The sequence below is a fragment of the Phascolarctos cinereus genome, unplaced genomic scaffold, assembly GCF_003287225.1.
Source record: "Phascolarctos cinereus isolate Bilbo 61053 unplaced genomic scaffold, phaCin_HiC Scaffold_1;HRSCAF=81, whole genome shotgun sequence".
NCBI classification, from domain to species: Eukaryota; Metazoa; Chordata; class Mammalia; order Diprotodontia; family Phascolarctidae; genus Phascolarctos; species Phascolarctos cinereus.
Window position 1 is genome coordinate 254,111,630 of NW_027555514.1, and position 72,089 is coordinate 254,183,718.

The window sequence follows — 72,089 nt, forward strand, 5'->3', positions numbered from 1 at the left end:
AAAGGAAGAGAGGAAGGAAAGAAAAAATATAGATTAAGGAGGAAGGAGGAAGGGAAGGGAAGGAGGAAAGAAAGAAAAAAGAGAAAAGGAGAAAAAAGGGAAAGGGAAGGAAAGAAGAAAGAATTAGAATAAACCTATGGATAAAGGACAAATAAGATAAAAAGAAAACATTTCTGGCCCTTAGGGAGCTTTCAACAAGGTGAAACAACATGCACAAAAATAAGGAAATAGACAACATGTACTGTACAAAGTAATTTGGAGGGTGAAGAGGGGAATGTGCACCAAAAGACTCAGAGAAGAGCTCATAGAAATGATAGGAACTGAGCTGAGGCTGGAAGTGAGATAGGGATGAAAGGCACCTGAGGTGAGGAGTTAGCCAACACCACATGTGGGAGGACAGCCTGTACAAAGACACAGCATGGGCTTGAGCAAGCAGCCAGGTTAGCTGGAATGCACAATGTGTGAAGGGGAAGTCACATGAAAACAGTCTAGAAAAGAAGGTTGGGATCATAGTGGGAAGCGTTTTACATGTCGGAAGAGTTTGTATTTTATTCTAGAGACAGAATAGGCTCTGGCTTCTTGAGCCAGACAGCAACATGTTCAGATCTATGCTTTGGCATCACGAGCGTAGCTTTTTGTTTGAGGGTTGGGATAGGAGATGTAATGAAGTCAGGGAAATAAATTACAATACTATTGGGATAATCCACTTACGGGTGACTAAGGCCTGAACCAAGTGAAGTATGGTTTGGATGTAAGTGTTGAGGTTTGGTAACTGATAAGCTGAGGAGGGAGGGTGAGTAAGAGTAGAGTCAAGGTTTACTCTGATGTTATGAACCTGAGTGAACCAGGGTGGGGGTGGGGGGAATTGGTGGGAGGTTCACCAGAAATAGTTGCATTATGAAGAGGAGTTGGCTTAAGAAAAAATAAAATGAGTTTCATTTTGGACAGAAAACATTTTGTGCTGATGGGACATCTGGTGGGGGATATCAGTCAGTTCCCTGGATAAGCACAGGAGAGAGAGAAAGGCTGATACACATGCATCTATATGTATATATAACATCTGCAGAGATGATGATTGAATTCTTAGGAGGTAAGGATATTGCCAGGAGAGATAGTAGAGAGAGACAAGGAGAGAAAAGCCTTGAGATATGCCCAGGCATAGCAGGGAGGAAATTGAATGATGATATAGCAAAGAAGACTGAGAAGGACCAGTCATTCTAGTCACAGGGAGAAATGAGTCAGAAAAACTCAAGGAGGAGATAATAACCAGGAATTGGTCAAAAATGTAATATACTGCAGAGCAGTCAAGAAGAATGAGGACTGAGGAATGGCTATTGTATTTAGCAATTAAATCTACTTTTGAGAAGTGAGTTTAGTTGAATGATGGGCTCGGATGTCAAAGTCCAAGGCGGAGAGAAGTGTACATAATGGTAATAAATAAGAGAAATATATAGATGTCAATGTAGAAATAGAAGAATGTAGAAAGCTTTTCCCAGTAGTTTGGCCACAAAAGGAAGAGAGAGATAGAATAGACATGGCACCATAGGTTAAGGAGATCAAAAGATTAAGAGAAGGGTTTTTAAGAATGAAGGAAATATAAGTATGTTTTTAAGCTTTAAGTAAAGGAGCCAACCAAGAAAGCCTCCCAAGGGAATATTGGAGATTAGGGATGCTCAAAGGGGTAAACTCTCACAGGAAGTGGAAGGAAAATGTATGAAGGACATAAATAGAGGGATTGGGCATGGCAACGAGAAGGACCAGTTTTTTTTTTCCTTTGAGAGTCATAAACTGAAAGGAAGTAGGAATGAAGGGTAGGGTGACAGTGTGGGGATCTAAAGAGTAGAATTAGGGAAAGTGGAAATTTCATGTCAGATCACCTCCATTTTCTCAGGAAAATATGAGAACAAGTGCTGTGCTAGAAGGGCTGCCTTGGGAGGTAATGAGTCTTCTTGAGGTCATTGAGCAAAGGATGGATGACCACTTGTCAGGGATGGTGTAAAGTGGATTCTTATTTAAATATCATTTGGATTAGATATCCTCTGAAGTTCCTTCCAACTCTGCAGTCTAACATGCAAGTGTCTAGAACTTTGGAGTTTTTTTTTTTTTTATGGACACAACTTGTCTTTGGATCAAACTATTTTTAAGCTTGCAGTGACCTTCAAGATTATTAGTCTGTCTTCATTTTATAGAGAAGGAAACTCAAGAGGATAGAAATGAAAAGACTTTTCCAAGATTCATGGACTAATAGCAGAGGTAATATTTGAATTGAAATCTTGTGGTTCCATGGTAGTTCTCTTTGTGTTTCTTTTGTTGAGGATTGAATGTTTTCAGTTGAGGGATTTTGCTCAAGATTTCATCTTTAGTGTTTCCTGGAGCGAAGGAATTAGTGCTCATTTATAATAATGCCTATGAAGTCTTCAACCAAAAGGTAGACTTCTTTTCTTAGTTCCTTGTGGATTTTACTTCAGCAGATTTGTTTAACTATGTTAACAGGTAGTAAGCCATAGTAATTGTAGAGCCAGCTTCAAAGTCTGAAGACCTGAATTCCAATTCTCTGCTAAGTGCTGGCTGTGTGACCCTACTAGCTGAGACATTTTTGCTCTCAATGCTTCTGGCAACTCTAAGACTATAAAATGAGATGCTGATCCAAATCGGTGGAGTAGAATTGTTGACCTGGGAGTTCTCCATACAAATGATATCTTAGGTTGATTTAAGTGTGATTGTACCATTATTGTTGGACTCAATTAAACAAATTGGATTAGTCTTCTCTGTGCTACCAACTCACATTATTTCTGTGAGTATGGATAATTAATTTTGCCTTTCTGACCCTCAGCTTCCTGATAGTAAAATAAATGAGTTAGCTCAATGAAAATAATAATTAATAGCTAATATTTATATAAGTTCTTTAAGATCTGAAGAGAACTTTAACCCATGATTATCTCAGTTGATTTCCACAATACCCCCAAGGATTGGTGGAGATTCAAAATTATGATGTCTTTGGTATTTTCATCACTATCATCATCTTAGTTAACATTTATATAGTGTTTACTATGTGTCATGCATAGTGTTAAGCACTCTACAAATATTTTCTAATTTGAGCTTTAGAACAAACAGGGGAAGGGGGAGAGGTAGGTGCTACTGTTATCTTTTTACAGATGAGGAAACTGAGGCCATCTGAGGTTGTGTCTTACCCAAGATCACACAGCTTATATCTGAGACCAGATATGAACTCAGGTCTTCCCAACGCTAGGTTTAGTGCTCTACCCACTGCACCATTTACCTGCAGTATATTAGATAAGAAAATCTAATATCCTCCTGATAGAATTTAAGCTTCTTCTGGGCACAGCCTAGCTCATTTTTGTTTGTATTTGTACCCGTAGCATCAAGAAAAGTTTATTTAGTTGGGGGTGGGGGCTGATGATCTATTTCTTTTCATAAAGTATCAGTACATCAAGTATCTGTGATTGACTAAAGTTGGGAAATCCATGATAGGACCCCTTCCAACAATGCTAATACCACCCTTTCCATAATCCCAGTAGAGACAAAAAGAAGTTAAGTCATCTGCCCTGGGCGGCAGTTAGTAGATGTGAAAGTGGTGTTTGGACTTCCATTTCCATTGGCTTCAAATTCATCACTTTATTCACTAGGCTAGACTACCTTGACAATACAACATAAATATACATTTGACAATACCAATTAGCAGCATAATTAATATATGAAGTGGTGTGTTTTATCTTTTAGTTCTCAGAATTCTCCTTGATTCTATCCACAATATGAAAAAACAAAATATGAAAAATCCACTATATGAAAAAACAAATTCAAACTGCAATCCGTATAAGTCAAATGTACAATTTCAAAGTCAATCCATATCCATAACACATCAGTTTTCCAAGAGAACCAATCTTGTTTTGCCTAGAGCTGCCATGCTCTAATATATTTTCTTTTGAATGGGCTAACTGTCCAAAGGAAGAGCAATTCATCTTGAGGATTTTTTTTAAAGATGCCTTAATTATTTTTGACTGGCTGACTTGATTAAAAAAAAATGGAGTTCCTTCTCTTTAGTTTAATATTATTGAAACGATATGATTGACTGGGCACGAGGGACTTCTGCCGGAAAACATTTTGTTTTCAGTTTTGCAGTATATTCTATTTATTGCTTTTGCTCTTTTTCTTCCCAAAGTCTCAGCAACCTTAAGGAGCCTTTTCCTTTACTTATTTTAGTTCCTTTCATGGAATATCTAGGTTCTATTTTAAATAGTCTTTTCTTGGTCCTGCAAGTATATGAATGTATTATTTGTCTCTTAGCTCTTCTGAAACTGGGAAACTTGAAAAATAAAGAATATCTAATTTCTGAGGAAAATTGAAGGGATTTAAGGGATAGTTTAGAGATTGAGAAGCCTTATTAGAAGGAAGGATGTTGGCTTTTACAAGGGAATTGTGTAAGATAGGAAGTGGGAAGGGGGATTCAGAAATCCACCTTTGAAAGGTTGAAGCCAATTGTCAACCCAAAAATACTATTTTTGCTTTGGAAAAAGCCAATTTAGCTCTAGAGAACATTGGTTGGATTGGTAGAAGATAACATATTTAAAGGGCTTAGCAAACATTAAAATACTGAATAACCGCTACTAGCTGTTATTAGTAGCAAGTTGCCAAAATCAGTTTGAAGCATGCTGTTTTTCACTTTCTTTCACTCTTTTTGTTTTATTTGAGTCTTCTTATACAAATGACTAATATGGAAATGTTACACATGATTGTGCATATGTAATCTATATCTGATTGCTTACAGTCTCAGAGATGGAGAATTTGGAACTCAAAACTTAAAAAAAAGTTACAAATATTTTAACATATAATTGGAGAAAATTAAAATATTATATATGTATTTTTACACATGTGTATATATGTATATATGTGTATATATATGTATACACACACACACATACATACATATTTAAAGAAGCAGGTTGCTAGCAGACATCATGAATGGAGATGAAATGAAGTGCTTCTTTTTTTTTTTGTCCTTACAGAAGTTTAACTGAATGGAATGCCTTCACAATGCAATGGAAACACAAGTTTTGCCCTTTCAAAAGAGGAATCATATGCATTGATGGGTGTTTGTAAATGTGATCAGAGCCATATACAGAAATATGACTTCTTGTTAATAGGTCAACAAAGGTTTTGTTTTGTTTTTTGTTTGCTGAAAAGTAGGGGGTAGGAAACTCTAAAGGTCCTTTCATGACGAATTCCCTCTTCATACTCTAAGGGGGTCATTCGCTATCTCTATTCCTCATGCTCATGAAAATTTATCATCCTATCAACATGGTCCAATCTTCTCACTTTATAGATATGGAGGCTAAGACCCAGAGAGACATTAAAGTACTTCCCAAAGTCACACTGTTGGTAAATAGCAGAACTAGGATTTGAATTCACATCTAAATTTGGGCAACAGCTGTTATTCATAAGACAATAAATGGAGAAAGAAGGGCCAGGCAAGTTTCCTGGAATATTCTGATTTCATCCAGGTCTACATTTTGTACCTGCAGTTTGAGTGTGTGTTAAAGGGTTCCTCTAGCACATTTTACAGATGAAGAAACTGAGACAAAGAGGGTTAAGTGACTTGGCCAGGGTCACATAGCTAGTAAATGACTGAGGCCAGATTTGAACTGGGGTCTTTCTGACTCCATTCCTCTTACTACTGTGCTTCCCAGCTGCCCCACCTATTCTGCATAATTATGTCCAAACATTCTACAGAAATTTTTCAGTTACATGAATTAGACACATGTATAATTAATGAAAATTAAGAAATAAAAAATATTTTTAGTGCTTTGTCTTGTGATGGTGGTGAGTGTGTGTGTCTGTGCGTGTGAACACATGTGTGCATGTACAATTCTATTTTCAAGTCTTTGGTGTTTCATTGGTCTTCTGAATGGCTATGCCTAAATAGGATGTGTTTCAGAAGAATTTTACTAAGGTAGAAAGGCTTGAACTGGATGTTTGGTACTGAGCTATGTTTCTGTCATTTAAAGACCAGATTCAATAAATTGGGGAAGATGGAGATGACCAGAAAGCAGGCCATCAGCTAATCATTTCTTTGGGCTGCAGAGACTCTTGGAAACAGTGTGTTGAGTCACAGGAGTTTTTTCAAGTTCTACCTTTTGAGGCAGTGGGAGAGAGCTGAATATGGAGTCAGAGGACTTGAGTTTGAATCCCCCTTCTGATGCTGTGTGACCTTGGGCAACTCATTTCACTTTTCTGTGTCTCAATTTCCTCATCCATAAAATGAAGGTGTGGAGATAATGGCCTTCAAGGGTCCTTCTAGTTCTTCTAGTTCTAGACCTAGGTTCAAATCCTAGCTCCAACAATGACCCTTTGAATGGACCCGGAAAAGTTATCCAACTACCCTGTTCCCCAGATTTCTCATCTATACAATGAGGGGTTTGACTAAATTATCTCTCATGTCATTTACGTCTCAAAATCTAAGACCATATGAGTATGTACATTGGTGAAATCATGGTTCTTTTGAAGGATGGAAGCAAATATTGAAGTGAGGTGAAGGAGGGATTATGTTTGCTCTGTTTGAGCATCGAAGGCAGAACTAGGAATAACGGTACAAAGTGCAAAGAGGTTAATGAATCTGATGTCAGGAAAAAAATCTTCCTAACAATCTGAGCTGTCCCAAAATGGAATGGGAGACCTTGAGAGGTGGTGGATTCTGCCTACATAGAGGCCCTCTAGAAGAGACTGGTCATGATTTTTGTTATGCTTTGTTATGTTAGGACTGGTATCCAGATGTTTTGAGTAGTTAATAGCTGCAAATAATAGTATTACTAATAATAGCAGTGACCACTGATATTTATATAGCACTTAAATTTGGAACTACTTTTGGAAAGGATTATTGAAGTCCCTTCCAACTTTCAAATCCTGGATTTCTGTGAAGCCTTTTCTCATTATATCAAAAATACCTTTTGAACAGAAAAAATAAGATGAAATCAAGAAATTATACAGTTCTAAACAACTAGTTTGGCTGATTTGGGGGAATGGAGCAATTGTTCTAGACCAGCGGTGGGGAACCTGTGGCCTGGAGATTCCCCCATCCCTGGTCTAGACTCTAGAATCTAGAGTTATATAGAACCAATTATTATTTGTAGTTCTTAATATGCTACAATGTTTAAAAGTCTATGGGGGTAGAAAAATATTCTAAAATCTTCTACCCAAGAAATGAGACTATAATCTACATGAATAACATGAACTACAAAATCTTAAATAACATGTAGGTGTTTCAAGGAGAAAAAAAATATTATCAATTGGAATGATCAGTTCTCAATTTTTCTTTCACTTTCTATAGACACATGGTCATATAGAATGTTCCTTAAAATATTTGTGAATTTAAATAATCACAAATATCTTGTGCACTGTAGACTGTGAATGAGATTAATGGAGAAGTGGGGATATCTTGATGAGAAAGATGACCCTTATTGGGCAATGAATTAGGCCATGTAAGAATATCAATAACATCGTCTTAAGCCAATGTTAAAAAGACACTAAATACAAAAATGAATGTGGATCTCAGTCAATATATATTTAACAGAAGGCTAAAGTAGATATCATATGATATTTTAAAAAGATTATACAGTGGTCTGTCTTGCAAAATAAATGCCTTATGAATTTATTTTGAAGCATAAAATTGTATTTATGCATTGATAACTACATCATATGTCCATTGGAGTGCCTTATTTTATGTGTAGCAAGAATTAGATTGGAATGTGTGTCACTTATTAAAGGCGTAACTTTGAGATGTCCTTGGGCCTCACTTTCCCCATCTATAAAATGGAGGGCTTGGGCTAGATAGCCTCCTAGGTCCCTTCTAGATCTATAATCCCATGATCACTTCCTGACTTATCTACTGATAATTTCAGGGTTTTGTTGTTTGGGATTTTCCGAAAGCATGGGGACCTTTCTTATTGGTTGGAGAGTGAAAGGAGATGCAGAAATTCTATTCCAAGTGCCACAGACATTAGAAGAAAACAAATAAATGAACAAAGCCTAATTATGGCTACAATTTTACTGACTTGAGGGCATATTAAATTGAATGAGGAAGACTTTATGCTTTTATCTAGAAGTTTATGTTAGTACATCCTATGTTAACTACCATTAAGTCTACATATACACATCAACCTAACAATTGTGTCTTGTCTTTAGGGCCAGTGGAGTTCTAGAACTATGGTTTCAATGTCTTCTTTCTGAGATCCCTTCTCTCTACCAAAAGAGATCAGCAACTATTCAACCTTTAAAGTGTTAGAGAGTCACCTGGGGAGCTAAGCGGTTAAGTGACTTATCTGGAGTCTCATCTGTGAGAAGTAGAACTTTAATCCAGATGTTTTCAGTAGTTAATAGCTGCAAATAATAGTATTACTAATAATAGCAGTGGCCACTGACATTTATATACCACTTATAATTTGTATTCTGTATGTGTTATCTTTTTGGATGTGCTAGTACAATTGTGTGAGGTGCATCTATATATATGGGCAGCTGGGTGGCAGTGTTGATAGTGTGCTGGGCTTGGAGTCAGAAAGACTCACCCTCCTGAGTTCAAATCTGGTCTTAGACACTTACTTGCTGTGTGATTCTGAGGAAGTCATGTAACCTTGTTTGCCTCAGTTTCCTTATCTGTAAATTAAGCTAGAGAAGGAAATGACAAACCATTCCATTATCTTTGCTAAGGAAACCCCAAATTGGGGTTTGTCAAGAGTTGGACATAACTGAAAAAAGACTTAAAAACAACAACACACATATACATATATGTGTACATATACATATATACACACACATATAGTACACAATAAATATTTGTTTGATATATTACTAAAATGGTTTTAGTGATTTTGCTCATTTCTCAAGGAGTGTGATCTACAAGTGATCTCATTGAGGTAACAGTATAACAGATGGAAAACAGAAAAGAAGGTCTCCTACAAATTGAAATATTCCCATAGCTAATGTGTGTGTGTGTGTGTGTGTGTGTGTGTGTGTGTGTTTGTGTGTGTGTTGGAGGGGGGGAGGTTAGAAAGAAATGGGGATAAAATGAATGCCCATCAATTGAAGAATGGCTAAACAAACTGTGGTCTGTGAACATAGTAGAATTTTGTCGGGCAGTACAAGATGAGAAATATGGCAAACTCATAGAAACATATGAAGACTTCTATGAGCTGATGCAGAAGGAAGTAAGCAGAGCCAGAAGAACAGGATGTATGACTATAATAATGTGAATTTAAATAACTTTAAAAAGAAGCTAAATGCCAGGTAATTGCAATGTCCCATATTGCTTCTAGAGACCAATTAATGAAACTAATCTGTCTTCAGGCGAGAGGTGGGGGTGCAGAGATGTAGGATGGAGGAAGCTAGGTGATGCAATGGACAGTGTGTGGATTTCAGAGTAGGGAAGACTTGAGTTCAAATCCTATATCAGACATCATGTTATTTTTATCAAGTCATCCACTCTGGGCTTTGATTTCCTCATCTTAAAATGAAGGGGTTACACTCAATCACCTTTAATGTCCTTCCAGCTTTAAACCTATGAAACTATCCACTGTCTGATGAAGTCATTGTTCAGATCATTTTTTAAAAACTGGTTTTTTTTTTGGTTACATGGGAGGATCCACATTAGGGATTGGGTTCACAGACATCTGAAATGATTAATATAAAACCATAAGGCATCAATAAAAACTTATTAATTTAACTCAACTAATTGAGCCACAGTACAACCCATCATTACTAAAGTGAGCTGTGGTGAATATTTTCATTAGTATTAAATAACTTAATAATCTTAAAGTAATGTGGGCAACATAATAATCTTAAAGTAATGTGGGCAACTTAAATTTTGTTTTAAAATTTGTACTTTTAAAATCTACTACAATAACTAATTCATACATAGCACTTTTTTTACTATCTAAAGTACCTTCTCATATAGTTTATAGCATTTTCTCACATAACTAAATATATACAGTACTAATTTTAAACAGAAGCAGCTGACATATGGCGAAAATTCAAATGATTTACTTTTTTTAAAAATGAGATTAGGTAGGTGTGTGTAATTACTGTTGTTGTCAATGGAACTTTCATGTAGTTTTCACATGGTTGCGTGCCAAATTCTGCAGTGTGCCATTTTAAGTTAATTCTAGCAACAATCCATGTCACTGTTTCATCTTGTTTGTATCTTGTAATTCATTTGATTAAATTTGTTTTTGTGATCCTTGCATGATTCAGGGCTCTTAGAGGCATTCATTGTTTGAAGACTGTTAAAACATTTCTGAATGAAAATCAGCCAGACCTAGGAGTGTTATTGTTACAGTAAAATCACTTTCTTAATTGTTCAATAGGAAGTAGCATACAAAACATGTAATTAGTTTGATTTAAAGATGCTTTAAAACCTCCGTTGAGTTCTAAAGCAAGATGCTTCTGGTTACTGTAGAAGTTCTATCAGGCCACAATGACATTAATTAGCCCCTTACTGAATTTTCTTCGGATAGTCTTGTTTGTTTTTGAGTTGTTCCCGTCACGTCCAACTCTTTGTGACCTCATTTGGAGTTTTCTTGGCAAAGATACTGCAATGATTTGCCATTTCCTTTTCCAGCTCTTTTTACATATAAGGAAACTGAGGCAAATAGGGGTAAGTGACTTGTCCGAGGTCACTCAGCCAGTGTCTGAGGCAAGATTTGAACTCAGGAAGAGGAATCTTCCTGACTTCAAGTCTGGCACTCTATCCACTGCGCCACCTATCTGCCCTCATGTAGTATATATAAAGTATTAGAAAAAAATGCATATGATATTCAGGCACCTTTACAATTTGATAACTACTTCATCTCTCCATCTTTCACACATCATAGGTGCTGTCAGTCCAGAGAAAGAGAAAATTTTCTAACCCCTAATCTATCTCGTACTTTTGGACTTCTGTATGCTTGTTAGTTTGGACTCTATTCCTTGAATTCCTTCTTCATGGTTTATATCCAAGGACACCCTTCAAAGAGCAGTTCATGTGCCATCTCCTACAAAAACTCTTTCCTGGTCTCCAGGATTGAAAGTTATCTTCTCTTCTCTTATTTTGATATCTTATAACTTTGTACTTCTTTCATACATTTATTGGAGATCTGGGAACAGTTTGCCCTTTTGAAGCTTTCATGCATTATTAGATCTTAGGTAGGTCTAAACCTAGAGAGAACCTCAGAAGTCATCTACTCTGAACCTTTTATTTTAGAGATGAAGGCTAAATAAATTCTCTAATATCACGTTGGCAGTAGGTGTCATAAGAGGGTGTTATAATTTGAGTTATTATTATTTTTATATATGTTTCAACAATGCTGCTAGAGTATAGACTTCTGCAGTGCTGAATGTGAGCTTCCTGAGATAATGGAGCATATTTTTACCCTTTTTCTGTATCCCTAGTGATCAGCACAGTGCTTGGTACGTCATATGCACTTAATATTAGTTGACTGACTGACCATATTTTATTTAACCTTGTAGCTCCCTCTGGATGAGCACAGGAAAAAAAAAATAAATGCTTATTTGCTGCATGAAGAAGGAATCAATGACAATATATGGTAGTCAATTATTCCCACCATGACTTATAGAAAACAATAATTAGCTGATGGCAGTGTAAGTTGGCTCTTCTCTCCCTAGGCGTTCTCTAGCTAAAAAAAAAAAAGCTATATTCTTAGGGAGAAAACCTTAAATGGGGTGTCTCTGTACAAATCAGTTGTTTTCCCTGCCATGGCCCATCAATTGATGGACCTGTCTACAGTAAAAAGCAAAATGTTCCTTCAGTCAGCTTTTCAATGTAAAAAAATTGTTGATTATTGGTCTAAATGTTTGGTGAGTTAATTTATCAGAAAGTTCACTTGGTCTAGTAGTAGAGTTAAACTACCCATGTATTTTTTTTTTCATCAGTTAAAACTCTTATCTGTTATTGCATAAGCCAAACAACTATTTGATTTATTTATTTTTTCATGTTCCAACAACTTTCTAAGTTTTAGGGGAATCATAACCTATTTCTCAAAGACAATAATACTATCTGATTGCTATAGAATTAGAATGATCAAAATAATTGGTTTAATGATGTGTTTTCCCAATTACTTAAGCCATTACAGAGAATTTGGTTCATTAACTGGGTTGCTGCAGATTTTCATTGAATTGGTTTTTGAGGATTCACATATCTCTAAAGAAATACACACATATGTTTTATATACATATATACACACACACATATGTATATATATATATATATATATATATAGTATGTATATATCTATCTCTGTGTGCGTGTGTATGTATAATATTATATAAAACTAGAAACCCTGCTTAAAGGTAAGGAGATGGCATATTGATAGAGGGCTCCAGAGTCAGGAATACAAGTCAAATTCCGACCTCAGATAGTAGTAGCTCTATGACCCTGGGAAATTCACTTAACCTCAGTTTGGATAATAATGACATCTGCCTCCCAGGGGTTTTGTGAAGATTAAATGAGAGAAAATACTTGTAAAGCACGTAACACTTTGTGCCTGGCACAAAGTGGGTGTTTAGTAAATCCTTATTCCCTTTTTACAATTTTTTTGGGTTAGCTAGCTGGCACAGTGGATAAAGCACTGGGCTTTGAATTATGAAGACTCCTCTTCCTCAGTTCAAATGTGGCCTCAGACATTTACTATCTGAATGACTCTGGGCAAGTCATTTAACCCTGTTTGCGTTAGTTTCCTCATCTATAAAATGAGCTGGAAAAGGAAATGGCAACCCGCTTCAGTTTCTTTGCCAAGAAAACTTCAAATGGTGTCACAAAGAGTTGGACATGACTGAAACCACTGAACAAAACCAACAATAACAAATCTCTACTATGGTTCACAGCTTAAATCAGTTTTTTATAAGTGAATATGGATTTGAATCCATATCTTATAATGCTAGATTGAAAGAACTAGGGATGTTTAATCTGGAAATGACTCAGTTTTTGCTATTTTGTCTCAGAAGGCAAACTCAGAAATAAGATTGAGAGTCCATTTTTGCTCAGAACTTAGGGAAGATTACAGGTAAAACTTTGTTATTATAAAAAATGGGACAGAAGAGGTCATTTTGAAAAGGAGCTCTTGTACTAATGATTGCATTTAGGTAGAGTGTTTTTAATAGAGTGAACACCAAATTCATTTCATCCTAATCCATTCAATTATGTACAGTCTGATTTCATATGAAACACTGTGCTGTAATGGATTTGGCTTTCTACTTTGCTACCTACTAGATGCATAAGTTTGGACAAGTCCAATCCAAGTTAGGACTCATTTGGTCAGCAGTTATTATGCACAGATCACTGTGTGAGGTGTTGGAGATAAAATAATAAAGCAGATTCTTTAATCCTTAATTTCCTCATTCATCTAATAGGCATAATAATACATCAGCCACATGTCTCACCGGGTTCTGTGAGGGTCAAATGACAGATAATATACACAAAGTATTGTAAAAGCATCATCTGTTTTCATGGGGGTGTGGGGGCATACATTTAGAACTGGAAAGGACCTCAGAGGTTTTCTGGTCACCCCCCCTCCCCATTTTACAGAGGAAGAAACAAGCTTCCTCATTTAAGTGACTTGTCCCAGGACACACAGATATCAGAGACAAGATTTGAACTCAGGGCCTCCGTCTCCTGAGATAGAACTCTTTGGAATGTCTTCTGCTATTAGATGTAAAAAAATGTTCATTTGCATTACAGACAAATATTCCTCATGCATAATAATGACACAAATTGAAGGTTGATTTTTTTAAAAGGGGGGTACATGTAATGATTGACTAGCAAATTAATATATTTGCGTATGTATTGACACCACAAATAGTAAGGGAGATTTTTGCTCCCCTTTTACAGGTGAGGAAACTGATGCTCAGAGAAATTGTTTTGCCCACAGTCACACAGCTAGTAAGCAACAGAATTGGGACTCACACCCAAATTCTCCCCGACTCACATCTGCCACTGTATCACAGCAGACCCAGCTGCCGCTGGATGATGAAAGAGAAATAACAATTGTTTGCAAATAGCATTTACAACTGATTGCCTTCTCTTCCAAGTCATTATTTCAGTTGGAAAGTTCTTGTGTTAGTCCATTTATTGCAACTGTGCACATCTGCTGAGGTTAGAGTTCTGCAAAAGCCAAAGCAGCATTTCCATTTAGCAAACTTTATGATCCTGCAAAAACTTCCAGTTTATTTCTTTTGCAGTTCTGGGAACAGTTTGCCCTTTTGAAACTATGTCAGGTGCCTTGAATACACCATCAATTGAGATTTAGAGAGTTCAAGACTTCTTCCACCTTCCACCTTTCTCCTGTGTGCATGAGACAGTCAATTTCATTATTAGTAAAATATTCATAAGAAGACTTCAATTTTGCTGTCGTCATGCAGGAATAACTTGGGGTGGGGGAGTATGTTCTCTAACAGCTGATTTAAGTAGAATGTGAAAGGAAGGGGAAAATAAGCTTTCCTGGTTTCTAAACTTCATTCAGTATAAAAGCAAAGGACAAAAATTAAGCATTCAAGTTTTTCTCCCTGGTGGTGATGTTTTGTCTTAAACCATGATATTATTTTATCTTCACATCCCCTATTGCCAAGTTTGTTAGATTAGGGATGCAGATTAGCTATAGACAGAGTTTTTGTTCCAGTGACCTGCCAGAGGCTCATATATCTTCCTGAATAGATTTCTGGGAAAAAAAAATTGCTGGTCCCCATGCTTTTAAGAGTCTTTCTCCAATCCTTTACCATTTATTTTGGATTTACCCCTAACTTTTTTTTTAATTTATCAATCATTTATTAATCAGTAATGTCTATGATGTCCCAGTTTTTGTGCCATTTTCCTCATCTGGATTATAAGGGAAGGAGGAGGGCAAGGGCAAAGGCAATCTATGCTTAACACACCTCCTCCAGATCTAATCATCTCTTTATATATTGCTTTTCTTCCAGTAGAAATGTTCCTTCAGGGTATGGGTTGTTTTGTTTTTCTCTTTGAATCCTCAGCACCTAGCACATTGCCTGGAACATGGTAGGTGCTTAAGCAATGGATCTTGAAGTATATCTTCAGAAGAGGGTGGGGAATTCCAGGGAAAATTGACCCTTCACAAATAATATAAGTAGAGAAGCCCCAAATGGAGAAAATTCAACAGTAACATCAATTCTGATGTTCCCACACTCTTTAGTTCTACAAATCTTATGACTGCAGCAACTTTATTCAATGACTTTGTATTTAACTTCTTAATAGTAACCCAGGATAAAGCAGGCTTTTACCATTCTGGGTACCCCTCCCCCAGCAATTGCTAGCCTTTCAAAGACCCTAGGTGGATTTAATGTGGCAAGAGTTGAAACAGGTAGGCAATCAAGTAATGAACTACAGCTGGAGAAGAGATCCAAGGACAAAGGTTTTGGGGATCCCTGTAGGGAACTATACCTCTCCAGGAAAAGTCCATTGGGACCAGCCTAGAAATGGGTAAAAGTTATTTACAAAAGGGATAGTGAGGTTTGAGGAGTAGCACTTATCAAGTCAGGGTACTAGTTTGAGAGACAAAGTCTCTCTGGATCAGTGTCCTAGCTAGGCACTCTCACTCCTTTGACACAAATCTTGTCTATTCCTTCTTCTGGTTTGATAGAACAGAGACTAGGTAACCAGAGGTAGGAGTAGATGCCAATTAACACTGTTTTCATAAAGGAAAGGAATAATGACAGAAGACAATTTAAATCACCAAGTCTCAGTAGAAACTAGAGAATTTAGGTCAAAGCCCAAGCCAAGCTTGAAAACGACAGAATTGGAATACAAAATTGCAAACAGAAATAAAAAAATGATAGAACAATTAAAAAAAAATTAAAAGACTATTCTTAAAAAATGAAAAGAACTCTACAAAATTAGAAGATATGATGAAAAGAGACAATTGAACTTTGAAAAATCATGAAAAAAACAACATAAAAAAGAAAATATCAAGAAATTACATGGAAAAAATGCTCAGAAATAGAGGTTAGATCAAGAAAATTCACAAAAGTCCAGAACAAAGGAAATTTCAAGTTTAAATGAGCAAGAAACACTGCAGTTAAATCTCAGAATGACATCAAAGAACAAATGTTGCAGGTACCAAAGGGAGGAAACCCTTCAAATGAGAACAAATTAAAAAAAGCACAGGATTATCACATGGTTACAAGAAATCAAATTAAAAAATAGAATATCATATTCCAAAGAACAAAAGGAATTTGTTGACAGCCAAACAACATATCCTTCTAGAGCAACACTGAAAATCAAAGATAAGAATTGGAAGGGAAAGTGAAGAATTAAAAATCCCTCCTGGAAAAAGAAACCAGAGGTAAGTGGGGTATTCATATGCAAATGAACCAAAAGGTAGAAACGGAAATACTTTGAGACTACTGAAAGGCAAGTAAACCAAATAATCTTTTTTTTTTAAGTGACTAGGTCAAAATATGAGTTTGGATATTGGGTGAGGAGTCCTTTTGTTTGATTTTCTTCAACTTGTACGTTGTTTGAGAGTGAGAAGGCAAATAAAGAAATCATCATTGAATTGAGTTGAAATTAGAATTAAACCCATAATTTGTTGGTAGCACTATGTTCTCACCCATGGAAGAGGAAAACTAAATGTATGAGATGGAATGATATCATAAAGTTATCAGTTCTAACATTATCAACAAGGAGTGACATTTAAGAGTAAACAACAGTTACCAACATAGTGCAGATTAAAGAGAGAATATGAAAGTGAATACAACCTATAGTAACTTCTGGTTAATTCTGATTCTTATCCTTTCCAATATAATGCAGGATACATATTCTTTTCTCACAAGTATATGACACAATTATATTTAACCACCTCTTATAATTCCTATTTTCATTTCTTTAAAATTCTTCCTTGTTTATTTAGTGTCATTCTTTGAGTTCTTCATGAACCACAGATAGACTTTCAGAAGGCTTGGAAATGTGCTTTGAGGTGGAATGATGGAAGTGGGATTGTCCGATATCTCTTCTAGTCCAGTAAATAATTCTATGAAATGTCAAGTTTTGCTTTTTACTGTTATTACCTCTTGGTCCTTAGTGCTCAGTAGCTAGTGAATGCAACAGCTACATCTTTTTCTTCTCCTCCTGTATTTTGATCATTACAAATAAAGCATCCTTCCAAGGAATAATTCAGAATTAGCTCTAATGTTAGATTCTGCAGAAAAAAAAAGTTTAAAAATGATGTTTTGGATTTGCTGTTGAATTCATTTATTCATGTACCTTTGTCTATCATTAACAATTGAAATTAAAAGTATTTCCTGAACTTTTAATAAACTTTCTTTCTCCAAGGATAATTTCATAACATAAGTGCTTATCCAGTAGAGAAAGCTGAGAACTCAACTTTCTTCAAATTGGCTTTTTTAGAGGAATATTTAACTTTATTTTTCTTAAATAAGATGGATAGGATAAACCCAGAGATGGGATTTGTGGTTTTATTTGTATAGGCAATTTCTACATAAGGAAATTAGATGCCTAGGGCCACACTTTGTCAGAGAGAAATCTTGAAAGTAAATTTTTGTGTGCAGGTCTCTATATGCTAGGTAGCACTGACTCTTAAGTACAATTTTTTTTTCATGTGAATGTAATTTGTATGGCTGTATAAGTTATATAGCACTTTACCATCCAATTAATTTCTCTTTCATGTGGATTTTCAGAGTGTAACTATAGGCACAATATTAAATGGAGAATTTAAGCCTCAAAGTGATGTTTTGTCTCAGATATAGGTATTTGTGACTAATATGTGACTATAAGACACAGAAGAGTTGCTGATTTGCACCCCATAGGAGCATCCTGTCTGGCAAGCTCCTAATATGATAAAATTACATCTGAATCCAATAACCCAAAAGATCTGAAATAGAGGAGGAAATTGCACGACTCTGTTATACATTAGCCAGTATTAGGTTCAGCCAAAATTTGAGGGAGATGTTGATTAAGCGGAGTGTGGTCAGTGGGGAGGGACCAGGATACTGAAGGGTCTGGAAGGCACAGTTGAAGGAATTAGCATGGAGAAGAGGGAGGAAAGGGGAGGCAGTGTGTGGTATAGAGTATTTGTATTTATTATAAATATGTGTATTTACTTATATGCATTTATATAAATATGCATATTTTTGTATTTATATAAATATAAATATGTATAGTTCTAAATACATAGAACTGTGCAGATTTATATTTACATAAATATGTATATATGCGTGTGTATGCACACACACAGACACACACACACACAGACACACATAAATATGGTATGGCACAGTATTTGGAGTCAGAGAACTTGTTTATAAAGCCTGGCTACGCTACTTATCAACCATGGGACACTGAACAAGGGTTTTTTTGTTTGTTTAGAACAACACATGCATACTTAACATATACGTTTTCTCCCATTCATTTGACCTGTGTCTAGGCCTCAGTGTTTTTCACCTGTAAAATGAGCTGGTTGAATTAATTGGCTTCTGCAGTCCCTCACAGCTCTTAGTATATGATCCCATGAAGACTTATAGATAGTTATGATAAAAATCTCCAAATATCTTATAGGTTGATATACAGCCTAATTTTGAGTAGTTCTAGATAGCAAGAACCAATGGGAGAAAATCTGATTTCTGCTCAATACAAGAAAGCATTTTCTATCAATGAATTGTCCCAAAACAGAATGGATTGCATAATGACATGTTAAAATAGATGTCTGGCCTGAAACTGTTCAAGACAAGACTCGATATCTACCGATCAGGGATCTATAGAAGAGATTCCTGCATTTGCTGGAAAGGTAGACAAAAATGACCCGCAAAGATAATCTCAGTGTGCAAGTCCAAGGCAGCAATCCTATCTTACAAATTAGTAGATAGCTTGCAGACATTTTAGAATTTAATAACAATATCATTCTATATACCGCAAACATTCATTACTCCCATACTGAGTGAAATCTTTCCATTTAAAAGCCTCTTGCTAGACTGTTAAAAGCCAAGTCAGGGATAACATAAATACATTTGAAGTGATTATTATGATATTTCTATCAAAATGCCTTTGTCTCTCACTATCTAGATATTGGAGTCATTTTTGCTTTCGCTGAATTATCTGATGATTTTTATGAGTTCCTCACTTCACTTTGAATGTTTAGGCCTGAGTGGCATCATAACCAAAACGGTTCCAGACTTTTCCCCTGAAAATAATATATTACATTCTCAAAGTACTTGCTGTTTTTAGACAGATCTTAAAATAACCTTTTCTCTATTTTAATATTTTTGCCCTTGACATTTTTTCCTATAATTCAACTATGGATTTCCCAAGAAAGCCTGTCACCATCATATTTCCCTAGCCTCGTAGGTGTAGTTACATGGGGAAAATAGCTCTAAATGAAGCTTTTTCTTCCATGTCAAATTTTTATCACCCTCTCAAATCTATAGCAGAAATTGAATTACTTTCAATGAGAATCCAAAAGTGTTCACATTGACACAGGGTGGGGGAAGGGTTATAATATCTGAAGCTATTATTATGGCTAAAAAAATGGGTGTTCCATATTTTGTTTTTCTAAGAAATATAGTTGTTAGTATGTCCATAAATGCTGGAAGGCTCACATTCTTAAACATTGATAGCAGAAAGTTGTTAAGCACAAAATTTTGTGTTAGTTTCAAAATATCATTAAAAGCTAAAAATTATAATATCTATCATGCTGTGAGCTACCAATCTGCCAGCATTATATTTTTCTAGCATTTAAATTAAAAATGCCAAAAGCAATTATACTATTCTCTTATTAAATATTTTCATTTCTAAATTACTTTCCATAAACACATAGTAATGGAATAAGATTGTATATAAGAAAATAACTTCTTAGAATATATCAAATTGAAATCATAGGAAAAGTTGAGTCAAATTTCTCTTCCTACTTTTGAGGCCGGGTTATTAGGATCCAACATAAGAAATCTGTTATTTTAAACACACCTATAGTCCATTTCTCATTTCTAGTCTATTTGGGCTTCAGTTTACTCATATGTAAAATTTGAGGGCTCAACTGGCTGATTTCTATGGCCCCTTCTAGTGTTAATATTCTATGGGCCATGCGTACTATTATGTGACCTCATCTCTGTAAAGAACTTTCCATAGCATAAAATTGTGGCATCTCCCTCTTAGCCTCAAATGGAGATGTTTCCATTTTACCACTCCCTCAAAAATCTATTTCAATAATGGGGCCATCAAATTTAAGGAGAAATATGATCTCTATGGAAGCTGGGGTATTAACCATAGTTTATATCCATTGGCAAATGTCCAATTCACATAGTGCATGCATTATCCAAAATCCTTGGACAGTCATTCTTAAGGAAGTTATTATGTACTTCTGGCTGGCTTTTTTTTTTTTTTTACAAATTCACACAAAAGAAGACATGCAAAAGATTGATTCTGGCCCATTCCATGGAGTTTTCGTAATGCTATATAATAACAATAAGCCCTTAAAAGATAGATTATGTACAAAACACCATCAATAAACCTCACTATAAAGGGGAATGCTTTCATTGGTCATTCATCAGGACCTGTATCCAAATTCTGCCATATAAACTATACCTTCTCCTAAAAGTCACCAATAAAGAAGGAAGAAACTGACTAAGAAAACATAATCTTTTAAAACCTGACAGATCAAGTATGGGTACAATACAACATTGCTCTTCAGATTGAGCTAAATATTAATGGAAACAACAATATTTTCTTTTTTTTATTTCTGTGAGCCTCAACTTTATCTTGAATGTTACATCTAGCTCCTAGAAGAATTGAATCATATCATATCCATATTTAACATAGCAAGAAAGACTGTTAATGACATTTTAGAATCCAGAAAATCTGCCGGCATTGATATGATTTTGTTTGGACCTGATTTTTTATTTTGTAGCAATAAAATTTTTCTGGTGAGAAGCTTCCTCTAATAATGTAGGTTGGCATCTTCATTAAGAAGATTGCTCTTGGGTGCTGAGAGGTGACTTGCCCAGAATCACACAGCCAGGATGTGTCAGAAGGGGACTTGAACCTAAGTGTTTCTGACTCCAAGAACAACTCTCTAGTCGTTCTACCACAGCAATATGGCTGTATTGAGTTGGATGTGAAACTTAATTAAGCAGCTTCTGTGGAAATTATCTATTAACCAAAATTGGGTAAAAGAATACTCAGGAACCAATGTGGTGAAACACTAATGAACAATGATGACATCCAGTCATAGTGTTGGAAAATAATCATATTCAGTGAAATAGCCAATAGTAGTGAAACTTGTACAGAGGGGTTGACCCTTTTGGGAGAAAGACAACATGTAAACCATTGGGAGGCTGGATGGGGAAGAACATGCATGGCTAGTACTCTCGTAGACATAAAGCAAGGAAGAATTTCTAGAGCCATGTTATCCTACTCAGGGACAACTTCTCCATTACTGGTTTTGAACAAGATAGAATATGAATAGAGTTTTTGCCATGTAAGTTGAGTGATGGGGAACACATTCTAGTGGAAAACAATAACAAACAATAAAACGTTAGACTTGGAGTCATGAGATGAAGGTTCAAATCCCATCTCTGATACTTACTAGATATGGGATAACTTAACTTTGGGACTCTGAGCAAATTCCTTGACCTGAGTCTTTTCATATTTTATAAAATATAGATAATGATGCTTTCATTACTTACTTTATGAGGGTATGAAGAAAGCCTGCTGCAGCATGTAAGTGCTATATAAATACCTGCATTTATTATCAGATACTTGATGGATCTGTGATCTTGTCATTCAGGCACTCACTTCAGTGGTGCCGATCACAACCCATCTGTGGCCAACCATTATTATAAACAAAATGAGGTAATATCTTCAGGGCGAGTTGTAATTAGGTGTAAATATGGTACTCTAGCACTTGGTGAATACCCCTTATAATCCACTGAATGTGAGAGCTGTAGAACAGGATTTGGCAAGCTATTCCTGAGGGCCAAATCCTGTCAAACCCCCCCCCCCTTTTTTTTGCATGTGCAAGTTAAGAGTTTTTTATTCTTTTTTGAATTTTTAAATATGATAAACTTTATTTAAAAGTAAAAACCATTCTTAAGTTGTGGGTACATTTTAAAATAAAGTTTTATCATATTTAAAAATGTAAAAAAATATTCTTAGCTCACAGACTTTGTGCCAGATTTAGCTCCCAGGGCCTAGTTTGCCAATACTGGCTATAGAGCATCATGGTTTTTGTAACTTTTACAGTGGAATCACAGATGAAGTTCTGTTCAAGCTGTAGATCTGGAGGTCCTACTACATTTTATAGATGAGAAAACATGCCCAGTGTGGTTAAGTGACTTGATCACGTCAAATACGTCTAAGCTATTGTCTTTTTAGATATTGATATTGTGGCAAATGTAAAGATCACTGGCTTAGTAGGCAGAAGACATGGGTTCTAGTCTTTTTGTCATTACATATTATATGTTTGACCTTGAAGTCACTTTTTGTCATGAACCTTGGTTGCTTTTTTAGTATTATTTTTAAAATTGAGGATAACAGACCATCTTCTGCCTACCTTATAGGGTGATTAAGAAAATTGAATGAGATAATGTTATATGGAAGGTCTTGGGAAATTGTAAATAACTACCAATTTGATTGTTTAAACATAGTACTCAGTGCTGAGAATTGGCCCAAGTATTCTAGGAAAAATGATTCGGAATTATGCCTTTAAACAGTGACCATAGTGTCTACATAATTATTTGACCTCACTGTTAAATGTATACTTCAAAAAGTTAAAAGACAGAGCAGCTAGGTGGTGCAGTAGATAGAGTGCTGGCCCTGGATTCAGGAGGACCTGAGTCCAAATCTGGCCTCAGACACATAACACTAGCTGTGTGACCCTGGGAAAGTCACACCCCCATTGCCTAGTCCAAAAAAAAAGTTAAAAGACACAAAAATCATCATGTATGATAAAATATTAACTTGATCACTTTTCGTAGTAGCAAAGATTTGGGAACAAAGTAGATGCCTATCAATTGGGGAATATCTAAACAAATTATGATAATGTAATGGAATACTACTTTATCATAAGAAATAATTAATATGAATCAAAGATTGACAGCACTGATATAATTTAGTTTGTTTTGGTTTTGATCAGACTTTTGATTTAATCACCATATAAGTTTTCCGGTGAAGAGTTTCCTCTTACAATGTAGGTATGTACCTTCTCTACATCTTACAGTCTTAGAGGATTTACAAAGGATTACAGCCTTAGAGGTATATCACAGGTCGGCAATAGCAAATTGAAAAAAAAAAAAGGACATCATGACCAACTGAGGTCTTGATGGAAGAGAAGAATGCCCTCATATCTTGGTGGCTGTTTTTTTTTTTTAAAGTATGTGTCAGTGGAAAGAGTGTCAGGCTTGAAGTCAGGAAGACTCATCTTCCTAAATTCAAATCTGACCTCAAACACTAGCTGTGTGACCCAGGGAAAGTCACTTAATCCTGTTAGCTTCTGCTTCTTCATCTTTAAAATGAGCTGGAGAAGGAAGTGGCAAAACCATTCCGGTGTCTTTACCAAGAAAACCCCAAATGGAGTCATGAAGAGTTGGACTGTACTGAAACAATTGAACAACAACATGTAGATACTACTAAAACTATTCTCTGATAGTAATTTTAGGGAGGCTCACTGTGTTCTGCATGTTGGGCCAGTATTGGTGGCATAATTAGAGCAGTAATGCTTTAAATGGATCTGAAGTGCCAAGGAGAAGAGTTCATAGGCCTTGCCTGGGTAAGTTAGGTACTAGCAGTATGAAATTCAGTCAAAACGGTTTTGTGTGTGTGTGTGTGTGTGTGTGTGTGTGTGTGTGTGCATGTATGTTTGTGAGCATTATACTATCATAGAGTACTGGAATGGGAGACAGGTGACCTAATTTCTAGTCCTGGTTTGACTCTACTGTAATTGGTTGGGTTACCTTAGGTAATATGTCTAATCTCTTTGGACCTCAGTTTTCTTCTTTATCAAATAACAGGATGCAGTATAAAAATTTCCAAGTCTCATTCCATGCCTAAAACCTATTCTATGATAGTCAACTAACATACAATGATATTGTTATTAATAATAACAACTAGCATTTACATAGCACTTTATGGATAACAAAGCATTTTATAGATATTAACTCATTTGATCCCAACAAAACTTTGTGAGATAGGTGCTACTATTTTCCTATTTAATGGAGGAGGAAACTGAAGCGTGGAGAGTTAAGTAATTTCCCAAAGATCTCACAAGTAGTAAGTTTCTGGGGAAGAATTTGAATTCAGATCTTCCTGACTCCAGGTCCTGAGCTCTTTCCATGGCACTATTTAGAGACATATTATGTGTCAGGTGCTGTGTTGAACACTGATAGGTTAAATCTTTTTCAGTGAGATTAATTTTTGATAAACGTTTAACATAATCAAATTTTAAAAGTGCTTGCTCCTACTATAAATTGCTATAAGGTTAAAACAAATGCAACTTCTATATTCTCTTTTTTCCTTTTGAGATAGGTAATTTAGTTACCCCAGTCCAAATTTAGTGTTTATTTCTGCAAAAGTAATTATAGGGAAAATAATGTTTCTCAGGGAAACCCCCCCCAAAAAAAAACCCTATTAACAGTAGAGATTCTGTATCATAATTTTTTTAAAAGAATGGCATGAAAATTATTTTACCACTAGTACAAGTCATTGAGGTGTGTTTTCCATACCTATAGAACTCTTCTATAAAGGCCTTGCTTCTTAGTGGCATTGTTAATTTCAGATGTGATTGATGAGGGCTAGATTAGAGGTAACTAGGAATTTAATTCTCTAGGGAAATCACATTATCATTCAGACTACCTCTGCCTCTGCTTGACAGTGATGCTTAATATATACCATTCGACGAACAAACTGGACCCTACTACAGAGTTAAGCACACTGTCAACAACTATTTTTCAATAATCACTGTCCAACTAAATTAACATATCAGTCTTCACATTTCAATGTGTCATATAAATCCACATCATTTCTTTTGGCATTCAAATACAACTGGCAATACACTAATAAGATTACATTATTAAAACTGTCTTTAAAATGAAAGCAACGTTAACCATGGCGTAAAAATATCAACTTCATCAACTTTAATACACAGATAGAATGAAGTCACATTATTTTGACAATGTTTAGTCAAAACTACCAATTTGGATGAGGATTTTTTTTATCAAGCATTGCCTTCTCTTGAAAAGCCAAAGATCAACAAGGAGGGATTTGGGGGATCCAAAGACATAGATGAAAACTTTTTTTTTTTACTATAAAATTTGAAACATACCAACAAATTAGTGTTTATATATTGCCTGGCTGAACTAGTAAAAAATAAATTGCTTTTGTTTTTTTTTTTCAATGTCCCAGATTTCCATTTTTAACAAAGTTAAGTCATCCCTTGGGGAATAGCACCTTTTGCTACCCAACCAATAGTATGCACTCCCCTATTAGGAAGGAAGACCTGGTTCAGTAACATGGAGTCATTGATTCACTGGCTGAAAAGTCCAAATACTAACACTCCTAATGATCAGCCATTCCTTTTGTGTTCTGGTGGCAAGTATTCTTATACAGTGAATATCAAATGGAACTTTGTGCTTCACATCTGCTACTTCAAAGTTTCCATTTTGGAATTCCCCTAGTCTCAAGTAAGTGGCACACTGTTTTCCCTTTTTGCTCCATCCTATATTTTCGCCAACTTCCAGGGCTCCATGATGCAAGATGTCATTCTGTCGATCTTCTGTTCCAGTACTCACTTTAATTTTGCTGATATTGATGGGCTTTTCAAATACAATTACAAAGTAATCTCCTACTGCAGGTGCTTTGGACCAAAAGTACTCATCAACACTGCTATATGCTTTGCTTGCATCATAATTTTCAAAGACATTCATATTTGTATAGAGCTCTGCAGGTGGATTGTCAGGGATGTCAAATGAATCCTCTTCAAAGTCATCATCTTTTAATTTGTTCTCTGCTCCTTTGTATGAGGAATAATATCCTATATGCTGGAATAGAGAAGGTTTAAAGCGCATCACATCCTTTTGAGCCAAGAGACTACGGAAATGAATCAATAGCCAATCACAAGGCATTTCCTGGTAAAACATTAACAAAAAATGTGCCAGTCGTGGGAGATCATGGGAATGGTAGAGTTTTCCAATGTAGCCAAGCTTGGAAAATTCCAGTGTCACCCAGTAAGAACCTTCTCGTGATGTGATCACTTTCTTAATGGCAGACAAGAAATTTTTTGAACATCGAACATCATCTTCCAACATTACATAATAGTCTGAAATGTTGGCACAAAAATTAAGAAGGAAAGCATAATCCACATTCTGCTTGGATCGAAACTTGACTCGGTCATTTGGATCATTATAATTTCTTTTAAGGCCATCCAGGATTGGGTAATATTCCTCAGGAGCATGTATGACCATCAGTCGTCCAGCAATTATGTGGTGAGCAAATTTCTGTGTAATATCTCGTACCATACTGTCACACCAAAGTAAGTCAAAATCTGCAAGATGAACCACCACTGCAATTTCCTTCAGTTCTTCATAGCTGGATTGCTCAAATATAGACTTGATTGTTTCAAGCAAATAGTTTCCTTTTTTTCTTTTGACTGATGAAAGTCCAACTGTTAGGTACTCTGGGCAAAAGAATTCAGAAGGAAGATTAATTAGATGCTTTAAAAACACATAACAATCAAGGTTGGCCCTTAGGGCTGCTACTAAAACAAGTAAGCTTAGTGAATAATGAAATACGGGGCATTTTGTGATTAAATTATTAAGCTACATATGAAAAAGCTATTATGGTTTATATGTAATTGATTCTTTTCTGTGGAAAACAAATTTCATTATAAACATACTAATATGTGTACTGTTGCTTTAAACATTTGTTTATAAAATAAAATAGGGTGTAAAATGTTCTACAGCTCAGTGTTCCCATAATCCCATTAGAGAAGACACATAGATATTTAGATAATATTAAAAAAAATTATTAAAAAAATAGAAAAGAGAAAGTCATACAAAGTTATGGCTGACAAACTATCCCTAACTTATGCAATTAGAAATTACAGATGAATCATTTTTTAAATCATTTTGTGATTGAATAATTATTTTAAAGGTTATTTTTGTAATAATTATTCTTAGAAAACTTACAAGACATTTTCATTTGTGTTAAATTGTTTCCATCACTTTCTGCTGGCACAAACTATGAAGTGTTCAATTTTCATACAAAATAAATTCAGTTTCTTGCATTCAAGTCAAAATTCTTTGGAGTATATTGTATTATCAAAGATTTCCATTCTTATGAAAAAATTTTAGCATGTGGTTCTATGATATTGACATTACTGTGTTATCTATTGTGAAAAAGAGTTTTGTTCTGCTTTCCTGCAAATGAAACATCTTTTTTAATTGGATACAATCTAGAACCAGGGGCTCTTCACCCACAGCAAGCTTTGGATAGGATTTCAGGGTGTGAGGTGGGAAGGTATATTAAATTGGATAACATTGTAAGCAAACAAACAACATATATCATTATTTTTATCTTCTACTTGAAATTTAAGCATTTCCTTCTGTTGTAATTAAAAAACTATTTTGAAAAGTGACTCATAGCTTTCACCAAACTGACAAAAAGGTCTGTGATACAAACAAGAAGTTAAAGACCCTTGATGTAAAGCTGAAATCATGACTATATTTATTAATGCACCTGGGAAATGGCATAATCCCACTAGAGGTTCATAGTGCAGAGAAGATGACAATCCTCAATTTGGATAGACAAGAGGAAAAAAAAGGGAATCAGTGAGAAGTCCAGAATTCTCCACGAAAAATCTTGAAATATCCCAAGAATAGTAGCTACTGCTACTACTACACACACATATTACTAGCAAGGCTCTTCTAATTAGAGATCTCTCAATGAAATAATATAAAATTGTTTGGAACAAACTTCTCTTAACTAGTCTAAAAGAATTTTGTAAGTTCTCTGGGACAAAAGCCTAGGCATGGCAAAGCAAGTATGTTGGCAAATGGCAATTTTGCGTGGCTATTTTCTCAGTAATTTGGCCATTAGAGTAAAACTCATGGGAAAGATGTTTTGGGAGCTGCCAAGGGGTGTCAAAAACTGTCAACATTAGATTCAGAATTGAAGGAAAGTAAAGGCCCAATTATTTTGTTTTCTTTCAAGGAATTTGCTGTTTATATTTCTTTCCAAGACAGTCAGGTGACATGTGTATGCTCAATATGTATTAGTGACACTGATAGAAGAAAGAAATGAGGCTAGAAGAATATTTTCATCCTCTAGATATTATCAGAATGTATGAAGCATCCCTTAACACGATGGAAAACATACCCAAGAAGAAAGCTTAGAGAAAAAAAAATAGGCTAATGAAGCCAATTGAAAAGCAAAATTAATACTGCAGGAATGGTTGTGGAAGGATATAATACAAAGGAAGGGAAGAATAATTATTTAATGGCTTAAGCTATGTAGTCAGTATGAGGCTTGCTACATAGAGGGCAGATACAGAAATTAAATTTACTTCAATTAAACTCCACTCAACCAGCAGGCTATTGAGGTTAAACAATAGACTACTTAATATCTCAAGGACCACATATTCTAGTATGAGCCTAGACAAATATACAAATAACTATAATGAAATTAAAATATTACAATGGCACAAAAACTATCTTAGAAAAGTAAGATATTCTCTGGTTCAGTTTTAGTGAGGGAGATAGAAGACTAATGGTGATGATGTGGCATTTCAATTATTGAACTTGTGGATAACATCCATGCTAGTCATGGAAATGCACAATGACAGAAATGGGCAAGGCATGATTACTGAATGACTGGTATTTCAGTTTGCTTGTACCATGGATTATGTGAAGGAGAACATTACAAAGTATGGCCAGCTAATGACTAGCTAAGAAGTTTGTATTTTATCTGTGAGATACTGTGGAGTCACTAATCTCCTTTGAACAGGAGAATGATGGGTTGGAACCTGTATAATAGAAATATAGTGGTGATAAGGTGAAAGATGACTTAGAGAAGGCACATACTGAAGGCATGGGGACCAGTTAGGAAGCTACTATAAGATCACAGCAGAGGGGTGATGAGAGAGTCAACTAGAATTACAGAAGTGAAACTGGCAAGGAGGATATCGCCTTGAGTGTTTTAAAAGACAAGAATTAAATCAACATATGTTAGCAACTAAATGGATGTGGAGGATGAGAGAGAAATAAGACGTAAAGATTGTTCCTCATGGGAAGAAAGCAGTAGATAGTAACTTGTTAGGAATCTAAAAAGGATCCTTAGGCACTAAGGAATTTCCATTCTGGGTCAAGGAAGAAGAGTTCACTATTAACTCTGTTTGAGGGTGGGGAAGGGATTCTTCTAGATATGGGCAATGAGGAGCAACACTTTTTTTTTTTTCTGGTGCATGTACCTAAGATATAATAGCTTTCTGACCCTTTCAAAGTTGAGGATTACTATACACTTTTAAAGATTTTTGTTGAATAATAAAAAAAAAAGTCATACAGGTGTGTGTGAATGTGTGGAATGGAACCTGGGGAGAAAATCTCTAAGGATTATTAAGTTTTGAACAAAAAGCTAAATCAAGTATTGCCAGAGTGTCACTTTTCTGTTACTCATAATTAGTAGTTATTGAAGATTAATTTAAGCATTCTTCCAGGTACTGTCTTCTGTCTGGGTTTATGTGACAATGCTTTTTCCTGGTTTTCTTGTTTCTTGTCTGATTACTCCTTTTTGGTCTTCTGTGCTAAAATATCATTTGTGTGCCACAATCCTCATCCCTTTATGTGTATATCCCAGAGTCCCCTTATCTTCTCTCTCTAATCCCTATGTGTGGTCTCCTTGTTTCCATGGGTTGGATTTAATTATCATCTCTATGATGACGACTATGTATTCCTCTCTCATGTCTCTCTTAAACTCTAGTCTGAATTACCAACTGTAGGTCTCCACCAATATATTCTCTTGGCACATTAGATTTACAACTCCCTAAATGGAATTCGTTATGTACCCTGTAAGCCCAAGATTCTTCTGATTTCTCCCATTTCCCTTGAGACACTACCATCCATGTAGTTATCTAGGTTCATAACAATAGTTATACTTGACTCTTCCCTCATACTTCTTATTATTCTGTATTCAATTAGCTGCCAGTGCTTGTCAATTCTATGTCCACAATATATTTAATATATACTAGGCCCTTTTATCCTCTTATATGGCCACCTTCTTTTTAAATCTTCATTATCTTTTGCCTAGCTTAGGCTATCACAGTAGCCTCCCAATTTTTCTCCTCGCCTCTAGTCTTCTCAGTGTTCTATCCATTTTCCAAATAACAGCTAAATGGACTAGCACGGGTCTGATTAGGAACTTCAAGAAGCTGTAGTGATTCCCTATTTCCATTAGGAAAATATATAAACTTCTGTGGTTTTTTGGCATTTAAAGTTTTTAAACTTCTAGCAGCATCTTGTCTTTCTAGATGGATTTATCTTTATTCTCTTCTACCAACTCTACATTCTAGTCAAATGGACCCACTTACCATGTACAAATTTCATATCCCACCTCCTTGTCTTTGTGCCAACTATTCCTCATTCCTGAAAAGTTCTTGTACCTTGCCTCCCATTTTTTGGAGTCCCCAATTTCTTTTCAGGCTCAGTTCAAGATCTTTTCTAATTCATGATTATAAGTACTACTTTCCCCATACTATAGACTCACTGAGACAAATTTCTTTGGTATTTCTTTATCTGTGCACATATCCCTTTCCCCTTCACCATGAGAATATTATCTTGAGAATTGGGTAGCCTCAGAAACTAACGCATACTGTGTAAAGATGAAGTACTTAATTGATGCTTACTGAACCAAATTGAGTCAGCATTGTGTAGTTGATTTGGTGATAGAGGTTCTGGGTTTGACTCTACCCACTGGTATGTCCTAGCTTTGTGACCATGATTAATTCACTTAATCTCCTTTAGTTCCAGTTTCTCACTGTGAGAATTATTGTGAGAATCAAATGAGGTAATATAGAAAGTGCTTTGTAATTCAAATGGAAGAAAAATATCAATTAGTATTAAAAGTAGTAGATACGGGGAAAAAGAGAATAATACAAATGAATAAGAAGATGGTCTTAAAACAAAAGAACTTGTTTTCCTGGGACATTGACTTTTTGGTTAGGAATGTAACAAAGCTGAAAAGGATCAGGAAGAAAATATTCACCCTAAAACTTGATCACATTGTCCAGGAGGCTTTAAACTGAAAAGGGAGAGAGAAAAATTCCCAGATCGAACATCTCAGTCAGATGGCACGTAGAATTGACATAACATAGAAAGAAGAATGGTAAACAAAGTCTCCAATATTTCATAAAGAAGGAGAGAAAATACATCCATACCCTCAAGTATCTGTATACCAATAACCAGAATGTATATCAAAAATAAAATGACCTGACATCTTAAGACAAGGGGGCAAATATAAATTTAAAGGTAACACTGAAACTTGGTCAAATGGGATGCCTAACTAGAAGACAGCAATGGAAGCATATACTTAGTAAAGTAGAAGGGACAGAACATAGCATTACACAAAGATGTAGAAATTACCAAACTTGAGGGAGAAAACATACTAGCAATAATAATAATGGCTCATACATATTTAATACTGTATAATTCACTTAGAGCATTTTCCTCATAAATACTCTGCATATTAGACAGTATAAGTATTATTATAGCTATTGTACAAATGAGGGAGCTCAAGCTTCAGCTAACATGACTAGTTAATAGGAGAACTGAAATTCAAACCCAGGTTTTTTGATTCCTAGGATGTCCTTCTTTCAGATAACTATACTATCTCTAACCTTGGTGGGAAAAATTTGTGTATAGCTTGAAGGAAGGAAAACAAAGAAAACAAACAAACTGAAATTACATTATTGTGGGAGTAGACTACATACCACCCTGGACAGATGAAAGTAGTGATTGATGGATTACTGACTGATTGAAAATGCCACAGAGATATGATAGAACTGTCACGGAGAGTTGTGAGCCTCTTTTTAGTTACCAAAATTTTAAATTAATCTAAAAGAAGGTTTCTAATGAAGTGCCTTAAGATTCTCAGCTTGACAGAATTCTGGACAACATTTTAATCGAAGAAGAATTTTAGTTAGAATAAATGCAAAGGCTTATCTTTTACACACACACACACACACACACACACACACTTATCTACCTAGATATATGAAGTTAGACCTAGAGCAATTAAGGTATGCAAAGTATTTTATGTGTATGTTTCACAGGTAGATTATAGGGTTGAAGAAACTGAAGTTGAGAGGTGCCCAGGGTCACACAACTAAGTGTCTGAATCAGGATTCAAACAGGTTTTTCCTAACTTCAAGACTAGTGATCTATCCACTATGTCACCTAGTTGTCTACATATGGACACAGAAGCCAAATAGGCTGTTGGTTGGAATAAATATCAGTTTTGAATCTGTTTGACCACAGAGTACAGAACTAGGCGCGGTGCTTGGAAGTGAGAAGACTTAGGAACAGAATAAGAAGGGATTTTATAGTAGTTGCAGCTATTTAAAAAAAATGGGTTGGACTAACTCATGAGATAGTGAATACCCTGACAATGAGGCCTTTTAAGAATAGACTAGTTGAAGGGGCAGCTAGATGGCACAGTAGATAGAGGTCAGCCTTGGAGTCAGGAGGACCCTAGTTGAAATCTGGCCTCAGGCACTTGAAACTTACTAGCTGTGCAAGTCACTTGACCCTAATTGCCTCACCAAAAAAAAAAAAAAGAGACTAGTTGATCGGTTGGTGTGGATGTTGTCATTAGAGGGAATGTAATTGTTATAGTAGATGACTTCTGAAGTTACTTGTGTTTTAAAAAGATTCTATATTTTCATTGTTCCAATTGAGACCATGTAGAAATCTGCAATATATAAGTTTTTCTCAAGAAACATCTATAAAATGAAAAGTTGGAACTTCTAAAGTCTTTTCTACCTCCAATATCTGATGATTATACTTTTTTACTTAAAAAAAATCACATTCTAGTACTCAATCAGATAAGCACAATTTTTGAACTTTCATTTAGTGAAATAATGAAAAGATAAAGATGGCAGTAATGTTCATTGATCAACAGTTTTGGTTTTTTTTTAAGTAAAGGCTGGCTTGGCAGCCACCTACATAGTTACAATATTGAGTTGTTAAAATTTCCTTGGCCGCAAATATCTCCCTTGGCAGCCTACCTGAGTTCCTCAAATTCTCATTAAGACATCTAATCCTTTGGGTTTTTGCAATGGATGTCCCTTTTGGAAAATAAATGTGTTGCTAGCACATCGAACCATTATCCCTCTTTAATACCTCAGAACAAATTCATTTATCAGATTAGCAAACCAGGCCTTGAGGGAACAGAGTATACAAAATGAATGCTTTTAGGAGAAAGAAAAGGGAGTGAAGATGAAAGTCTAAGATGGATGCTGGGAAGAATGGCTTAAATGGGACACAAATATGGGGAAAATTTGAAGGTACTCATCACATAGAGCAGGGAGGGGGTTGAGAAGGCAGCAGCTATGAGTAGAAAGAGATGGGCTAGGAAACTCAACTTAAATGATGCAAGTTAACTATGAGCTGGTACTAGTAATTTTAACTTCACAGAATATCTCAGAATGTGAGAAAAAAATTAAAAATATATGAAGACCCCTATATTGCTGAGAAGTTTTCTAAAACTCTTTATAATCATGTTTCTTAATGAACCTTTTACATTTTGACTGTAACATATAGGCAAAGTGGACAGTAGAGAAAAAATATATCTATACTTCACGATTTAGTACATTCATTGACATCACAAAATAAATACATAACAGATTTTAAAAGTTGTATGACTTTCTACTCAAGCTATTTATCTGATACCTCAGAATTAAATTAAAAAGATGAAAACTAAAATCAAGCAGCTGTTTGTCTGCAATGTCAGCCACTATTGATTATTAAAAACTGACCACTCGGTTTTCCACTCAGGATATGTCAATAATTTTGGCATGTAAAAAAGTTTTAAGATTTTTCACTATGCTGAAGATAATAAAATAATAATATCTTAGATTTGTAAAACACTTAACTTTTTACAAAGTACTTTTACACACTTATTAAGGTAAGGATACTTACTTTTTCTTGGTAATGGAGTGCCAGCTAGATAGCGATAGGTGACATTTATGGCTCCTGAGAAATTAGATAAATCTTTAAAAGTGTGCACATAACGTTCTGAATTCAGTTGATGTGTGGATGTTTCTCTAATGAGCTGTTTGTCTCCCTTCTAAATGGCAAGAAAGAGGTAGAGAGAAAGAGTAATAGGTGCACATGGGTGAAAATTTCTCTCTTAATCAGTGAATAATGAAAGGGTGGGCCACAGGGTGTCATATACATTAACGTTTTATCTTGGCACATATTAGGTGCTCATTGAATTTTGGTTGAATGAATCATAGGCCACCTGTATATCCTTCTATCCTTCTAACTTCTAAACATTATGGTAGATAGCACATGCAACAGATGAATAGAAATTGGGTTTTTCTTTTCCATCTTGCTTAGTGGACTGTGCCTTCCAGCTTTATTCTGGTTTATACCTGACTCTCAAACCAGAGACTTTTCTTTATGCCTACACTGGCATTACTCAAATAAGCAAGGCCTATTCATCATTCTCCTTCTACTTTACTGTGGAGCAGTTAGGAAATATTTCTTATAACTATATATATGCTGTTAAGAGTGCTGTGTGGGACTGAACAATTTAATGTTGTGCTTCTGGTCTGATTTGGTTATGGTTTTGCAAGCTTGACCTTAATATCTTTTATAAGTATTCTAAAAAAAAAATTAGAGAGGCTCATGGGATCATTAGACCATAGTTTGATAATTGAAAGGGACCTTGAGACTCAACCTAATTTGATTTAAATCTTATTAAAGCTTTTGATAACCATGCCACAGCCAATTCAAAATGCCAGATCCTGTAACCACAAACTCCAAATTCTTTGGTTGGATGAAATTTTTCTTAAATATTCATTTAAAATAGAGACAGTTTGGTATAGTGGATAAAGAACTTGCTTGAAGCCAGGAAAGCTAGGTTTAAGTTCTGCCTCTAAAACATGCTAGCTATGAGACCTTAGGTAAGTAATTTGACTTCTCAGCACTCTGGACAGTTCTCTAACACTAAATTGTGGCAAAGGTGACAATCTGAATTCATAGACCTGACCTGGGTGTTAGCTGCACAAAGAAAATCACAGATCTAATCCCTCTGCCTATCCTTAAAGTAGGGGACCATTGGTGGCTAACTGATGATAATTTCTGCTATACAAAATTTCTTGCTTCAAATATTTGTTTTAACAAGTTTAATCTGTAATCATTTTTTTAATGTAAAACTCTTTGTGAACATACACACATTCTTTGGTATTTAATTTCCCAATAAGACATTTATCCTTATAGTTTTGTAATATGGATAAGGAGTTTTCAATAATTCAAAAGGAATGCAATCAATATATTCCCCATTTAGATTGTATAAATTTTCACCTAGTGATACTAATTGAATTTACAATGACAACCAACTTATTTTTTTTTTTTGGTGAGGCAATAGGGGTTAAGAGACTTGCCCAGAATCACACAGGTAGTAAGTGTCAAGTGTCGGTTGGATTTGAACTCAAGTCCTCCTGACTCCAAGGCTGGAGCTCTATCCACTGCGCCATCTAGCTGCCCCCTTAATTTGTGGTTAAGGGCACACAAAGTCTATCCTATTTATATGCGTAGGTTTGTATCTCCAGAAACATAAAGTGCTATGTAGACATTTGTAAATATGAATTAAGATTTTTAAAGTTATCAGATCAAAGCATTGAGGTTCTCTGCATATGCAATCACTCTCAGCATCAAATTCCTTGCTCTAATGCAATATTCTTCACCACTTGTAGATGCTGAAAATCATCAGATTAATAATCCTTAACTCAATGACAATTCTCATCTTAAAGTTCACATGACTTTTTATAGGTATTATATTGAAAGGAAAAAATAAGATATGAAATATAAATTAAACAAATTCCTAAAAACATAGGGTTTTTCTGAATTAAATACCACTACACAAAATAAAAGACATAATAAGGCATAAAAAACATTTAAAAGCACTTTATTAAATTTCCTAACATTGCTTTCTTTGCATATCTTTGTGATAAATAAATATGGCAGTAGTCAACTGAGTTGTTTTATTTGGCTCTTTTCAGTGCTCTATCAGGACTCTCCCTAAATAGTATTATCCTACAAATATTGTGTTAATCTGTGTGTGTATGTATGTATGTATGCATGTATGTACTAAGATAAAGATCCAGCTAGAGGATAAATGTAGGGTAAGGTAGGGAAATAAGTATTTATATAGCTCCCACTATTTGCAAAGTGCTTTTTTACAAATATCTCATTTCATTCTTACAACGATCCTATGAGGCAGGTGCTGTTAGTATCCTTATTTTGTAATTGAGTAAACTGAGGCTGAAGGATGTTAAGTGATGTGTCAGAGTCATGGTGCTAATAGTTGTTAGATTCAGATTTGAACTCACGTCTTGGTGACTCCAGACCCAGCATCCTATCTACTATGCCACCAGCTAGAACATAAACGTAGACTCTATACCAGGTGATCTTAGCCTTTTATCTATCTATCTATCTATCTATCTATCTATCTATCTATCTATCTATCTATCTGTCTGTCTGTCTGTCTACCTATTTATTTATTTTTGTGTATCTCATGGACCCTTTGGCAGTCTGGTGAAGGGTTCAGATCCCTTCTTAGAATATTTTTAAAAGTATAAAATATATTGGATTATTAAAGAAGTTAAATATATTGAAACAGTTATTAATATATATTTTATAAAGTTAATGGGCCCCTGGTTAAGAATCTCAGAGACTCAAAGCTATGCAAAGTTGATCAGTCAACCTTTTCTAATTGCATTTTGTTCAAAATGTTGCTTATGTTTCATTTAGAGACCATCTAACATGTCTAATCACTCACACAAAAGTGAAGCTGTTAAACATTGTTTTAGACTTGTGGATATAGCCACCAAATGGCAGATAAGGTGGACTGGGCTGTGCTTGAAAATCTGGGAGTTTATGTAGAATTTGTCTTTGAGGCTCATAATTCCCTTTCTGTAGAAGGAATCCAGTTGTCAAAGTAAGCTCTCAATGATTCTCTGTTGCCCTTCATATAAAATGCATGGCTAAGGACTATTGTTTTTAACTTCACATTTTTTTCTCTTTTATCCATATCCTCCTTTCCATTCCTGGCAACCTACTACCATCCTAATTCAAGATTTTATTACAATAGTGCAGCGCAGAGATGTTAAACTCATTGCCTGGCAGGAAATCCCCTAGTGAAGTCAGAACCAGATTGTCATTGGGAAATATTTAACAAAAGGAAAAAAAATAATAGAGCATAGATAATGTTAATACATAGTTTTCTAAATCAATGTGCTCCTACAGGGATACTTACCCATGGTTTAGTCTCCCATGTTTATATTTGAGTTAGATAACTAGTTAGATAAACTAGTTAGTTTTTGGCAACTAACTAGTCTTCTGACCTCTAGTATTCTTCTGACCTCCTTTCTCTGTTGGATCTTGAGTTAGAATATCTGGTGTCATATTGTAGCTCTGCCTACCACCCTTGGGTAGATCAATTAATCTACTGATTTTGATTCCTTGTGCTATGAAATGGTGATAGTATTAAATACAGAGACAGGGATTGGGTCTGGGATTTCATAGGCATAGTGATCTTCCAGATATGGATACTACTTATACCAGTGCAGATTGGGTACCTTCTTTGTAGCTTATATAGTCTTAAAGAGTTATCTAGAACACAGAGTTTAAGTGGCTGCTCAGAGACAAATAGCCATCATGTTCCAGAGGTAAGACTTGAATCCAGATCCTCCTGGCAGTAAGGCTGGCTTTTTAGCCATTTTGCCAAACTGATGGTGATGCTCATTGTGGTAGTGATGATGTCATTAATAATAATACATGCATTATTATTCACATATGTTAGTTTGGAGAAAAGGGTTATGTAAATTGGGAAGCATTATCAAAATCAGAGATTCCCAAACTTATATGGCCTACCGCCTCCTTTAAAAAAAAATACTCAACTCTCCATGGAAATCTTTAACCCTTTAACTTTTTTTGAATTTGTGTCATTTCAAAAAATACAAATTTTTTTAAAATGATGAATCTTAAACTGAATAATTTATTGTAAATTTGCAATTTTTTCCTGTATTAAAATTTTGATGATGCAATATTGCATCATGTAACCCTATAGTATCATATTATAGATAAGTCATTGCACACACACAGTCCTGCTGATACATGCTTGACTTTTCCACAATGCACAACATGCTTGCCTGCCAACACTTACTCATTAAGACCTGTTGGCAGACTTGACCACTGTTCAGTTATAACTTGCACTTTTTTTGTGTTTATTTGGAAAATAATGTAATCACTGTGACATTAACTATGTTACACAACACATTTTTTAAAAAAAATGTTCTTCTTTTCTTTATGCTTCCAATGCCCCCTTATTTTTATTTAATACCTACAAATTGTACATACTACTGCCCCCTCTGACATTTCAGTGCCCCACCAGGGGGCAGGATGGCCCACTTTGGGAACCTCTGAATTCTAAATTAACTGGGCAGCTAAGTGGAGCAGTGGATAGAGTGTTGGCCTCAAGTCAGGAAGATTCATCTTCCCAAGTTTAAATCTGGCCTCAGATACTTACTAGCTGTGAGACCCTTTGCAAGTTACTTAACCCTCTTTGCCTTTGTTTCCTCCTCTGTAAAATAAGTTGGAGAAGGAAATGGCAAACCACTCCAGGATCTTTGCCAAGAAAATCCTAAATGATGTCACAAAAAGTCAGACATGACTGAACAAAATTTACATAAACTATCATTATTTAAACATTTTACCCTTACTCACTAAACTTCCTAGATGTTAATAAATGAAAACTTAGTAGCCTTGCATACAAAGTATAAAAATATCTTCATTGGTTTTAAAAATGAATTGACTTTTATTAACATAGTAAATTTAATCATACTACTTTCCAAATATTCCTTAGAATTCTTTAATTTTTCAAAATCTGAGAATCAAGATTATTTATGGAGCTGTGTAGACCTGTGAAGGTAGTATGGTACCATGGCAAGAGGGCTGAATTTGGAGTCATAGGACTTGAGTTTGGATTCTGATTCTGCCATTTACACTGTGTATTATCTTAGATAAATTGTTTAACCTCTCCAGGTCTGTTTCTTAGATTTTATAAAATAATAAGTTTGGACTGTACAGATTTTAAGGTATCTCCTGGCTTTAAGTCACTCATTCTCTGATCTGCTAATCTATAAATTGACTGGCTTTGGCATATGAGCTTCATTTAGTGACGTGTGTGTGTGTATGTGTGTGTGTGTATATATATACACATATATATGTGTGTATATATACATATACACACACACACACACACACACACACACATATATATATATATATATATATATATATATATATATATATATACACACACACACACATACATACACACACATACACATAGAAGGAGCAGCAGAGGAGTTAATTCATAGTGCCATACCATTTACATTAATATTCTAAATTGTTGCTATGAATGAAGTTTTTATTAAGTGTTTACTATGAACAAAGCACTATGCTAAATGCTGGGGATACAAATAGAAAAGTAAGAGAGTCCTTGTTCTTAAGGAGCTCTTATGGGAGAGACAATACATATGTAAGGTTTTAGCTGCAAATCCAGGGTCTTAAGGGTACAGATGTTAATGCCTCTTCTTTAATGCTATCCATTGACAAAATCATATCAGTTTCTGATATTGAACCATATTGGCATTTGACAGTGCCAAGGCTTTGATGGCAATAAATTTATTTTCTGGGTCTCTGATAGCTGTGGCTATGGCACCTTCAGGACCAGTTGTCAGCCTATGTCTCCACTGGGGTTGCTTTCCTGGATAATGACTGGGGATACTGGGTCAGAAGCATTGCTATTCCCAAGGCTCTTAGTTGTAAAATCCTGGGCTTTTCCTTTGGGATGTGAGGGGGAATGATAATCAAGGTAGCAGTGGTGTTTTTACCTGCCAGGCACATGCTGCCTTCCCTGTCTACCTAGGGTTATCATGCTGCTTTTAGATGGCTTGTCTTGTTTGCACTGTGTGTGACAGTTGATTGGTAGCTAATGGGAATGTTTGGCCCCTTCAACATGACAGCTGTTTCCTCAGATGATGACTGTGATGATGGGATGGAAGCAGGAACTGAGGGTAGGAGTTGGGGGGGGTGCTGCCTTTTGGTGACAGTTGTGGTTAATGATGATGAGGAAGGTATCCCTCTCCCCAACCATTCAGCAATGCTTCCTCAACTCAGTGATGGCCATGGGAGCTAGACTGGAACAAGGTCTGGTACCTAGCTCAGTTCTGCTTCATTCCAACTCCAATTCAATCTTGTCCATGCTACTATTAATCCTGTATGTACATAATTGTTTGCATATTGATTCCCTCCTTAGATGGTGGGGTGCTTGAGAGTAGGGACGGTTAACACCTAGTGCTATTCTTCAGGTAATGTCCTATGTATGATCCACTCATGGATTTGTGATCGCATCACTGTGATACTTGGGCCTGGGCACAATGTAAGTTCTTTGAGGGTAGGGGTAGGGCTATTTATTTATTTATTTCTGTATTTCTAATATTGGTATGATTAAAAAACCTCGATAAAGGCTTATAGAAAGTCCTGAGGCTTTCTTTGAAGCAATTGAGAGAGAAAATGATTGAGAATTGTAGAAGATGAGACTAGTAAAATGCAGATGGGTTGTGATGGATGCATGGAAGATGGTCCCTGTAATGATGAGATCACAGGTAAATGGAAGTATTGAATGTAACTTAGAACTGAGTGCAAGACTAGAAGTGTTGAATAAGGCTTTGTTGAATTCAAATAACAAGGCAGGATAGAAAAAAAAGAAATGATTTGAATTTAAGATAATGGGATCTGGGTTCAAATTTTCTTCTGTCTCTACCTTTATGACAGTGAGCAAATCATTTAACCCAGACCTGCACAACCTGCAGCTCATGGGTCACTTATGGCATGCCAAAGGATTTTGGGTGGCCCACAAAAAATGTAGAGCAAAACATACAAAATCCTTTGGTGTGTGTATGTTAAGTGGCCCATGGGCCCCAGGTTGTGCAGGAATGGGAACAATTTTTCATCTCTAAAATAAGAGTGTTGGACTAGGTGACCTCAAACTACAATCCCACAACACTAAAATCTTTCTAGCTCTAAATTTATCGTCTAATGGTGATGAGAAAGTTTGTCAAATTATTTTCCAAAATTCAGGTGTGTCTTTTCTATGGAATTCCTTTGCTTCACCAACATTTTTACAATGTTCTTTTGCTTCTAGATTTTTTTTTTGTACTTAGGAAATCATCTAATTCTATCTTACATTATCCCGGACAAGTCACTTAACTCTGCCTCAGTTTCCTCATCTGTAAAATGAGCTGAAGGAGATGGTAAAAACTCCAATAACTTTGCCAAGAAAACCCCAAATGGAGTCATGAAGAGTTGCATATGACTGGAAAATGACGGAACAACAAGAATCTTTCATTGTACATATGCATTCATGACTGGACTACCTGAATTCCAGGAGGTCAGGGATCCCAGCTCAATAAATGCTCAATAAATACACATTGGTTAAAGAAATGAACATAAAACTGGGAAATAAATATTGAAATTATTTCAGCTTTTAACATGACTTTTTATTCACCAGGCTTACAATGACTTCAAAGGGGGCTCTCTTCATGAGAGGTTTATAAGCATATGTCTATAAATAGTGATCCTCTGACCATTAAGTACAATTAAATATAAAAATTCCACTTGAGAGCTCCTCACACATACAACAGCTGTTGATTGAAGAAAACAAAGAGTGTGAGTCAATCTGCTCATTACATTACTTGTTTAATTTATAAGGGGATAGAGTGTCACTTCTTTCTTTAGACACAGTTACAGAAACAAATGATTTCCAAGCAAGAAGCACAGTCATTTATTTCTCTATTTGTTCTAGTAGATGTTTGGCAAATTGAATAAGGTACCTACATTAGCTTCAGAAAGAGCTGGGTTCAAGACTTGTGACCCTTACCTTAGCCAAACCATTTAACCTCACAGCGCCCCAGGTGACTTTCTAACATTCTAAGTTAATGAACAGTTTCTCATCTATTTAATAATAGCTAACATTTACACAGCACTTTGAGGTTTATAAAGGGCTTTTCATATGTTATATCATCTGATCTTTATGACAACTTTAGGAGGTAGATTCTATTATAATCCTCATTTATAGATGAGAAAATTAAGCCTTGGAACAGGTAAGTGACTTGTCCAGGATTACACAGTATTTTCCTGAAGCAGGATTTGAACTCAAATCTTCTGGGCTCTTAGTGTAGAACATTACTCACTGCACCACAAAATGAATTAGAAAGCAAGTAGAAATATATACTATAGGTTCTTCTTGGGGACTTCCCAATAGGAATAAAATGATGGGTATGGCCACTCTCAAACCACTTGTTATTTATTCACTTTGTTTTTCAAGGAGACATGACTGGAATGGCTCCTACATTACTACCCTAGGATTTTAGACTCAGAAATAATAGTAATAATAAAATAATAATAATAATAATAATAATAAGTAGTAGTAGTAGTAGTAGTAGTAGTAATTATAGTAGTAGTAGTAATTGTAGTTGTTAGTTAGGTCTAGACCTGTGGTTTTAATCATATAGGCAGCTCCAAGATAGGAAACCGCCTCTATCAGTGCATATCTGCATTTGCTTTGTAATTCATAACCTTAGCTACATAGAGAATTGAGAGGATCAGTGTCTTGTGAGGAACACAGACGATATATGTCAGAGGTGGTTCTTGAACCCATTTTTTCCTGATTTTAAGGCTTCTTCTCTACAGTAGTACCTTATTATATAAACTTTAGGGTTTCCCCCTCCAAGATTTATTTGTGTGTGTGTGTGTGTGTGTGTGTATGTGAAGACAAACTAGGCCATCTTTTGCCTCGTTTCTTACCTAGCTTTTAAATCCTGAATGGGTGTTGCCTTAGACAAATTGAAACCTGGGAAAGACCTTAGCTTAGAAAGGCCAAGGTCTCCCATTGCATCTGGGGCCATCACCAGTCTTCATGACCTATGTCTTGCCACTGGACTGTGGAGAAGAGAGTGAGGCTGATAACCTTGGAAAGCTCTGCCTCATGTAAATCCTATTCACTTACAAGTCAAGACAACACCCAAGAACAAGAAGACTTAAGGATTTATGATGATATTTCTTTACTACTCAGTGATGAGAGAAGTTTATTATTATTCCATTTTACAGATACGGAAACTGAGGCTTGGGGAGGCTAGTGACATGCCTGCAGTAGCATGGTGAGATCTCAGAATTATTGGTCCAATGAAGATTTTCCAATTCCAAACTGTGTCCTTTCTATTATACCAAACTGCCCATACATAAATTCCACTGGTTTTAGGGCTTAAAAGCCACAATGACAACAAGGTGAAGAAAAGAGAATTATTTCTCAGTAGCATTCATGGCCAGCTCCTCTAGTGTATTAGCATTTTAATTAAATCACTATTAGCCAAGTTTCCCTCAGTCCTACTTATCTCAATTACCATTCATTGACTGAGTTGGATAGTGGTGAACAAGAAAGCTGTATCTAAATATTTGTTGAACGTAGATTCTGCCCTGAATATGATCCTGCAACCTGATAGAAAAGATCATCCAATAGTAATGCTTTTCTGCTTGTCTCCTTCTCATCTAAGTGGTAGCAAAACTGCCTCAATAAACCACTGAATGTCTCAGTATCTTTGTCTCCTGGGGCATAATCAAGAAACATGGATATGTATCTTGGCCCAATTCCGGCCATTTAGGGCCATTCAAAAATCAATTCAAATGTCAACACTCCATAATGGAAGGGAAAATGTCAATTTTCTTTGACTAAACAGAACAATAATACTCATTAAAAGGTACTTGGAAGGCAATGGGGCTTTGAGGAAGCATAACTAATTCCTAATGCAGCAAGAGCTGGTTTCCTTCCCATATTTCAAATAAGTACCAATAATTTCTATGGGTTAAGTGGTCCTAACTGATTCTACAGATGTTGGCTAGGCTAGCTGGGCATATGCAAATTGGAGGTACCTATTTAGACCCAAATATACACTAGGATCAGAGAGAAAGAGAGAGATCTCTAAGGATCATAGGTAAAGGACATAATAGAGAGATCTCTAAGAAAATAGAGAAAAAGAAAATAATTCTTTAGTTTATTCTTCTATCAAGGGAACATAACTTGAACACATAAAAAGGATCATACTTCAACTCTAAAGTCTAGAGTACTTAAGTGTCCAACTTAAACATTCAATTCAACAACAACAAAAAAATTATGATAGAAAAAATAGATAATCCAGACAGTGTTATTTCATTGAGCTTACTCATCTCTGTGATGACTGAATGGTTTTTGGTAACTGTCTTCCTAACTAAGCAGGGTCTTCAGCTTGCTTCTCAGGTGAGGGTATAACTTAGGATAATAGGTGGCTAGATGTAGTGTTCGTGTAGTTCAGCCTCCTCATTTTATAGTTAAGGAAACAGAAACCCCCAGAGGCAAAGTGACCTGTCCAAGGTCACACAGGAAGTAAGCATCAAAGGTAAGATTTGAAACCTTGATCTCTAAATCCTGGGAGAGTGAGCTTTCCATTAAGCCAATTTGTCTCTGCTTGACTAAGCTGCAATTTTGAATCCTGAAGGACTGTTTTGCAAAACTTAATCTATCTATGAAACTTACCAAGACATACCCATCTTCAATGTACAAGTTCATGAAGAGAAGGCAAATAACAAGAAGCCCTAAGAATGACACTGCTGAACGTTTCCGCAAGCATCTCATTTTATCCAGTGTTATCAAATGAGTCTCATGTGAAGAAATACATATGTTGTCTCCTAAGGGAGAAAAGCATAGAGTTACTCAATTAATTTTGGTTGCCACTATTTATTAGGCTCATTTGTTAAAATTCTGAACTGTGGAGAATATATATCATACTAATTTTAAATTCAAATTTGTTTTCTAATTTCACATGGAAAGATGACAAATTATGGTGGAGCCTTTGCATTTCTATTAGCTTAATCCACAGATATTTGTTAAGTACCTACTAAGTGCCAGGCACTATGCTAAGACTTGCATAGCGGGCCCTCTATTCTAGGTGGCATTGTAGATAGAGAGCACGGGCATGCAAAGTCAGGAGGACCTGAGATCAAATCTCAACCTGAGACACTTACTGGTTCTGTGACCCTAGACAAGTCAATTAACATCTGTCTACCTCAATTTTCTCACTTGTAAAATAGGGCTAATAATAGTGCCTACTTCCCAGGGTTGTTATGAGTGTCAAACCAGGTAATACTTATGGATATGTTATCCATTAGCACAGTGCCTGGCACATAGTAGGCAGTTGATAATGCCTAATTCCTTCCCTTAGGTGACAAATATGCCAGCATTTCATACTATATACCTAACTTACAAACACACACATGTATGTGTATATACATATATATATATATATATATATATACATGCACACACATACACCTATATGTGCATATATGTATACATACACACACATAACACACATGGTAATGATTATCATAACCCCTTCTTTCCTTCAATTCCATCACCACATCCCCATCTCCACAAGTCCTGACTGCTGCTGCTTTTAGGAAACACTGTGCAAAAAGTAATGGAATTATTAAGATAGTATATAAGCTCAAAAATTGAAACAGAGATGCATCTTTGCACATCAAGAATATCTTAAAGGAGTTGACAAGGGGGCAGATTTTTTCTTCTCATAAGTAGGGCTAGTCTGTCCTGAAATATCTTGCATTGTGTTACATTCTTAAAACCAGAAGGGACCATAGGCATTATTAAAATCCAATCCTCATTTTCCTCTTACTATGTTCATTTTCCGTAGTTCTCTTTGTGACAGTGCCTGAAATTCTATCATTTAATTATCCAATTCAAATATCAATAATTCAATAATTCAAATATATATCATTTCAATTAACAAGCATCCCTTTAATAACAAATGCTGCAAAAAGGGCAAAGGAATTCCATAGTCATTCACTTTTTTTTGGTGAATTAATTAAATGGATTATTTGCTGAATATCCAAGTTCCTCTGCTATGAGGGAATGGGAATTGGGATTTTGATTGAGATTGAGGAAAAAAGTAAATTTGAGTGTGCAACAATTTTGGGTAGGATATCTGAGAAGAGATTTAGGATCACATGAGGTTATCTTAATGCCCAAAGGGAAAATCACTAAGAGGGTAGAAAATATATGCAGAAAAGGAGGAAGGATGTGTCAAAGAAACAGTTTTATTTTAAAACAATTTATTGCTTAGATCTAGCTCTTTATCTAGGAAATGGATAGAAAAACCTTTCTTTTCCTTTGGAATATACATAGGATTCTAGCTGGAAAAGATCTTGGTGGTCATCTCGTCCAATCCACTCATTTTACAGATGAAGAAATGAGGCTCAGAGATGTTTTGTGACTTGCCAAGGGGCATCCAACCAGTGTTTTGCTTCCAGGACTCAGCTCATACTAATGCATTGATTTATGGATTGACTCATGATCTCATCATTCTTCAATTCCATTGCTAAAGTTCATGACCTATCCATAGCTTCTTATTGTTCTTATCCATCCACAGAATAGCTACCCAATCTGCTAGAGACCTTCCTCTACTTTTTGACATATTTCCTGTATATCAGTGTAATGATCAGGCTGTCCAATTGTTATTTCTTATTCCTTCTAGACAGCTCATTTACTTCCTCTTTCAAAGATGCAATGACTTCTGGCTAATAATAGAATGACTTCTTGACCATGACCTCTGGCATAAAAATCTTCTTTAGTAATATTTTGCTTCTTTGCTTCTCACTTATGTCCATGATTCATGTTTCTATTTTTTTATTCACCCAAAATTCTGATTCTTCTGAAATCATTGTACTTCTTGATTCATTACCATGTCATATTACCAGCAGAATATTTGTGTAAAAAAGAAAAAAATATTTTTTTTTCCTAGCAGGGAGCATTTTGACATCATGGAAAGAAAATTTCTTTTTCAGTTCTCCAGCTCAACCTGCTTTTCCTGTTTAGTTCTCAACTCAGTTTAGTATCCATTGGCAATATTTATCATAGACATTTATGAAAGATTGAACTCATTGGACTGACCATCCATTTATATGCCATAATCTAGACAATGTGTCATTTTTAGTGATTTACTCTGACCTCTGTGAATGTCTAAGCATATCCTTTCTGAATAGCCAAGAATCTTACAGCAAAATTTTTGAAATGTCTCCAGTCTAAAAAAAAAAATCTGCAATCATCCATAACAGGAACATCTGAAGGATGGAGTGTATCAGACTTGATAAAATGTAAGCTACTTAAGAGCAAGGGTTGTGCCATATTTTAAATTTTTATAAAAGATAGGTATCACAACGTGTTGTGCATGTTATCTGCCTGAATACCTGTTGAACTGACTTCAGTGTTTAGAGAATTCTGCTAGAATCTGGACTATACTAAATTAATACTCCATTTAGTGGATCCAAGACACTAATTGAAAGAATATGAACTCCTTAAGAGCAGAGACTTTTGATATATACCCAGAGCCTATCACAGTGCTTAGCACATAATAGTTACTTAAAAACTTAATAATTGATTTGATATTTTGATGAGCAGATGTCTCCCTGATTTGTCATTACTCAGTAGTGATACTCAGAAGAACATTAATCAAATTATCTTGGTGGTTGTATCTGTCAAAGCATTATGTACAATTCTAACACATATATGAGAGACATCTTGTTTGAAGATAGATTTTAAGGCTATTTTGGAATATTAATCTTTTTTTTTAAAAGGAAGAGCAGTTATAAAAAAAATCAGAAAGATCTTGTATTCTCTATACCTCTCAGTCATTTATGCATCCGTGAACATGTGGTCTTCACTACAAGACCATCTGTCATCTGGTTTTTTTTTTCATATTTCCATCCACTCTCAATATATGTAGAAATCATACTTGGAAAAATAAAGATGAGAAAATAAATACATGTGCTAGCAGTTTCTGATAACTTTCATGCCACCTTTTTCTGTCCTTTAAGATGAAATTGAATTCTCACTTCCTACTTTTGAAGCCTTTCCTGCCTCTGACAGTACCCTCCCTCCCTGACAAGATTTTATTTAGCTATTTCATATGTATAAGTAAATCTTATCTTTTTATTTTGCATTTATTCATGTTTATTTTTAGCTCCACCATTAGAATGCTGAGTTTTTAAGAATAAAGATTGCTTCATTCTTTCTGATTTTATCTCCTGAACTTAACAGTATCTGCCATATAGTAGTTGTTTAATAAATGTTTGTTTATTGTTGTTGATTGGTTGACAAGAAAAGCACTCCTGGATTCTCCCCTCCCCCTACTCTGTTGGAGTAGTCTTTGCTTTATCATAAAAAAATTAATTCATTCTCTCTATTAAATTATAAAACTTAATATAAATATAAATTAATAAAATAATAAATATAAATTAATATAAAATATTTTAAAAATCTATAAAATTAATCCAATCTCTCTATGTTTTGGGAAAATCTGACTTAATCAGGTAATTGGCTTGAGATCTCCCATTATAAGTATACTAGCAGTTCTTGAAAGATTTAAGAACTCTGATCAATTCAATGAGCAATTATGACTTTCCTCACAGACAGAAGATGGTTTCAAGGTGTGGATTAAGACATGCATTTTTGGCCAAGGTGAATGTATTGATTTCTTTTCCTTGATTATGCTTGTAACAAGGATTTTTTTCCCCTTTCTTTTTTAATGCATTAACAGAGATAAGCTAGGGATAGGATTGCCAAGGAAAAAATAGGAGATAGTCACTGTAGAATTTTTTTAAGGCAAAGAAAGAAGGAACATCAGAAGGAAATAGCAGCAAGACAGCTTTAAAAGTAACATATTGAATTTATTGTCTATCAAAAAAGCAAAACATATAATAGAAATTCTTGGTTTTATAATTTTTTCCTGTTGTACTTTATATAGGGTAAGTGTTCTTTTTTCAGGTTTATTAAATTCAGAATAAAAATAAGATAAAGAATATTACTAGTTAAGTTGATGTGTATGGTCTAAAGATAATGTGATGGTCTAAAAATTTCATGTTTTTATACATTTTGAATGAACCCTTTATACACAGTATCCTTTTCACTGTAGAAGCAGAAAGGGGGCCCAAAAAGACGCCAGGTGATTTTGTGATTTAATCTCTTTCATTTTCACCATGACCAAATACTCCATTATCCAATATGGTCAACCTTCTTGTGATGATCCTAAGGTGGTGCTCAGAAAGCAGATACAGCCGCTCACCAAAGCAACTCTTGAAGGCTTTCTATTTGGTTACACTTGACACATATAACTTTTGATAACCCAGGTTCCCCCTCCACAGCACAGCAATGCATTGGACTACAGATTCTGTGAATGTTGGCCTACGAATCTAATCATCATAGAAAGCATTGGTTTTGATGGCAAAAAAAAAATATTCCAAGTTCAAAATGACATATTTCCAAATGTACTTTCAGAACATAGTTCATGTATAATCATGGGTTGCCAGGACAGGTAAACCAACCTCTTTTGTTTTATGAGATTCTCATCTGGATCCTAATAATTAGGATGTAAACATTGGATTAATCAATCATCTGGTTGAAAGTAAACTTGTGTCTTCTTTACCTGGATAGAAATGAAGAAACATAATTTAGGTTTTGCATACATATAAAAAGGTACTTTCAATGTAGCTGAATAATAAAATATGTAACATTAGATTAATCACTACTAGAAACACTTCTAATTGGGTTGTTTGGCCAGCCAAACTCAAGTAGAAATGGGGAAACAAAACCACACGTAAGCATTCCAATGGGATGTATGTTGACTTAGAAATGGCACATTTTAAAATTATATATGTTCTATTATATATTTATTTATTTTGTTAAATATTGCCAATTTACATTTTAATCTGGTTCACTGGCACTGTAGAGTATTGTGGCCTGCGTGTTTGGTATTGCCAGTATAGGCCCAAGTATAAAGCAGGGATTCAAAGCAATTATCAACCAGTCCTCTCACTTTTTGAGTATAAATAGAGGTGAAAATGACTCTGCCAAGATAAGGCACCCTTGGAAAGTCTCCTCTTTCATCTAACGTTTAGAACTAAATCATCTGCAATACTTTATTTTTATAGTCCAGGCATAAACATAAACAATAAACAAATATTTAATTTCAAGAGTTTTGCAAAACATTATTGATAAAAAACAAGTCATAAAACAAAAAAATTATCAGTTAGATTACTTCCTTATACACATTAAAATAGGAAATAAGTTAGAGCTGAAAACTTAACTGATATTTCACAAAATAAATTATGATCATATCATCTTAGACTCAGCAAAAAAGGGACTGCAGATTATATTTTAGGACTGGCAGATATATAATTTTGCAAATGGGATTAAGGAGATAAATAAGGAAATTAGGAATTAGATGATACCATATATATGTATATATTTTTGTGGATTTGTACATATTATGAAAGGAAAATATTTCATAAGGCCTATCAGAAATATGGCTAAAAAATGGGACCAAATAAAAAAAGAAAATGAAAAAATATATATAACAGGGGCCCATAAATGTTTTGTGTAAGAATAGGGAAGAAGTATTTGTAAGTTCAAGGCTTTCTCTTTTAATGAAAGGTGTATTATTCTAAAATTTTACCAAAATATTTGTGTGAAATCAATGTAGTGTAAAACACTAAAGCCCAGAAATAATAGCTTCCACAAGGAGGCAATATAGGAATTGATTGATCAGCTGCATCCTGCAGAATACATCTGGCATGTTGTTTTCAGTTTTGAGCATCACGTTTAATAAAGAACATTGATAAGTTTCTAATATGCGGCAAACAAGGTTTCACATTCTTGGCATATGACTGATGGTGACTGGGGTTACATGAGTATCTATTGAAGGAACTGGTGATGTTTAACATAAAGAAAAGGAGACTGAAGGAAATATAATACCTATTCTCAATTCTCTGAAGTCCTGTCCTGAGGAAGCAAGGTTTAGTTTAGTCTATTTGGCTCCAGAAAGCAAAGCTAGACAAAATAACAGGAAATTACAAAGGGGAAAATTTAGATTGCTTATAAAGAGTGAGAAGATTTTCTTTATGTTTAAAGGTAAGTAACAGGTTTTCATTTGTTGAAAGTATACAAGTAAAGGATGGATGATAACTTATCAGATATATTAGAGAGGAGATTCTTTTCATGGTATGCGTGAGGGGGAATTATTTTGAAGATAGGGTACTTCCAACTCTGAAATTCTGCATTTTCCAAGTGAAAATGCAAGGTGCTCCATTTGGTATGGTGCTCATCTTCAAATCAAAGCCTGCTGTAGCTTTGCTGTGTTTTTGATAAAGGGACTATTTTTTAACACTCTCCAAATGCCTTTTTTTTTTTTGGCTATAAATTTTGCAGTGGAAATAGGGAATACTATTACCACCCTTAAAGAAGTTCCGAACTTTGGCTCTTTTTGCTGGTTCTCTTTTGCTACAATTTCTCTATGACTGGGTCCGACAGTCTATGTTTTCCTGTGAAAAAGGACATAGGTTATCCCCAGGCCCTGCCCTTTGCCTTCTGTTTAAAAACAGACAGACTTTGTTTTGAGTGCATTTAAAGAAATTAACTAAGCATGCCATGAAAACATATATGTGGCACCGGGAAAGGAGATAGATGCCAATGCTTAGTTCCTGTCACATAATAAGTATTTAATAAATGCTTTCTGACTAAGGAAAAAGTAGAAATTTTGAAGAGTCTTAACAGTTAGTGTTGATCTTATATGTGCAGGTTCATTGATTTAAGCCTAGTTCTTTCTTATTTTTTCCTATTTTAACTGATTGACCTACTTCTTCTGAGTCATCTTTTCATATTGATTAACTTCTAGCCCATGGTTTTGGACTAGAAAATTTATTACATTGCTTTGGTCTTCAAGAAGCTGTTGTCCCAACTCTTACTTGATATTTCACTGGCTTTTCTAGACAAATTCACCTAGGCTGCAGACATGCAAAAAACTTAATTCCACTTCTGTTGTTCCAGATACTTCCACTGAAATAATATAGCTATAAACAATCTGTTCATGTGAAGGAAAATCTAGGCTTCTTGCCAAAAAGGGCATACCTGCTTTCTTACCTTTTGCATTTCCATTGTACACACATCATGTTGTGTGCACACTGCTACCTGACAGCTAGGTCTCTCTATCTTTTCAAATCCTTTTCACCTGGTGGTTCTCCAACCTGATTCCTGTTCCTGAAACTCTCTGACTCTCCTGTCTTCTTAGTAAAACAGATTTAGGATGCAATTTGAGGGAAATGAACACTGGATACTTCCTCCCTACCCCATCCAGTCCCAGTCCACCTTTGTATGTATTCTTTTTTGAACCTGTTAATTCAAAATTCATGATATTTTTGTGCCATTCTACCCTCCATATGGTTGAATTGATAGTCTGCAAACAAAAATTTGATCATGTTATTTTCCTCCAAAAGAAGCTTTCTGTTCTGCCTAGGATAAAATAGAGAATCCTTGGTTTTTCATTTAAAGCCATTTATAATCTACCTCAAACCTGCTTTTATTTCTGGATCTGGCTTCTTTTTTGTTTCTTTAAAATATTTTAAACATATTTTGCTTTAATATCACCTTTATGTCCCAGTCTATCCTTTTCTCTCCCCTTACCCAGAGAGATCCCATAAATTAAAAAAAGAAAGATAAAGAGATTGTTTAGCAAATTTAACATATCAGCTAAAACCTATACTGCATAGTTTCACATTCAGAGCCCCCCTACTTTTGCACAAAAAAAAGGATTAAGGTAATTTTTCATACTTCTTTCCAACCAATGTTGTACATTAAAATTAGGCAGAGGTCAGATTGCTCAACAGTATCATCATCATTCTTTTCACTTGTGTTATGAAAGTCACTTTCTACAGTTTCCCTGATCATGCTTACATGATTTTGCATCAATTCACAGAAACATTCCAATGCTGTTATGTATTCCTCATAGTTATCATTTCTAACAGTGCAGTAGTAATCCATAAAAATCCATTTACCACCATTGCTTTTAGCCATCTTGCAATCCACATGTGAAGAGACAATATCAACTTATTAAACAAAACTATATATTATAACCAAATTGAATTTTTATGAGGGTTGGACTAGGGTGAGATAAGAAACCATGTGAATAACAAAACCAAGTAACTCATGATTCTATCAGAAAAAAAACTTATAAAATATGGTACCCACTTTTCTTAAGTATGAAAGAGTAGAGAAATAAATAGATCTTTCATAACACTTAACTAGTATCTACGTAAACCTAGGAGTTAGCATTATCTATAATGGAGAAATGCTAGAAGCTTTTCCAATAACATAAGGGATGAAACAAGAATTTGTGCCATAGTTGTTTGACACATTTATAGAGAATCAGCCATAGCAATAATGCAAGAAAAAATAAAAAGAGAAAAAGTACTGGGAAAGAAGGAGCAGAATTATAGATTGGTATTGTTTTGCAGAACAAATGGTGATTTAATGAAAGAAATCTAAGAATTCAAGTAAAATTTGAAATAGTAGCTTCAGTAAATGATCAAGATATAAAATGAGCACAAAATCATTAGTCTATTATGCATTAAGCAATCTGAGCAAAATGGAAAAAATTCCATTTAAAATAACATAGACTGTAGAAACCACTTGGAGTACATTTACCAACATATTCAAAAATTATACAAGTGGAACTATCAAACATTCTTTACAGAAAAAAAGGGAAGAAAAATAATTGGAGAGATATTCATTGTCCAGGTTTGGGCCGTGTCAATGTAATAAAATCGAAATATTGCCTACATTAATTCACAGATTCAATGCCATATCATTCAGACTATCAAAAGATTATTTTATTGAACTACATAGAGGAAATTATAACAAAAATCACATACAGAAATAGTTAAGATTCTCAATGCTAATTATAAGAGGAGGGAGGAAGGAAGTCTTGCAATACCAGCTCTCAAGCTATACTATATTACAATAATATTAAAACCAAAATATGTATAACAGCACCTTTTCTTGTAGCAATGAATTATAAAGAAAATAACTGCCCATCAGGTGGGGAATGGCAAAATAAATTATTTTATATGAATATAGCAGAATATTATGGCTCTGTAAGAAATACTGAAAGGAATAAATTCAGAGAAACCTAAGAGGGCTTGGACCATATCAATTGGTTCAGAGAGAATTGAGCCACACTTAAAAAATAAAAGTTCAGGCAATAATTAAACTATTACATAGGAAAACAACATTGAAAGCCATAAGAATGTTTACTGACACAATGACAATCATAACGCCAGAAGACTGGTGAGGAAATTTACTTGCCAGTTTGGGGCAGAGAGGGGATGGAGTATGAAAATACCTGGAATAATGTCATGAGACATGCTGGCATGTGAAAAATGTTATTCGTGTATTGTTATATTTATCCACAAGTAACTATCAGTGTTATCAATGAATCACTAATGTTTTAAAGAATGAAATTATAACAAAATACATTTTATAGCAAAAAAATACTATAATTGATTATTTGAAGGTATTTCAGGATGCCACAGAATCACAGAGAGGGCAACATGATTTTCAATTTTTGCTTTGCACAAATATTAGTTGTAGGAGATTTTTAGTGATTTTGGATAAATAAGAGGTTACTGCATATCCAGGACTATATCACATCCTTTGCTATAATCATATCTAAGTACATATACAAGGTAAAGTCTTATGTTTTATTCTTCTTTCCCCAAAGCATGATTTCTGTAGGTATTATCATTAGAGTATATGGGATATGCCCCAATACATCATATTCTGAGAACATAAAAGATTACTTTCTTTTCTCTGAATCCTTAGGGTAATCACTTAACTAATGCTTGGTTCCAGAAGTGCTGAAGTGTTCTAGATTGTAAGGGGGGAGGGGTCATTCGAGCTAGGAATTTTCTTACGTTGTGCTTTGTTTTATATTTCAATGAAGCCAAGTTTAACAGATCTACTAAGAACTGAAAATTAAAATTAAAGTCCAAGAATTTCACTTGAAGTAGCTAAATAACTGAGTCAAAACTAGGGTCAAGGTTGTCTGAATGATTTCCTTAATCCCCCTCCTCATGATTCTGGCATTTCCACAGTGCTATGAAAACTAGATAGTCAATGATGGTGATGATAATGATGAGATAGTTCTGACGTCCTCGTACAATGCCTCATTATAGTATGGTGTGAACCTGGGTTTTCAAAGGCTATGGCAATAGGGCAAAAGCTTTGGTAGGCCTTAGAAAGTTATAAAGCTTCTAGTATAGACCCAGGGATGGATACTTAAGCACCAACCTTGTAAAATTTTAAAAAGCTCATTAGCAGGTTGGCCAAAGTGAGTGATTTTATTTCCTTTCTCTTTTTTCCCCCTTTACTAAGTCATAGAGATGTAACTCATTGCCTTAACTGAGGAAATACCCATATTGTTGCTGCTAGTACTACAATACTTTTTCTGTTGCTGCTTCAACTACAATACTTATTCTGTGAACCTATGTAGGTCATTTAATGTCTCAGCGATCTAGGCAGCTAAGACTACAAATTATATACTTGGTGAGAAGTTAATACTGACAGAGGGAGTTTCTTCATTTAATTAGTACCCTACATCAATGAAATAGCAGGTCTAGCCCCTATCTTGATACTGAAATGAGGAGAAATTTTATAAAATTGATAAAAATGCACACTTTTATCCATAAGTTATAGAAAACAGGGTATCCCCAAAATCTTATTAGAGTTTTAAGCTATTATTAAAACCCTCACTTCTCACTCATTCTCTCTCTTCTCCCTTCTTCCTTTCCTTCCTCCATCTTCTCCTCCTCTTTTTCAACCTCCACCCTCCTCTTTCTTCTCCTTTATGCATTGATTATCTTTATAAATCTATGTGTGTGTGTTTATATAAATATATATATACATATAATATCTATCTATATAATTGTATATGTGTATATCTATAGCTACAACTACATATTATTCAGTCATATCTGACTCTTTGTGACCCTATTTGGCATTTTCTTGACAAAGATACTGGAATGGTTTGCCATTTCCTTCTCCAGCTCATTTTACATATGAGGAAGGTGAGGCAAACAGTGTTAAGTGACTTGCCCAGGGTCCAAGAGCTTGTGTGTGTGTGTGTGTGTGTACGTACATACACATACATGTGCATACACACACACATATACACATACATTTGTTTTCCTTAGTTTGACTTTTGTTCTTAATGGTAGGCTTTAATTATTAACTATTCTCTCATTTTTATTACATGCCAACATTTTAAAGTTGGAAAATGATATGAAACAATTATGATCATCTTAAGGCAAACAGAGTTGTGAAAGTGTCATTTAAATTAGAGTTGCTAAAATGTCATTGGAGCATTGGTTGTTTACACAGTTTGGCTAGCACTGTTTCTTTTCAAGAAGTCTATTTCCAAAGATAATGTTTCTTATGCTTGTGATTACAGCTTAAAGACATTTTAAAGGGTATTGCTTGTGAAAGAATGCTCTGATAGTTTATTTTTTTAAAATGGTGAATTGAGGGGCAGCTCAGTGGCTCAGTGAATAGACCAGCGGCCGTGAATTCAGGAGGACCTGAGTTCAAATTCTGCCTCAGACCAAACACTTCACAGTCACTAGCTGTGTGACCCTGGGCAAGTCACTTAACCCCAATTGCCTAAAAAAAAATAAAATAAATCAGTAAAATGGTGAATTGAAATAAAGCTGAATAATAAGATCTGAACCTGGAAAGGACCTTATAGAATTGTTATCTTGGTGAAATCTCCACATTTTACAGATAAGGAAACTGATTTCCAAAGAGATTAAGGGAACTGCTTTGGGTCACACAAATGATGACTTGTAGAATGAATATTTGCAGATGTCTTTTTCGGACTCAAAGTCTTTCCTCTTTTTGTCACACTGAGCTGATTACATATGCAATTTTAGATTATAACACACGGATATTAAACACAGCAGGCTAGATAATACTATGTAGTGCCAGGTCGAGTTGGTAGTCATTATCCTGAGATGATTCCACAGGAAATATCAGAAGCTGGGTATTCCCAAATTCTCCCCGGAACTTATATACTTCCAACCTACTGGGCTGCAGGACTTAGGAATTATTGAGCTCTCTATGTTTCTCAGAGAGTGGATGACTTTCTATCCCACAGCTCTGCCACTCTCTGCAGGGCAGAGCTGATTCACTATCCGGAGGGGGTGGTGGCATGGATTTGCCCAAAATGAAATTAGCTGCAGAGCCCTCACCTCTGGTAAACTTATGACTTCCTTCAATACGCTACATGCATGTGACCTTGACATAATGGAATCGGCTTCCCTTAATAATGGACACACTTTTTTAAACTGCATACAGTGTTTTTACTCTCAGAATGTTTTTTTTCCTGTCCGTATCTGTATTTTAAACATTATAGATAATTTTCAATTAGGAAATTCCCTGTAACTAATAGGTCAACAACTGTTCTCCAACTTATAGTGTTAGGGAGTTATCTTGGACAATAAGAGTTGTATACCTTTAGTGTCACTTAAATAGCATATGTCTAAAGTAGCACTTGAACCCAGGTTGTATTGATTCTGATGCCAGCCCTCAATCCACTGTGCCATCCTTCTTCTCAGCATAAAATCAACCCAACAGTGATGTGTAAGAGCAATGGAAAAAAAGTATAATAAAACTTCTATTCCTTGCTGCTACTTCTGAAGTCTCAGATGTGATACCCAGATAATTAATGTGTCTATATAGTCCTAGGAAATGGTTCATTCAGTTCTCCCTGTGGGTAGAGGAATGTGGATCACATAATACAGTTCCCACTGTGTTTAACTCACATATCTTGCAGGGCTGATCATCAGGTGTAGACTTAAAGCCTGGCTACCCAGAACTTGAGGCATGAGCTATGCGAGTGCTAGTGCACTTGAGGACCTACAGGGCCACATGTAGCCTCGAGGCAATAGGTTCCCTGTCCTTGGGCTGTATAATTTATTATTGTATACCAACTGAAAAATCCTGAAGATTAGTGGTTTTCCTGATTGGTAACCTGCCACCAGTGGGGATATCTGACTGTTTCTAATTAGAGATAGTCCATTTCAGAGCAGGGTGAGGGGGCTTGGCAGTAGACTGTTGTACCATTCAACTGTTGTGTGACACTAACCTTCAGAATTGTACTGTCAAGGCATGTTCCTTCTAAGTTGTTTCACATAGTTTTCTGAGCTGGGGTGGGGTGTTGGGGGCCAGGGAATCTATTCTTATTCCATAGATTTGCAGAGGGGTAGAGGGATAGGGCAGTTAGGGGGTACAGTGGATGGCACGCTGGGCCTGGAATCAGCAAAACTCATCTTTGTGAGTTCAAATCTAACCTTAGAGACCTACTAGCTATGTGACCTAGGAAAGTTACTCAACCTTCTTTGTCTCAGTTTCCTCATCTATAAAGTGAGTTGGAGAAGGGAATGGCAGATCATTTCAGTATCTGTACCAAGAAAACCCGAAATGAGGTCACAAAGAATTGGACATGACTGAAAAATGATTGGTCAACAATAGAATAGGAATAGGGAAGCCAAGTAGAGAAAAAAAGGGTGATGAATTTTGATATCCAAACCGCTGCCGGTGTAAACTTCCTTTTATAGGCATATCCCAGGATCAAGTTACTCATTTATAAAATTCTAGTACAGTAGAAAGAGGTACTGAGTTTGTAATCAGATGACCTGGGCTTGAATTATAGGTCTATTCTTTACTATCTGTAGGATTTTTACCCTGAATTTTTTCATTTATAGAATGAGGATATAAGGGGTAATTGATATTTAAATTTCATTTCAGTTCTAAAATCTATGATCTTTTAGTTGGGTGCTAATTAAAGTCTGTACTCTTATTTATAGCTTCCTTTGAATGAACGAAAATGCATTCATTTTAAAAATCAGACAAATGAAAATATACATCATTTAATTATTTACTAAGCCTTTAAGCACCACTGAGGATAAAAAGGAAAACACAGAATAAACCCTGCTCTCTATGGGTTTACCTTTTATCCACGTAAACAATATGTACATGATTTCACTGCAATAGGGAATTCCAGGCTAAGCAAACTTTTTTGATAGGTTGGCACCTTCTCTGCTAACTTCCCTATAAATTATAGCCCTAAAGGGTGGCCTAAAGTTGTTCAGATATGCATGACTCTTTGTGACCACACTTGGGGATTGCTTAGCAAAGATATTGATGTGGTTTGCCATTTCCTTCTCCAGCTCATTTTACAGATGAGGAAACTAAGGCAAATAGGATTAAGTGACTTGCCCAGGGTCACACAGCTAGTAAGTGTCTAGGACTGGATTTTAACTCAGGTATTCCTGCCTCTAGGCCTGGCACTCTATCCACTATACTACCTAGCTGCTGAGAAGTACTGAGAAGTTAAATGATATTCCTTGGCTTACATAGTAAGGTCCTGGAGGCGAGAATTGAACTACAGCCTTTATGGCTCTGATGTTAGCTTTCTACCTCAAATACTTGACTTCCTCTTCATTATACATACATATATACATATGTGTATATATGTATATTTACACATGTATACACATACACACACATATATACACATATACACACACACAGAGGGAGATATAGATATATAGATATAGATATGTAGATAGATATAGATAGATAGTAGTTTTGGAGGGATCCGAATAAACTTCATGTAGAAGGTGGCACATGAGCTGAGTTATGAAGGAAGTGTGACATTCTCAGAGGCCAAAGTATGAAATAAGTACATGTGGGGAATTGGGGTTGGAGGAGAATGCAGAATATAGTTAAATATGTGACTACCCTGATCAACAAAGCAGGTAATAATTTCTGAGTAGCTTAAGTATCCAAGAATGAACGATTATTTAAAAGGGAAATTTTTCTCTTTAGAAAATACATAATTTATCAAGGGTTCAGTAAGGTTGTTATTGTCCCTAGAATAATATAATTATTAATCATATAAATAATAGTATGTATTTAATGACAACTATTATGTAGCTACTCATAAAACAATACAAAGTCCGTATCTCTTATAAGGCAGTTACCAAAGTGATCCGCTATCAGTTCCCTTTCTCTACTTCTCTCTGAATTAATTGCAACTATAGCTTTAATGAGGAAGTGTAGATCAGGGTAAAACAGCACAAATGTGTTTTGGGTAACTCACATCCAGTAAACAATAACAATAACATGTTGGCTTAGTGTAGTAGCGAGGTAATAAGTGAAGAGATATCAGGATACAGTGAAGTGAGAGGTTAAGTGTTTTGCCTGTGGTCACTTAGTTACTATATGTAGTAATTAAAATTCATATAATTTTATTAGAATTAGAAAATTAGAATTTCCTAACTCCAAGGTCAGTCTTCTGTTCATTATGTTGCCTCTTCTTTGGGTGTGTATCAGTAGGGAGAGACCATGATACCACCTCATTCTACCGAGGGTTGAATTCAGCTTCCTTTAGAGAGTGTGATGATGATGCTATAGAAAACTGTGCTGGGAAAGGGGGTAGGATTTGGTTGAGCTAGGAATGATCTAACCTGGGATGAAACCACTAAGGGGAGGCATAGCTGAGGAGGATGCACCATTTACTTCTTTCCTATTTTAACTAATTATTCTGTGATCGTGCTATGCTCAGCTCCTTACTGTTGAAGAAGTAGACATGTTATAGCAACTTTTACATTTCGGTGCCTTTGAAACAAAGTGTCAGGCACCCTGTTCTAGTTATAGTTCTGACTGAAACTTATGTTGAGTGATCTAAAACTGAATCACATGGCTAACATTGAGTAAATAGTTACATTCTTGTTGGCAACAAATTAATCCAAATTGTATTGTGGAAAATATGAACTATACATAGAGAATCCCATTGCAAATAAGATAATAGTTGTAAATTACTTAGCACAGTGCCTGGCAAATAGCGTGTGCTTGATAAATGTTTGTTCTTATCCCTTTAAGCCCCAGAATGTGATGTAGTAGTTTTTTTTTTTAATGAGATTCTTGAATGCATGTAAATCAACTTAGTTATTGTTTTTTGGTTCATAGAATCATAGCTCTAGAACAGAAAAGAATGAAAAGGTCAATCTTGTCCTTCCACATCATGTCACAGGTGAGGAAAGAGGCCCAGAGAGGACAAGTGACTTATCCAAGGTCACCCTGGTATCAAAGAAGGGATTTGAACTCAATTTCTCTGATTCTGGAGCTGGTACAAATTCCACCTGTTGTAGATGGGACTTCCTTTAAATGTTTGAGATACTGTGAAGCAAAATCAAAAGATTATTGGATTTAGAATCATAAGCCCTCGGTTTGGATTCTGGCTCCACTATTACTCCTTATGGGATCTTGGACAAGACAGCTACTCCAAAGGTCTGTCTTCTTTCCTGCAACAAAAAAGTATTGGACTATGATTTCCAAGGTCCCTTCTTACTTTTTTTAATTTTTTTTCCCTTCTTACTTTTAATCCGATGATCTACCAAACACTGAACATAACTGAATAAAAAAATAACACACTATCTTATGTATAGGTAGATGACTAGGAATAAAATTTTTCATTTGGGGACAGAAGAATTGAGATCAAATCCTGTCTTTGTTATCTATTAGCTCTTACAACATAGGCAAGAACCTCAATCTCTCAATCTTAGTTTCCTCAAACATAAAATTTAAATATTAACATATTACCTACTTCATAGGGCCACATGCAGAAAACAAACAATCTTTGTAAACCACAAATATACACAGAACTATGAATTACATTTCTCTTCTCTCTTCATAGAAACTTCTGAGTTACTGTGAGTTTCTTGATACATTGGTATTCTTACAAGAAGGTAAAAAAAAGGTTTAAAAGACATTGACTGCTTTCTGATTAAATTAATTTAGGAAAAATATTTTCTACTTTATTATATTGTCTTTTATTTAATTTAATGAAAATAAAATTATCAATTTTACAATGTTCTTTATCACTTTTTTGGTCATAAATTCTTCCCTTATCCATAGATTTGACAGGTAAAATATGCCGTGCGCCCCTCATTTGCTCATATCACCCTTTATGTCTAAAGCATGTACCCATTTTGAGCTTATCTCAACATACAGTGTGGGATTTTGGTTCATATCTGGTTTCTGCCAGACTGCTTTCCAGTTTTCCCAGATTTTTTGTCAAATAGTGAGTTCTTGTACCAAAATCTTGGATCTTTGGTATTGTCAAACATTAGATTACTTTGGTCACTTAAGTACTGTGTATTGTGTACCTAATCTATTCCTGTTATCCACCACCCGATTTCTTAGCTAGTACCAGATGCTTTGATAATCACCACTTTGTAATATAGCGTGAGATCAGGTACTGTTAAGCTACCTTCTTGTACATTTTTTTTCATTGATTCCCTTAATATTCTTTACTTTTTGTTCTTCCAGATGAATTTTGTTGCTATTATTTCTAGCTCCATAAAATGATTTTTTTGGTAGTTTGATTAGTATGGCATTGAATAAGCAAATTAATTTAGGTAGAATTTCAATTTTTATAATGATTGGCTCAGCCTATCCATGAGTAATTACTATTTCTCCAATTATTTAGATCTGACTTTATTTGTGGGAAAAAGTATTTTGTAATTGTATTCATATAGTTCTTGGGTTTGTCTTGGCAGGTAGACCCCCATGTATTTTATATTGTGTAAAGGAATTTTAAGTGGGATTTCTCTATCTTTTGCTGCTGGATTTTGTTGGTAAAGTATAGAAATGCTGATGATTTACATGGGTTTATTTTATATCCTGCACTTTTGCCAAAATTTGCCAAAATTAACTATTTCAACTATTTTTAATTTTCTAAAGTTCTACAAAGTGTGAGATGCTTGTTGACTTATTTCCTACTCTAATTCCTTCAACTTCCTTTTCCTTCTTGTATTGCTATATAGCTAGCATTTTTAGAACAATATTGAATAATAGTGGTGATAATGGGCATCCTTGCTTTACCCATGATCTTATAGGAAAGGCTTTTAGCTTATCCCCATTAGTGATAATGCTTAATGAATTTTAGAAACTACTTATCATTTTAAGGAAAGCATAATTTATTTATATGCTTTCTAGTATTTTTAATAGGAATGAGTGTTATATTTTATGAAAAGGTTTTTTTCTGCATGTATTGAAATAATCATATGACTTTTGAGGTTTTTGTTATTGATATGGTTAATTATGCTGATAGTTTTCATGATATTGAGCCACCTTGTATTCCTGATATCTATCTATCTATCTGGTATATCTATATATTTATATAGATACACATACACACACACACACACACACATATATATGCTATATATGTATATATATATGCTATATATGTGTGTATATCTATATATTCATCTGTTTAGCTTAGATTATTGGATTTATTGACATATAATTGGGACAAAATTGTTCCTAATATTTTTTTAAATATAAAATTATTATTTATTTTTATTTATTTTTGTTTTCAACATTCCTTCCACAAGTTTTTGAGTTCCAAATTTTCACCCCATCTCCCCTCCCCCACCCCAAGATGTCATGCATTCTGAATATCTCTTCCCCTCCTCTGTCCTCTCTTCTATCTCTCTCCCCTTCTCTTATCCCCTTCCCCTTCTATTTTCTTGTAGGGCAGGATTGACTTCTGTACCCCATTTCCTATATTAATTTCCCAGTAGCATGTGAAAACTTTCTTTTAAACATATGTTTTTAGAACTTTAGGTTTCAAATTTTCTCTCTTCCTCCCTCCCCACCCACCCTCATTGAAAAGGCAAGCAACTCAATATAAGTTGTACATGTGCAGTTATGCAAAACATGTCCGTAGTAGACATGTTGTGAAAAACTAACTCTATTTCCCTTAATCCTATCCTGCACTCCCATTTATTCTATTCTGTCTTTTGACCCTGTCCTCCTCAGAAGTATTTACTTCTGATTAACCCCTTTCCCAATCTGCCCTCCTCTCTATCATCCCCCTGCTCTCTTGTCCCCTTTCCCCCTATTTTCCTGTAGGGTAAGACAGATTTCCATACCCAATTGAATGTGTATGTTATTCCCTCCTTAAGCCAAATCCTATGAGAATAAGATTCACTCATTCCCTCTCACCTTCCCCTGTTTCCCCTTCCACTGTAAGAGACTTTTCTTTTTTTTTTTTGTGGAAATTTTACCCCATTCTACCTCTCCCTTTCTTCTTCTCCAGTATAATCCTCTCTCATCCCTTAATTTTATTCTCCAGATATGACCCCTTAATCTTCAGCTCACCCTGTGCCCTCTATCTATCTATCTACATATACATACATATAATTTTTTTCCTCCAACTACCCTGATACTGACAAAGGTCTCATGAGTTATAAATATCATCTTTCCATGCAGGAATGTAAACAGTTCAATCTTAATAAGTCTCTTATGATTTCTCTTTCCTGTTTACCTCTTCATGTTCCACTTGAGTCCTGTATTTGAAAGTCAAATTTTCTATTCAGCTCTGGTCTTTTCATCAAGAATGCTTGAAAGTCCTCTATTTCACTGAATGACCATTTTTTCCCCTGAAGGATTATACTCAGTTTTGCTGGGTAGGTGATTCTTGGTTGTAATCCTATCTCCTTTGCCCTCCGAATATTATATTCCATGCCCTGCGTCCTTTAATGTAGAAGCTGCTAAATCTTGTGTTATCCTGATTGTGTTTCCACAGTACTTGAACTGTTTCCTTCTGGCAGCTTGTAATATTTTCTCCTTGACCTGGGAACTCTGGAATTTGGCTACAATATTCCTAGGAGTTTTCCTTTGGGGATCTCTTTCAGGAGGAGATCTGTGGATTCTTTCCATTTCTATTTTGTCCTCTGGTTCTACTATATCAGGGCAGTTTTCCTTGATAATTTCTTGAAAGATGATGTCTAGGCTCTTTTTTTGATCATGGCTGTCAGATAGTCCAATAATTTTTAAATTCTCTCTCCTGGATCTATTTTCCAGGTCAGTTGTTTTTCCAATGAGATATTTCACATTGTTTTCTAATTTTTCATTCTTTTGGATTTGTTTTACAGTGTCGTGATTTCTCATAAAGTCACTATCTTCCAATTGCTCTATTCTAATTTTTAAGGAAGTATTTTCTTCAGTAAGCTTTTGGACTTCCTTTTCCATCTGGCCAATTTTGCTTTTTAGGGCATTTTTCTCCTCATTGGCTTTTTGGACCTCTTTTGCCATTTGGGTCAGGCTATTTTTTTAAGGTGTTATTTTCTTCAGTATTTTTTTGGGTCTTCTTTAGCATCACTCTCAGTTTTTCCTCGACTTCTCTTACTTGCTTCTCAAAATCATTTTTGAGCTCTTCCATGGCCTGGGACCAATTCACATTTTTCTTGGAGGCTTTGATTGTAAGGGCTTTGACTTTGTTGTCTTCTTCTGGTTGTATATTTTGGTCTTCTTTTTCACCAAAGTAAGATAATATAGTCTGACTCTTTTTGCTGCTTGCTCATGATCCGGCCAATTACTTGAGTTTTAAACTCTTTGTTAAGGTATGAATCTGCTTCCAATGTGGAGATTGTACTGTCCCAAGCTTCGGGGGTTTGCACAGCTGTTTTCAGAGATACTTGTAGGGACCTGTAAATTTTCAGTTATTCCAAGGTGGTATGATAAGGGGTGAGGTGTTTGCTCCTTTCCTGGCCTGTGACTACAAGTACTCCTTTCTGTCCTGTAACTGTGAGGAGGGGCTTCTCTGCACAACCACTACAAGCTCCACCATGCCAGCACTTCCTCCTCATCCCAGCACCACCTCCCTGAACTGTGGCCCAGATCCAAATGGGGCAAAGCAAGAGATTCCTGCCTCAGCACTGACAATGAGATCCCTGCAGTCCCTCTCTGATCAGCCACTAGATTCCCCTGTGGGAAGCAGCTGCCCCCCTCAGGGCCATGCTCTTGGGGAATGGAGCTGAAACCCCACCTTCCTTTCCTAGCACCAACAGAAACAGACTTTTCCCACTGACCTTCTAAGTTGTCTTTGGCATTAGTGGATTGAGGAGTCTGGAAATCTCCACAGCTGCTAGAGATTCAGTCTTCTGAGGCATGCTCCAGGTTTGCTGTGGCCTGCATGCCCACGCCGCCCTGCACTGCGCTCCCAGCCCGGTGCGATACACCTTTCTGATCAATCACCCAGGTTGTCTTGGGCTGGAAATTTGTTTCACTCTGTCTTTTTGTGGCTTCTGCTGCTTCCGAATTTGTTTAGAGCCATTTTTTATGAGTATTTGGAGGGGTTTGGAGGAGAGCTCAAGCAAGTCACTGCTTTCACTCTGCCATCTTGGCTCCTCCCCCTCAATATATCAATTTTTGATAACAGTAATTTGGTTTTATTATTTTTTCATAATCAATTTTTAAAATTGTATTTTTTAATAATACCAGCTTCTGTTTTTTTGATTAGTATAATGCTTTTCTTATCTTCAATTTTTATTAATCTCTCCTTTGATTTTCTGGATTTTCAATTTGGTGTTTAATAGGGGATTTTAAATGTATTTTTCCAGTTTTTTTTTAAATTGCATATCCTACACATTGACTTGCTATTTCTCAATTCTTTTACGTAAGCATTTAGAGAGATAAATTTTCACTTGAGCACTGCTTTGGCTGCATCCTACAAGTTTTGAAAGGTTCTCTCATTATTGTCATTTGCTTTAATGAAATTATTGATTGTTAATATGTTTCATTGTTTAACCTACACATTCTTTAGGGTATTATTTAGTTTCCAATGAATTATTAATCTACATTTCCATTGCTCATTGTTGAATGTGATTTTATTGCATTATGGCCTGAAAAGGATAATTTTTTTTCCCCAGAATTTTGTTGCCACATTTTTATGCTCTAATATATGGTCAGTTTTTGTGTAGGTGCCACATACCTCCAAAAATGTATATGCCTTCCTATTCCCATTCAGGTTTCTCTAGAGCTCTAGCATATATAACTTTTCTAAAATTATATTCACCTCAACTTCATTCTTGTTTAATTTTTGTTGGATTTATCTAACACATAAACAAAATTTTGTTTGAGAGGAGAAAGTTGAGATCTCCCACTACTATGTTTTTACTATCTATTGATTCATATATGCCATTTAACTTTTCCTATAAGAGTTTTTATTCTATACCATTTGGTGCATATGTGCTTAGTATTAATATTACTTCATTCTCTATGATATCTTTTAACAAAATGTAGTTTGCTTATCTCTTAATTAGATTTATTTTGGTTTTTACTTTGTCTGAGATCATGGTTGCTAACCAGTTTTTCCCCTCATCTGAAGCATAATAGATTCTGCTCCAGCCCCTTACCTCTATTCTGTGTGTCCCTCCTTCAAATGCATTTCATATACATACATACATACATACATACATACATACATACATACATATGTATGTACGTATATATATAAACAAAGAAACATTGTTGGATTCTGGTTTTTTATTTACTTTGCTATCTCCTTCCATTTTATAGGTGTCATCCAATTCATACTCATAGGCAACATTACTATGTATTTCCCTTTATCCCATTTTCCCTTATGTTTATCCTTTTCTTCCCTTTTACTTTGACCCTTTTCAAAAGTCCATTTTGCTTCTTACCACCACATCCTTCAATCTGTTCCCCCTTTTATAATACCCTCTGTTCTTTTCTCCCAACTACTTCCCTATGGGGCAAAATACATTTCTATAATCAACTGAGCCTGTATGTTAGTCTTTCTTTGAGCCAGTTTTGATGAGAGTAAGGTTCAAGTGTTGCCTGCCTTCAACCTCACTTTCCTCTGCACTTTCATACCTCTTTTATGTGAGATAATTTCCTCCATTCTACCTCTCTATACTAGTGTTTATAATACAATATTGAATAATAGTTGTGATAATGGACATTCTTGCTTCATTCCTGATATTATTTGGAAGGCTTCTGGTTTATCCTCAATATTGATAATGGTTGCTGATGGTTTTAGATGAGTACTACTTATCATTTTAAGGAAAACTCCATTTATACCTTTGCTTTCTAGTCCTTTTAATAGGAATAGGTACTTTTTCTAAAACTATTGAGATTATCATATGTTATTGTTGTTGACATGGTCAGTTGTGGTTATAGTAGCCCTGCTATTGAACTAGACTCATATTCCTGGTATAAATCCCACCTGGTCTTAATGTATGATCTTTGGTATTATGATGTAGACTCCTTGCTAGTTTTTTTAATTTTTACATCAATATTCTTTAAGGAAATTAGTCTACAATTTCTTTCTCTGTTTTCTTTCTCCCTGGTTTAGTGTCAAAATCATATTTATGTGATAGAAGGAATTTGGTTAGACTCTTTTACCTATTTTCTTCCAAATAGTTTATATGGTATTAGGATTAATTGTTCCTTAAATGTTTGATAGAATTCATTTGTAAACTCATCTAGTCCTAGGGATTTTTTGTTAGGGAACACATTTATGATTTCTTTAGTTTCTTTTTTCTGAGATAGGGTTGTGTAATTATTCTATTTCTTCTTCTGTTAATCTGAGAAACATTATTGTAAATATTCATCCATATCCCTTAAACTGCCTATTTCACTGTCACATAGTTGGGTAAAATTACTCCTAGTAATTTCATTAATTTCATTTTTGGTTGTACATTTATCTTTTTTCATTTTTGAACTGGTTATTTGCTTTTCTTCTTTTTAAATCAAATTAAACAATGGTTTCTCCATTTTTTTGTTTTTTAACTTTCAGTTTTAGTAATTTCTCCTTTGATTTTCAGAATTTCTATTTTTTGTTGAATTGGAGATTTTAAATTTGTTCTTTTAGTTTTTTTTTAGTTGCGTATCTAATTCATTGGTATTCTCTTTTTCTCTCTTATTGACATACACATTTAGAGATTTCCATTTTCCCCTAAGTACTACTTTGGCTGCAGCCTATAAATTTTGGTATGTTGTCTCATTTCTGTCTTTTTCTTTAATGAAATTATAGATAGCTTTATGATTTGTTCTTTGATCCACTCATTCTTTAGGATTAGATTTTAGTTTCCAATTAATTTTTAATCTGTGCTTCTAAGAATGCAGTTTTTATGGCACCATGGTCTAAAAAGGGTGAATTTATCTGTGCATTTCCCTCCATCCTATTTTCTCCCATTTATCCTTCTTTCTCCCTTTGTCCAGTGCTCCTCAAGTCTGTTTTGCTTTCGATCACTGCCTCTCTTATGTCCTTGCCTTCCTACTTCCTTGTTGAGTAAGAAAGATTTCTACACTTAATTGTGTACACACACATATTCTTCCTACTTTGAAACAATTCTGATGAGAGTAAGTTTCAAGTGTGGGCCATGCTCCAGATTTTCCCTTCCAGTAAAAAAAAACAAAACGCAAAACTCTTCATTGTGTGCCTCTTTTAAGTGAGATACTTTTCCTCATTAGTCTCCCATCTACCTTCTCTCAGTGCATCCCTTTTTCTTATCCTTTCATTTTTTATATCATCTCAGCTTAATTGACTCACTACTGTACCCTCTGTCTATATAGACTCCTAACAGCCCTACTAATGATAAATTTCTTAGGAATTACATGTCATCTTCTCACATAGGAATATAAACACATTTAACTTAATAAGTCCATTATGATTTCCCATTCATATTTAACATTTTTATGCTTATCTTGAGTCTTGTGTTTGAATGTCAAATTTTCTATTCAGCTCTGGTTTTTTTTTTTTAAATCAAGAATGTTCATACCTCTTTTATTTCACCAAACATATATTTTCGCCCCAAATGATTATACTCAGTTTTTCTGGGTAGGTTATTCTTTGTTATAATCCTATCTCCTTTGCCTTCCAGAATATCATATTCTAAGACCTCTCCCCCAACACACTGCATTAACATGGTAGATGCTAGATCTTGTGTGATTTCTTTCTGGCTGGCTTGAAGTATTTGCTCTTTGACTTTGGAGCTCTGGAATTTGGCTAAAATATTACTGGAAGTTTTCATTTTGTATATTCTTTCAGAAGGTGATTGGTGGATTCTTTCAGTTTCTATTTTACCCTCTCATTTTAGGATATCAGGGCAGTTTTCCTTTGTAATTCCTTGAAATATCATGTCGAGGCTCTTTCTTTGGTTATGGCTTTAAGGTAGTCCAATAATTCTGAAATTATTTCTCTTTGATCTATTTTCTAGGTGAGTGTTTTTTTCCAATGAGATATTCCACAACTTCTTCAATTTTTTTCATTCTTTTGACTTGTTTTATCATTTCTTAATATTTCATGGAGTCATTGTTTTCCCTCAACCAATTCTCATTTTTAAGGAATTATTTTTCAGTGAGGTTTTGTGCCTCTACTAAAAAATTTTTAATTGGCTTTTCATCACTTTCCTGTATTGCTCTCATTTCTTTGCCCAGTTTTCATTTACCATTTTTATTTTTAAAATCATTTTTAGCTCTTCCAGGAATTCTTGCTGGACTCGTGTCCAATTCACATCCCCCCCCCTTTCAGATTTTCTATGCAGCTGTTTTGACATTGCCTCATTCTGAGTTTGTTTGTTGTTCTTCCCTGTCATCATAATAACTTTTTTTGGTTAGGTTTCTTTCATGTTTGCTCATTTTCCAGCCTATTTCTGGACTTTGAGCTTTATGTTAAAGTTAGGCTGTGTTCCAGAGCAGGAGGGTTGGATTACAGGAGCACGTTCCAAGTTTCAGGCTTTTTCATGTTGCTATTTTAAGGGCTAGTTCCGGATATTTGGAATTTTTCAGTGATTCTAAAGTAGTGTGATACAGAAAGAAGTATTGTCACTGCTCTCCTGGTCTAATCCTCAGGATTTCTGTTCCCTTCTTACCAAAAGTACTCCTCTTTACCTTTGAACTGTGACCCAGAGATGAGTATGTTCAATGGAGATGCCAAACAGTGCTCTCTACCTTGCACTTAGTGCTAGCATAGGAATCCCTGGCAGACTCATTCGGATCCCCTTACAGTCTCTGTTTTGAGAGCTCCCAAAGCTGCTGCTGCTAAATCCCACAACTGATGTTGCTGCCACGTGGGTTCTAGGCCATTCCCTGCTTCAGTGTCACAGATAAATTCTTCTCATGTCCTAAGTTGTCTTGGGCTGGAAAAATGTCTTGCTCTGGCCTCTTGTTGGCTCTTCCACACCAGAATTCATTTTGAGGTGTTATTTTAAAGTTGTTTAGAGGGGTATATTTGGAGAGCTCAGCTGTGGTGCTTCCTCTACTATCTTGGCTCCATAGATCATTGTATCTTAAATTTGGAAGGAATTTTAAATGTCATGTAGACTAAAGCTCTATCTTAAATATCATTCCTCTTTATAACATCCAAAATCAGTGATCTTCTGGCCCTATTTAACTAGTTCTGGGGACAAGAACCCTTAAGTCAATACTTTTTTTTAATGTGTGATATAGCTCCCCTCACCCTTAATATTCTATTGAAGGTGTGGATCCCTTCTCAAAAATCATGTTTTCAAGTGGACAAAAATAAAATACATAAGATTTCAAAGGAAATCAATTATTTTGAATGCAGTTAACAAAACAAAACAAGTTCATGGACAGAACCCAGTTGATGAAGCCCAGCCTATTCATTCCATATTAGAGGGCAGCTCTAATTCTTATAAATGTTTTCCTTATATTAAGTCAAGATCTGCCCTTTTAAAACTCACATCCACTGATTTTATTGTTGCTCTCTGAGCACAAATAGGCATGATGTGATTTCATGTGCCCTCCTGATCAATCTCTTCCAGAAAAAATAAATGCAGCCTGCCAATGACATTTCCAAAACTTTACTTCTAAAACTGAACATAGTGCTTCAAATGTAGTCTGACCTAGTACAGACTACATATAGAAATTGTCTTCCTCACTACATCTCTCTCTGTGCCATTAT

General features: G+C 35.2%; 1 protein-coding gene across 1 annotated transcript; it reads right to left on the bottom strand.

Moving 5' to 3' along the window:
• Nucleotides 1–24,948: 24,948 nt before the first annotated feature.
• MGAT4C (MGAT4 family member C) lies at nucleotides 24,949–49,874 on the bottom strand. Its single transcript, XM_020993438.2, has 4 exons — nucleotides 49,780–49,874; nucleotides 44,921–45,072; nucleotides 34,201–34,348; nucleotides 24,949–26,687 (listed from the first exon to the last, which is right to left on the bottom strand). Exons 2-4 carry the CDS (start codon nucleotides 45,017–45,019, stop codon nucleotides 25,531–25,533), a joined length of 1,404 nt encoding a protein of 467 aa, XP_020849097.1. The 5' UTR covers nucleotides 45,020–45,072; nucleotides 49,780–49,874; the 3' UTR covers nucleotides 24,949–25,530.
• Between the last annotated feature and the right edge of the window lie 22,215 nt (nucleotides 49,875–72,089).

Coding starts and splice junctions, on each gene's coding strand:
- MGAT4C (XM_020993438.2), bottom strand. CDS start 45,019: ATGAGATGCTTGCGGAAACGTTCAGCAGTGTCATTCTTAGGGCTTCTT. Junction 34,349..44,920: donor TTGAAGATGGGTATGTCTTG/GTAAGTTTCATA, acceptor CTTGCCATTTAG/AAGGGAGACAAACAGCTCAT. Junction 26,688..34,200: donor CACTCCATTACCAAGAAAAA/GTAAGTATCCTT, acceptor TCTTTTGCCCAG/AGTACCTAACAGTTGGACTT.